This window comes from Fukomys damarensis, unplaced genomic scaffold, assembly GCF_012274545.1.
Source record: "Fukomys damarensis isolate Sample0158 unplaced genomic scaffold, DMR_v1.0_HiC HiC_scaffold_4, whole genome shotgun sequence".
Taxonomy (NCBI): Eukaryota; Metazoa; Chordata; class Mammalia; order Rodentia; family Bathyergidae; genus Fukomys; species Fukomys damarensis.
Genome location: NW_022900916.1, coordinates 11765776 through 11835112, shown reverse-complemented (window position 1 = coordinate 11835112; position 69337 = coordinate 11765776). Strand labels below are relative to the sequence as shown.

Sequence of the window (69337 nt, the reverse complement as noted above, 5' to 3'; positions counted from 1 at the left end):
ATTGAGTTTATTGGTACATTTAGGGATACAGTACAGTTACATTCATTGTTGGGATCATGTACCTTTACATGGCAAGTCTTGATTCTCATTTTTTTCCCCTTACCTCTGCCCTCCCTTCACCCCCTCCTCCCCTCCCCATCTACAAACACTTTATTTTCATCTTTTCATTCTCTCACATTTTTTTCTTTTCCCTTTTTGTTCTTCCCCTACGTATCAAATCTTTAGGTGCATACGAGCCATTACTTTTTCCTTACGTTAAAACCTATTTGATTTGGAGTTCAGTTATTTACAACCAATGCTGCTTCAGTAAATATTTCTCCACCAAAACGGAGAAATAGAAGATCTTACAAGTTCATATACACTATAGGAACAATAAGATAGATTATTTGAAATTGGAAGTACCTAGAACCATACACAGGGTGTATGTGTGTGTGTGTGTGTGTGGTTGATCACTAGTTTTAATACTGACTTGGGCTCCTGATTAGCTAAAAATCCAGCCACTGTACAGCAAAGACAACCACTAACAGAGTGAAGAGACAAAATACAGAATGAGAAAACAAATTTGCCAGCTATTCTTCAAAGGACTAATATCTAAAATATATAAAGAACTCAAAAAAACATTAAACCCTTCAAATTTAAGGACCTGATTAAAAATGGGCATCTGAAATGAACTGACATTTCTCAGATGAAGAAATACAAACAGACAGACGATAAATATGTGAAAAAATGTTAAACATTGTTGGTCATTAAAAAAATACAAATTAAAACAACACTGAGATTCCACTGAACTCCAGAAAGAATGGCTACCAGCAAGAAATAAACCAATTACAAATGCTGGCAAGGCTATGGGGAGAAAAGGACCCTTCTTCGTTAGTGATGGGACTGTAAACACTATGGAAATCAATATGGAGATTCCGCAAAACACTAAAAGTAGAAATTCCATTTCACCCGGATATTCTTTTTCTAGGTATCTTCCCTAAAGAGTTAAAGACATCCTATCACAGTGGTGTATGCATATGCATGTTTATAGCAGCACAATTCATAATAGCTAAATCTTGGAAATAGGCTATATGTCCACCAACAGATGAATGAATAAAGAAAATGTGGTATTTATACACAGTGGACTATTACCCTGCCATAAAAAGGATAAATTTGAGTTATTTATAGGAAAGTGGATACACCCTGAGACCATAATGTTTGTGTGTGTGTGTGTGTGTGTGTGTGTGTGTGTGTATGACAGAAAAAGAGAAAGAAAAAAATGTAGTCCAATGCAGACAATGTATCTAAAAGTGTACCTGGACTTAGTACAATTGTCTTACATGTTTTACACATTCTTTAGACTATTAGTCTGGTTTTCAATCTATCTATATGACAAGTAAGTCTGTAAGATCTTATGAGATAAATGGATTTGATGCTGGAAAGATAAAAGAGGAATAGGAGAGGGAGAAAAGGAAGGGAATTGAAACGTGTTATGTCCATGTATCAGTCCCCTACAGTGAATATAAACATTATGTACTGCAAGTATGTATTAATAAAAGTTCAAACAAATCTAATTGTAATCTTTTTGAGATTTCTTGAACTCTGGATTAATAAGTCTAACTTCTTTACTTGAACATGCTATTAGATTGTAAGTAAAAGATAGCATTATTAAACAAAAGTGAGGATATCTTGTGCTCGCTTCAGCAGCACATATACTAAAACTAAGGATATCTTATTGGAGCTAATATGAGGTCTTCATGGTTCGAGGATCCTGGCTCCTTTTGTTTTGTTGTCTTATATTCCTAGAGTGGTTGCCTTACACCTATGATGTGAAATAGCTCACCACTACCTCCACAAGTCTCAACAGCAGGAAAAAAGAAAGGAAGGCCATTTTCAAGTCCTACAAGGGACAGGAATTTTTGTTCAGAGAAATTGTGTGTCACTTATTTTACTTCTAAAAAAATAGGCAAGAGAAATAACTTACATGATTTATTTTAGATCTTAAAACAATATTTTACTTCTAAAGCTGTAAAATAAAACAAAATACTGAGTTATCTTAGAATTTGGTAAAATATTGAGGTAAAGGCACATTTTAGGCAATCGATGCTGGATAAATGAATGACAAAAGACCAATCAGAGCAAGGTTGTTAAGGAAATTGTGTAACAGATGCTGATCTCTTTTTCATTTTGCATGTTCACATTTAAATTAAAATTTAGCACAGTAAAATGCACATTGCCTTTAATCACCCTCAAAACACTCCCCTCACTTCAAGCACACTTATCCCATCTATCCTACCACTTTGTGAACAGTTCTGGAATCCTCTTCAGTGTCACTAGTTGCACTGCCATGGCTGCCTGAATGTCCAGATGCTGATTTTTGTTATATAAACCAGAGATTTTTGCAACTGGCATTTTGGAAGCTCACAACAGCTAAGGGAATATCTAATTCACATTCTCTGCTGTCAGTCAGTTCCCTTATAGATCCAGAGGGGGAAAAATGCCCAAGAACTAGAACAAGAAGAAAGGAGCTTTTTCCAAATCACCAGGAAAGAAAGGATAGGGACAAAAGGAACACTGGCCATTGAGAGTGGGTTAACAAAGAGGTCTGGGCCTTAGAGTGTTCATAACCTGCTCCAGAAGAGGTCTCTGAAGCTGAACCTCTCTCAGTGACAATGTTTCAGAAAGTAAGAGGACATGCAAATCAGACTGAACTTGTTTGGGGCATTTTCCTGAGCTCTAAACATATACAAAGAAGTAAAAAATGAAATTTGGAGTTGATAATAATTTAAATTATGTATAAAAGCTAACAGATGTTTTAACTGTTACTGTCTAAAGGAGATGTAGAATTCACAATAATCCATTCTCTAGTTCTGGCTACCTTTTTTGCTGGATTAGCTTAGGTCAGAAAGTTCTCAAAGCAAAATATATTTTAATGTAACAGACCAAAGCGAAATGCCAATGGGCACCCTGTCACCTATTTTTAAAAACAACAATGCAGCACTGACTATAAATACATAAAAGTCAATTCTTAATTATATGAATAGTTCTTTTTCTCCAAAATCTGTCTTTTCAATAAAAGGAATCATTTTTCACTCCTCTTCATACCCAATTGCCCATGATTTATGTGCTCCTCCCTCCCTGTGTCTAAAATTTTAATTGTACAATAAAGAATACATAGAAGTTCATATTACTTGCCTATTCAGTCTCCTTATTATGAATTCAACAGAACCTCCGATGATTATAAATAGTAATGTAGGATAAGCAGTCCTTAAACTTAGAGCCAGTTGTAATATTCAAAAAGGTATAATAAATCAAAAGGTTGTGAGTCCAATTTGAGTTTTTTCATAGGAACAATGGTGCCATTACATCAGGGTTATTTTTTGTTTTTTTTTAAAGAAATGACCACAGTACTCCATTTAATCATTTCTACATTGCCTAACTGCCACACAGTAATGCACTTTTCAATGAGCATATAAATCAATTGCCAAATAAGCCCCATAACTAAGTATAAGAATTTTACTTACATAAGAGGGCGCTCAGAGAAAGCTGACAAGGTGAGAACTGAGGCTTGGAGGGAACACGTGGTCTCTCCAAAAAATGATGATAACTTGACTATAATAATGAGTCAAATTAGATAAGAAAATAAGGTAAATACAACAGAGCTCATTGAAGCAAGATGTTGAGTAGTACTAGAGAAGTTGGGGCTTCCCCTCCTTACCCATTAGTTTCTACTTCATTATTACAGTCAGTGTTTAAAGAAGGGCCTCAAGGATGGGCATGAAGGGTTTTGGCTGTAAAACAAACAAACAAACAAAACAAAACAAAACTCTGATCTAGGAGCAGGAGCAGCACCTAAATATGCTCGTACGAGATTCTTCTCCTTCCAGAAGAAATTCTCCAGGAGCTTCAGTGGCTCACTACCTGTCATGATGCTGACTCCTTGTGTGCTCTGTGACTCCAAGGTAGCCTCAGAGCCCAATGGTAAGTTGACAAATAGGTTCAAAGTGGACAATGATATTTTCAAAAAATTAACTTGTAGCTGCACCTAGTGTGAATTAGAGGAGGCAGTAATAATAGGAAAAATTCAACAGTAAAGTGGAAAATAACATTTATTTAGCACATACTATGCACCAGAAACTTAATCGTTTAAACTAATTTAATTTTAAAATAATAACTCCTACCACATAGAGGAATTGTTCTCATTTTATAAATGACAAAATGAAAGGGTGATTAAATGGCTTGCTCTATTTCTCACTGCACATAAATGGCAAAGTAATAAGAACAGGGCATAGAAAGCCAAATTGGAAGGGGAAGGACAAAGCCGAGAGATACTGGTGAGGAGGAAAGGGATTCAGAGACTACCAGAAAGTCAAGAAGGAAGCAGAATCCTGGCTGACTGCAAACTCTCAAGCCAGTTGGAAAGGAGAATGGGTACAGGTGAAATTGGGGAAACAAGAAGATGAATATGTAAGAGACAGACATGGGTTTTTAAAAAACATGTTAACAGAGATGCCAGGGAGAAGCCCTCATGGACCAAAGCTGCACAGGTGTAGCAGGTCCCAGCCAGGGCTGGGACCCAGACCCCAGAAGCTGCCCAGACCCCAGGAGCTTGGGCCCAGAGGCCCCAGCCAAGAGCCTGCCCAGAAAACAGCTGTGCAGGTGCACAAGCAACAGCCAGGGGCCTGCCCTAATACTATTGGTAAGTGCGCAGATCTCAGGGAGAAGCTGGTGTGGATCAGAGCTGTATGGGTGCTTGCCAGTCCCAGCTAAAGGCCCGCCTGGAAAAGGGCTGCACAGACACACAAGCAATAGCCAGAGACCCACCCAGGTATAACTGATAAATGCGTGCAGACCTCAGCCAGAAGCCTGGTCAGTCAAAGGCCCTCCTAGACAACAGCTAGCCATTCAGAGGGCAGGCCCCGGGCAGAGGAATACCCAGATACCATCCCAACTGGGCACAAGCCATCAGAATCACAGCAGACCTCTCAACACAAACCTTCAAGTCAGGAAGAGCCTAGAGTGAAATATTTCAAGCCCTAAAGGAAAACAACCTCCAACCCAGATTGAGTCACCCTGAAAAACTATCTTTCAAAATTGATGGATAAATAAGATATTTTCATGACAAAGAGCACCTGAGGAACTTCGTGAATACCAAACCAGCACTCCAAAAAATTTCAAAAAATATCCAAGTAAAAGACAAGAAGGATCACAATCACAGGAAGCCCAGCAGAATGAATACATCAGGCACAACAACAAATTAAATCCAAAGGCGGAGAATCCAACAAAAATAAAAAGTCATGACAAAGGTAAGTCAATATATATCAGTTATAAACCATCAATGTTAATGGTTTCAATTCACCAATCAAAAGAAAGAAACTGGCAGAAAGGGTCAAGAAGCAACACCCAACAATATGCTGCATACTAGAAACACACTTAATTTAAAAAGAAATTCATAGACTGAAAGTTAAAGGATGGAAAACAATATTCCATGTGATATGAACCCACCCAAAAAAGCAGGATTTGCAGATCAAATGGATTTCAAACCAACACTAGTGAAGAGAGACAAAGAAGGACACTACATCTTTGTAAAGGGGAAAATCAAAGAGAGAGATGACAATCATAAATATATATGCACCAAATTATTAGTGCACCTAACTATATAAAACAAATACTAACAGACATGAAAAATCAAATAAGCACTAATACAATAGTAGTGGTAGACTTCAATACCCCACTGTCACAATTAGATATATCAACTAGACAAAAAATAAACAATGAAACACTAGAACTCAAACTCTTGAACAAATGGACTTAGCTGATGTTTACAGTGTTTCATCCCACAAAATCACAATACACATTCTTTTTAGCTGCACACAGGTCATTCTCCAAAATAGACCACATGCTTGTAGAACATGTTTAAGTAAATGCAAAGGAATTGAAGTTATCTCTTGTATATTATCAGATCATAGGAAATCAGAGATCAATAGCAAAAGAAACCACAAGAATCTCATTAACATATGGAAATTGAATAACACACTTCTAAATAACCAGTGGGTCACAAAGAACATTAAATAAGAAATCAGACAGTTTCTACAATTAAATGACAATGTCAATGCAACATATTGGATTTTATGGGATGCAATGAAAGTAGTCTTATAAGCAAAATTCATAGCAGTGAATACTCATATTAAGAAAACAGAGCAAGCTCAAATAAACAACCTGATGCTGAACCTCAAGCTTCTAGAAGAAGAAGAGCAAGACAAACCCGATGCTCATGCAAGGGAAGAAATTATAAAGATCAGAGCAGAAATCAATTCAACAGAGACTAAGAGAACAATACACAAAAATCAATGAAGCAAAGAGTTTTTTCTTCGAAAGAATAAACAAATGTACAAACCTTTAGCCAACCTTATCAAAAAAGGGAAAAAAAGGCCTAAATCCATGCAATTAGGAATGCATTGGGTGAAATTACAACAGACCCAGCAGAAATCCAGAGGATCATCAATTCCTACTTCAAGAACCTATATGCCAATAAGATGGAAAACATAGAAGAAATTGATGGAGTTCTAGATACCTATGAATTACCAAAGTTGAATGAAGAAGGTATTAAAATTCTAAATAACCCAATATTAAATCAATGGAATTAAAAACTTACCAATGAAGAAAAGCCCAGGTCCTGATGGCTTAACTACTGAATTCTATAAGACATTTAGAGAAGAACTACTACCACTACTGTTTAAACTCTTCAATGATATTGAAAAAGAAGCAATACTTCCAATACTTCCAAATTCATTCCTGGAAGAAGGCATCACCTTGATACCAAAAGTAGTCAAAGACCTAACTGAAACAGAACTATAGGCCAATCTTCCTAATGAACATAGATGCAAAAATCCTCAATAAGATATTAGCAAACAGAATGCAGAAGAACATCAAGAAGATATACACCCTGACCAAGTGGGATTCATTCCAGGGATGTAGGGATGGTTCAACACATGCAGATCAATAAATGTAACACACTATATTAATAGAGCCAAGGACAAAAACCCTATGATGGCCTCAATAGATGAAGAAAAATTGTTTGACATAATCCAAAAAGCATTCATGATGAAAACACTACAGAAAATTGGAATAGATGGTCTCTATCTCAATCTGATAAAAGCCATCTATGAAAAACCAACAGCCAATATCATTATTAAATGGTCAAAAACTGAAATCCTTCACACAAAAATCAGGAACAAAAAAAAATCAGGAACAAGACAAGGATGTCCACTATCACCACTCCTGTTCAATGTAGTTTTGGAAACATTAGCCACTGCAATTAGATAAGAAAAAGAATTAAAAGGAATAAAGATAGGAAACAAAGAAGTTAAATTGTCATTATATGCAGATGACATGATAATCTATATAAAAGACCCCAAGAACTCCACCAAAAGTCTTCTAGACTTAATAACCAAATTCAGTAAAGTAGCTGGATACAAGGTCAAGACACAAAAATCAATAGCTTTCCTGTACACAGACTCACTGAAAGAGTAAGTAGAGAAACAACTCCCTTCCCATCCAAAAAAATGAAATATGTGAGAATCAACCTAATGAAAGAAATCAAAGACCTCTACTTTGGAAACTATAGCACTCTGAAAAAAGAGATCAATGAGGATATCAGAAAATGGAAAAACATCCCTTGCTCCTGAGTAGGAAGAGAAAATGGCCAAACTTCCAAAAGTGCTATATAAATTCAATGCAATCAATACCAGTTGAAACTCCAACAGCATACTTCACAGGCCTTGAGAAAACAATCCAAAAATTCATTTGGAACAAGAAAAGACCTAGAATAGCAAAAGCAATTCTAGGCAACAAAGACAAGGTAGGAGGTATCACAATCCCCAACTTGAAACTATACTACAAAGCTAGTGTGATAAAAACAGCATGGTACTGGCAAAGAGAACTGAGGATCAGTGGAACAGATTAGAAGATGCAGAAACAACTCCAGACACACTCACCCATCTCATCTTTGTCAAAGGAGCCAAACATCCTTACTGGAGAAAAGATAGCCTCTTTAACAAATGATGCTGGAAAAACTGGGTTTCAACTTGCCAGAGATTAAAACTAGACCTATATCTCCAACCATACACTAAACTAAAATAGAAATGGATTAAAGATCTAAATACTAAAACAAACACTAAACCAGCTGGAAGAGAGGTTAGGTAGAATGCTTGAAGACATTGGTGTAGGAAAAAATTTCATGAACAAATACTCAGTTGCACATGAACTAGCACAAACAATTAACAAGTGGAATGTTTTCTTATTAAAAAGCTTCTTCACAGCAAGAGAAACCATCAATAGTGTGAAGCAACAACTCACAATGTGGGAAAAATTTTTCACCAGCTGTTCCTCAGACAAAGGTCTACCATCTAGAATATATAAAGAACTTTAAAAAATCAGACCCCCCAAATTTAAAGACCCAATCCCAAAATGGGCATCTAACAAAGAAGTAGAAATAGTGAATAGACACATGGAAAAATGTTCAACATCACCAGTCACTTGAGAGATGCAGATGAAAACAACACTGAGATTCCACCTCATCCCCAAAAGAATGGCTGCTATCAAGAAATCAACCAATAACAAATGTTGGCATGATTTTGGGGGAGAAAGGAATCCTTCTTCATTGCTGATGGGAGTGCAGACTGGTGCAATCACTGTGGAAATCAATATGGAAACACAGCAAACAACTAGGATTAGAAGTCTTATTGGACCCAGCTATCCCTCTACTGGATATCTTCCCCAAAGAATCAAAAGAATCATATCACAGTGATATATGTGCACCCATGTTCATAGCAGCACAATTTGTAATAGCTAAAACTTGGAAGCAGCCCAATTGCCCATCACTGGGAGACTGGATAAAGAAAATGTGGTGTTTTTTTTTAAAACAGCGTACTATTCAGCCATAAAGAACAAGAAATTAGAGACATTTATAGCTAAATGGATGCACATTGAAATGATATTTTGGCTATCTTTAGTAGGACTTCTTTTTGTCACTGTTCCTGATTACAACTATGAAACAAGTTGATGAATGGAATGCTTTTACATATTTACAAACATATATCTCTAAGATAAATTCTTAGAAATGGAAGTGTCAGGTCAAATAATATAAATAATAACTATCTTTTAAATGTTGACAAAGATGGATGTAGTGACACATGCCTATATGTAATCCTGGCACTCAGGAAGCTGAGGTAAGAAGATCAAGAGTTTGAGGCCCAGCTTGGGGTACATAAATGGCTCAAGGCCAGTCTAGATTCCATAGCAAGATCCTGTCTCAATAAACAAACAAATGCTGGTAAATATTGCTGAATTCATAGCATACAGTAATAAACACTTGTAATCACAAAACCAAATCTTTCCATTTTGCCAAACTGAAAGATGAAAAATGTCACTATGTTGTTTAAATTATTTCATAAAAATGTAGACACTCTGTGTTTGCAGAGCTGCAGAGTCACTTAGAAGGAACACTCTTGTAGGTGGCCAAATATAAAAGGACTTGCATTTGTAGGAGTGGGGAAGAGTACAGCTGCTCATTTTGGAATCATGAATGTAAGTGCCTACAGTTCTGTAAGACTGAGCATACAGTTAGAAGTGCAGAGAAACCAAGGTTTGGGGAAACAGAGGTGATGCAGAAGGACACTGATAAGAGCCAGGAAAATTGAAGAAAAGTTAAGTTGACAGAAAGTAAAAGAAGAAGTGTCCATGGGTTGCATGGAGAACTAGGAAAATAGCCACAAAAGAGGCATTTGATTTGGCAGAGAAATGAAAATGGATGAATTCAGTTTTATTACTACCCACATATTAGGACTCATCTATGTTAGAAACATTTACTCTACGGCTGGTGGGAAACCCAGCCAGATCTTTGTATTTGTCCAAAGATGAGGATGGCTCATTTCCAAAAGAGCAGTGAAGTGGAATGAGGAATGCAGCCACCTCGTGCCACACCCTCGATTTTACAGTGAGTCCCACCTCTGAAATCAAGACTGTCACCATGGGAGGTCTGACATGATGAGGACAAAGGTTCCAATGTTGTATTTAAACATATAAAATTTAATGCTTCATTCCAGTATTGCTATGAGTTTAACCAGTGCTACACACAATAAAATGAATTGAAATAAGAAGCAATAAAGGATGTGTGACCTATGCAGAAACAGAGGTCATGAGCCTCCAGTGACTCTGTTCAGCTAGTACAAAGTGTACTTCCTGCAAAAGCCCCAGCTGCACACCGCACTCCTGGTCTCCACCATGCCTACCCAGCAGGCACCTGAAGAGGAAAACTCCATTCCAGACTCTACTTCAAACTCTTCCAGTAGAAGACAGGCTTCTTCTTTCCCCTTTGTAGTCTCAAGTTTCAGATTTAACCAAAATAACAGGCGCTAAAAAGTTTAACTTGTTTCTGATCGATGATTAGTGGTTGGTTTTATTCTTTTCTGTATTTTTATTACCATCTGGCATCTTTGGCCTTCTCTGAATAGTAAGGGGGATTAATAGAGCTATGTTAAACTAGGTCATTATTTTCTTAGATGATTGGACTCCTTTGGGGTCAGACTTTATGAAGAATATATAAATGTTGTCTCATTTCCAATCATCATGAAGAAACAGAAAATAACACCATATATGGGCACTGTTGGCCTTGAAAAGGCAGTGTGGGGCCCATTGAATAAATCAGTATGATTTGAAGTCAAAGCATAACTGTAAGTCTAGGAGAGGTGAGGTTCAATTTTTGTCTTTCATGACCAAGAGATTTACCTCCTGGTTTCACTTCTGCCCATTTTGTCAATGATGTCAGGGGTTGCACCTGTATTATTCCAGGGGATTCATTTTGATCTAGTCATTCAAACATTGATTAGTCAAACTGAGCAGAAAAGTCAAGTTATTTACATTTCTCCACTGATTTTTGTGCTTTCAAAAATTGTCATAACTGATCAATACAGCCACCATATTAGATCTGCTGATTCTGCTCTATAACTTTTCATATTTCTTTTCCATTGAGAATCTGATGAAAACTACAGACCATCTCCCAGGAAAATCACACACACACACACACACGTGTGCGCGTGCACACACACACACTTTGTGAAATTTTAGTAGATTTCTGAATGCTAACTGCAGATCCCCACAGTACCCAGATAGGTATTTCTGTTACCTTCCTTTCCACCTAGCACTGGACATTGAACCTAGGCCTTCACGCTGAGCTACATCCACAGCCCCTCTGCCCTTTTTTTAAAAAAAATTTTTTTATTTTTGAGAGAGAGTCTCACTGAGTCGCTAACTTGCCCAGGCAGGGCTCAAACTTGTGATCCTTATGCCTCAGTCTCCTAGAGTGCTGGGATTACAGAACAAATCTGAAATTGTGGTTTTCTAGTGAAAGAGAAAGACTGATAATTCTAGTCTTACATATTCCTGCATTAAATTAATGTGTATTTTCTTGTTTATTGACTCAACAGACTGATTGAACAGTGGCTATATGACCAATATTGTGCTAGTTATGTAGGATAAAAAATAAATAAATAAAACACAGCTCATCTTCAGGAAGTAGCAAAATTATAAGAAACCAAAAGAACTATTGGATTTGAGGAATTGTGTGAGAAAAAGTCTAAAATTTGACAGGACAGAAAGATTTGTTTTCTAGGATATGAGGCTAAATCAAATTTGTCACATTAAAGTTTAACTGTTAAATTGCTAGTTAAATGTGTTTCCAAGTTGTAATCACATAATTGCATTCAAAATAATTTGTTGACATATACCGCTGAAGTTTTAGTCTCATGACACTTAGGCTAAAATTTGAAGAAATATACATTATTCTATTGCATTTTCTTTGGTTTCTTTTAATTCTTTTTTTTAAAGAAATAAAACAAATGCCTACCATAGTGGCTAAAATTGAAAACTGATAATACCAAGTGGTGACAAAGATGAAGAGCATTTGGAATTTTCTTACCTCTGTGATGGGAATTTAAATTGGTAATATCATTTTTCAAAACTGTTTGGCAGTTTCACCTAAAGTTAAACATATTTTTATCCCATGGCCTACCAATTCTCTCAGCACCCAAGAGAAATTACAATATATGTCTACAAATAACTTGCCTCAAATTTGAAAAAATCCAAATGTTCAACAAGAGAACTGTCAACAAATATGGTTATGTATATAATCATACAATGAAATACTAGCCAACAATAAGAAAGAAAAGGCAACTGACTCATGTAACAAAGTAGACAAACTATAAACATATTAAGCTATGAGCAAGAAGTCAGACACAAAAAGGAACATACTGTATGCCCCATTTATATGAAGTTCTAATCAAACTAATCTAAAATGATAGAAATCAGAACAGAGATTGCCTCTAGGAGTTGGCTAGGATTAACAGAGAAAAGGTATAAAGACATCTCCCGCGGAGAGGGAAAACTTGACTCTGATTGGGTGAACATTACAGGTAGTAGGCAGAATAATGGCTTCCAAAGATGTCTATGTCTCAATGTAGGAAATGTGATTAAGGTTAAGAACCTTGCAATGGAGAGATCTTCTGAATGAATCCAATCTAATCACACAAGCCCTTAAAAACAAAGACTCTCTTTTCACTGTGGTCAAAGAAAGAGACCATCCCTAGAAGGAAGGACAGACAGATAGATTTGACCTTGCTGACTCTGAAGGTGGAAGAAGGGGCCAAAGCCAAGGAAGGTGGGTGGTCTCTAGAAAGCAGGAAAGACAAGGAAATAGATTTTCCTCCAGAAAGGACCACAGCCGTGTTGACACCTTGATTTTAGGCCATTAAGAGCCATGTCAGCCTTCTGACCTGGAGAAGTATAAGGTAACAAATTTGTGCTGTTTTAAGTCACAAACTATGTGATAATTTGTTATCTAATCAGTAAAAAGATAATAAATATGGGTATGAGTATTTGTCAAAACTCATCAAAACATCCATTTAAGATTTGTATATTTCCATGTGTTTAAGTTGTAACTTGTTATTGAGTCACTTGTGTCCTCCCAAAAAACCACTGAAAACATAACTCCCAGTAGTTCATTCAGGTAGAGCCTTATTTGAATAGGGTCATTACATATGCAATTAGGTACGATGATTGAGGTCGTGCTAGAATAGAATGTATGCTTCACCATAAATGACTAATATCTTTATAAAAAGGGGAAAGACAGATATAAGTGAAAATATCATGTGAACACACGAGTGGAGGGAAACAGCTAGCAAGACCAGGGATTGCAAGGATGAACAGCCACTACCAGATGGTAGGAGAAGCAAGGATGGTTCTACCCAGTGTTTCATGGGAACGTGGCTGTGTTGATACCTCAATTTTTAATATCTGGCCTCCAGAATTGTGAGAGAATAAATTTCTACTGGACTTTTTTTTCCCAGACAGTCCTGGGAAATTATTACATCCTATTATGGTTTATATCTAGCTGTCCCCCAAGAACCTTATGTGTTCATAGTTGGGGCTTATGGAGAGTGATGGGATTATAGGGGTTCAGAGCAGACTTGCTTTTAGGAGTTCCGAAGAGGTGAGTCACTGTGGGAATGACAGTGAGTTTATCTCCCTTTCCTGCTCTTCCCTTGGCTCTCTGCTTCCTGGACACCATGAGATGAGCCGCTCTTCCTCTGCCATACCCCTGTGCCATACCATCCTGTCTGGGAGCCAGTCAACTATGGACTGAGACTGAAATATGAGCCGAAGTAAACCTCTCCTCCTCCTTTAAGAGCTGTGGATGTCAGATGTTGTGTCTCAGCCATGAGAAAGTGACTGAGACACATGCCTCAAAAATTTTTAAAAATTTGTAGTAAGAAAGAGAAATAAAACTTTACAGACACAATCTAAGCTTGCTTTGTATTCTTCCCAGAAAACTTTCTTTCTTCACAGAGATAACCATCCTTAATTTCGTTTTTCCATTTTATTGTTTACTTTTATACATTTGCTATGTATCATAAACATTGTTGCTTTTCTTTGTTTACATTTATTGGGATAAAAATAGAAATTCCTAACTTAGGTCTCTTTTTTAATAAATAAAAATGTATACATTTAAAGTATACAATATGCTGACTTGATATATGTTCACATTATGAAATGACTATTGTCATGAAATGAACAAACATATCTATCACCTCAAATTGCTATCTTGTATGTACGGTGAGAAATCTTAGGATCTACTCTCTTCACAGATCTTAAGTATATAAACGGTAGTATTCACTGGATTCATTAGCTGTCCAGAACTTATTCATATTATCACTGGAAATTTGTACTCTGACCAACATCTCCCCATTTTCCCAATCCCCTGGCAACCACAACTCTCCTCTATTTTCATAAGTTCAATTTTTAATATTTTTTAGTATTCTTTTTAATATTCCACATAGAAGTGCCATCCATATAATATCTGTCTATGTGGCTTGGCTTACTTAACACAATGTCCTCAGGCTTCATGCATGTTGCTGCAAATGGCGAGATTTATTTATTCCTGATAAATGAACAGTATTCACTGTGTATATGTAACACCTTTTTCATGTATTCATCTGTTAAGGGACATTGGGCTCCCATACCTTGACTATTGCAATTAACGCTGCAATGACTGTGGGAGTGCAGATAACTCTTTTACATACTGATTTCACTTCCTTTAGATATGTATCCCGAAATGGAATTGATGGAAATTGGCACAGAAATTATGGAACTTGGTACACCCATTATGGAAATCTTAAAAAACTAAAAATAGAACTATGGTGTGACTCAGCAATCCTGCCTCTGCATATTTTTAAACTTTCTATTAACAGAATATATTGCATTTATTCTTAAATGACTTGTTTTTCACTTGATTTGCATTTATAAGATGAGTCATGTCATGTGCAGCTCTTATATACTAATTTGTGTCACTGTAGGGAATTCAATTTTATGAACAAAGTAGAATTTCTTTAAAATCTAACTGTACTATTAATGGGACATTTAGGATATTTCCTATTTATTTACTGACTTTTAAATTTTGCTTTTACTGCTATAAACATTTTGAACACGTGCAATGCTTCTTAAGGATATATATATTTAAGAGTGGGATTTCCTAGGTCTTAGAAGATTTTTTTCTTTCTTTTTTTTTAAGAAAGGCTTCTGTTACATCCTCCAACTCATGGTCCCATTGCCTCCACTGCCTGTGCTGAGATAACAGGCATGTACCACCACTAGGGGCTAGAAGATGTATGTCTTAAGCTTGACAAGAAAGTATCTAATTGCTCTGGGAAGTGATTTCTCCAGTTTAAACTCACAAGAGTATAAGAATTTCCATTGCTTCACATCTTCTGTGACAACAGTCAGGCGTCTCACTTCCTTTCATTTTCCGTTTTGTTGTGGTGCTAGAGACCAAACCCAGGGCTTGATGCATGCTAAGCAAGCCCTCTACCAGTGAACATCCCATCTGATCTGATAGGAAGAAGCAATTTACTATGAGGCAGATGAAATTTAAGCTTAAGACCCATTCATTTGCATGATCCTTTTTGAAGACCCTGTAGCTAATTTTCCATTTGAAATTGTAGTCTTTCTCCTTAAAGTGAGATTCACAAACTGCATAAGCTTCAAGCCCCACCAAGTCCATATACAATCTTGCTGACAGATGTGAAATGTATATTGCTGTGGCTTTAATTTACTTGTCCTTGATTAGTAGTGTAATTGAACTTCTTTACTTAGGTTAATTGGCAGGTCAAGTTTTCGGTAAACTTAACCTTTTGTCTTATTAATTTGTAGTTCTTCCTGTTTCCTGGATACTAATACTTGTAAATACTTAATTTGCTTTGATTGTTTGTTTTGTTTGTTTTTTGAAATAGGATCTTACCATGTAGTTCAAGCTGGTCTTGAACTGACTATGTAGCCCAGGCTGGCCTCAAATTCAGTGATTCTCCTGCCTCAGCCTGCTAAGTGCTGAAATTACAGGCATATGCCAGCATACTTGTAATTAATAATTTAACTAAGGCAAACAGCTTGTCCAGTCTTCACTTTTGTTACAGTGTTTTTCATTTTAATGATGCTGGCTTTATCTGTGTTTTCCTTTATATTCTGCACATTTTTGCAACTTAAATACTTTCATGCCAATGACTTTTTTCCTTTTAAAAGTTAACATTTTTGCTTTTTTATATTTGGGTCTTTAGTCAACTTGAAAAATTCTAAGTCTGGTGTGAAATCGATATTTAAATTCTGTTGTTTCATCTGGATAGCTGTCTCAGCAGCATGTAATGAATGGTTCATCCTTTCTCCACTGAAGGTGGTCTCCATCCTGTATCACTTCACAGGTTACGTTTCTAAGACTCTTGTTCTGTTGTATTCATGAAAATATCTCAGTGGCACTGTCCTAGTTATATAGCTTTTTATTAAGTCTTTATACCAGGTAGAGTAGGTCTCCCCATTTTTTTCTTCTTTGAATTGTTCTGATTTTGCTTTGCTTTTTGTGCCTCCATATAAATTTGGGACAAGTTTATCTAGCTCTATGGAAAGAGATCTAGATTTTTATTGGAATAACATTTAAATCATACATTAATTTGAAGAAAAGTCTTGATATTGAGCCTTCATGTCCATGAACATGTATGGCTTTATATTTTTTCATTTTATTTTTATCACTTGATAATGCTTTGCAATTTTCTCCAGAGTATTCTTATATATATATATTTTTTATTTTATTAGAGCATGTTAATAGTACATGATGATGGGGTTTATTGTGGGAAGTTAGTACATGCATTTAACATATCTTAATCATTTCAATCCCACTACTCCATCCATTTCCAGATTTATTCCTATTATTAATGTTATCTTTATATTATATTTTCTATTTGATTATTTTAGCTTATAAAATGCTATTGACTTGTCTTTATTCAGTTTGCATTCATTAACATTGTAAAAGTCCCCATTTGTTCTAAACATTTTAATTTGATCCATGGTTCTGAAACTTTTTTATGTTCAGTATTTTCCAGTTCTTTTAGTAATCAAACCTAGGTACAAAACTTGATCAATCACAGTAGTTCTGAATAAATATGTTAAATACTTGTTAAAATAATCAAAAACAGTATTATCTGGTAGCTAAAGAAATGACAAAATTAGGCTGCTTGAGTTCTTACTGACTCCAACGCTTAAAACAAATCTCACTATACTCATTTGTACACTAGAAATAAAAATACTATTGTGTTTATGATTATTGTGAGGATTAAATGGGATAAACCCAGTAAGATATTTTGCACAGTTTCTGGCCCAAGCATAGATTTAAAGTTAGCAGTTATGATTAAAAGCATGAGATAAATGACACCATAGCTAATTCAATTACATAGCATGTGCGTGAATCAGATTTTATAAAATAGGCTAGATTAGTTTCTAACAAAGTCTAATGACCTGTCCAAATTCTTTTGGAATTGTGTTATACCAAATATAATTCAAGTATGTATATTTGTAGTGGGACCAAACATCCCCAGCATTTTTTTTTTTTTTTTTTTTTTTTTGGTACTAGGGATTGAACTCCAGCACCACTGAGCTAAATCCCCAGGCCCCAGACCTTTTTTTTTAATTTTTTGAAACACTGTTTCATTAAGCTGCCTAGGCTGGCCATGAACTTGTGATCCTCCTGGCTCAACCTCCCACCTAGCTGGGATTACAGGAATATACCACTACTCTCAGCCTCAACCAGTAATATTGTTTTGTTTTGTGATCAGTTGCTCTGTTGTTGATTCATTCTAGGTGCTGGGGATGCAAAAGAAGATAGTTAAGTTCCTTCCCTATCTGGCGTTTTCAACCAAATAAAGAAGCCAAACACTACACGATTATGTAATTGTGTGTGTGTTCTTAATTATGATACAATATATTTTTTAAAAGCACAAGATGCTGTGAGACAATACTACAAGGGGGTTATTGAAATCAGAAGTCAAAGGGCTCAGATTTGGATGTGTGAAGTTTGAGGTTCTGTTGGGCATCCAAGTAATGACGTTGAGCAATTACTTAAATAATGGTTCTTGAGGGCTAGAGTTAGAAATCTGAAAGACACTATAAACCATGGGGCTCTTATTTAGGCTAAGAGGAGAGAGAGCAGAGAACAGAGCCCAGAACAGAACCTAGGGGAAAGGAAATGCTAACGAAGGAACTAATAGAAGGGTCGACAATGAAGTATGAATTGAAAAATGAAGTGTGGTAAAAACATTTTTTAATATTTTAGAAACAGGTGATTTCTCTGCAGTCAGTGAAGCCACCTGGGTTCCTTGGATGGTGGATGCCCAGAGAGCAGTGGCTGTGAACTGCAGCCTTCTCAGTAGTGTATGCAGCCTGGTGCTTGTATGTGCCACCCTAAGGGACCTTAGAGACACCATTTCCTGTGGATGGTTGTGTATCTGATCTCCTGCCATCCTCAATCTAGGCTCCAGAGAGGCATGCGGGTGCCTTCAGGAAACCCCACAGGATAGTGGCAGGTCATTGTGTCCATACCAACCAAGCTGCAGAACAAGGAACATGTGAAAGAGGCCTTACACGGGCCAAGTTCAAATTCCCTGGCCACCAGAAGAACCACATCTGAAAGAAGTAAGCCTTCACCAAGTTCAATGCAGACAAATTTGAAGACCTGGTGGCCAAGAAGCGCCTCATCCCTGAGGGCTACAGGGTAAAATACATCCGGAATTGCAGGCCCCTGGACAAGTGGCAGGCCTTGCAATCCTGAAGGCTTCCACCGTGCAGCCCTCCTCTTCACAACGAGTTCTTCAATAAATCTCATCTCTGCTCCCTCCTAGGAGATTCCAGGAGGAGGAGAAGCAGGGTCAAACACTAAGAGGTTAAGTAAAATGAGGATTGGAAATACCCACTGACTTTAGCGATAGAGGGTTAATAGCTCGTAGCAAGAGCAGCAGTGGGAAGAGAATTAAAAAGGAGAGGCCTGCTGCCTGGAGTTGAAGAAGCCTTTCTAATAGGACCTTTATCATACTTGGAGTTAACTTGTACCTCACTGTCTCACAGCTGCTAAGAGGTCCATGGAATCACCTGTCAAGAAACAACACCTCTTCACTCCCATCTAGACCAGTAAGGAAAATGTCAGGGAGATAACCTTTGCACTGATTTTTTTTTTTTTACATCTGTTGTACAAATCTCTGCAAAAATGAAATACTGAGTTAACTTGTACCTCACTGTCTCACAGCTGCTAAGAGGTCCATGGAATCACCTGTCAAGAAACAACACCTCTTCACTCCCATCTAGACCAGTAAGGAAAATGTCAGGGAGATAACCTTTGCACTGATTTTTTTTTTTTTACATCTGTTGTACAAATCTCTGCAAACCAATGAAATACAAACACATGCAAGTGCAATGGGTGGTTTAATCTCACAAGGAACTTGAGGAAGCTGTTGTCATCATCGCTTCTGCTGGTCAGAGTCTCAAAGGTCAAGACCACATTGGAGTCTTTCCATTATTGTAAAAGTTAATGAAAGTTAATTATTAAAGCTGACAGAAAGATAATTTGCCCCCTGCCTTACATAACCTATATATAGACATCCTCATACATATGGATGCATACACAGCCTATAGACCCAGGAAGATGGACACTGCCTCTTAGGACAGGATTACTTTATCTCACAAGTTTTCTATGGTTGCTGAAGCTTCTTGCTGAGTGTGTTTCAGGTAGGAACCATATTTATAATCATTTTTCTAAAGTTGATTTTCTATTTCTTGAAAATGTTTTTTTTTTGATCAAAGCCTTTTTAGAAGCTATTGCTATATTTTTCTAGTTTATTCCATGAACATGAATATTTGAATGACTCCACTCACTGGCTAAAAATGTATCTCTAGGACACTGACGATGTGAAGCAAATATTTGAGTAGGCTTTTAGTTACCAAGTAAGTGGTCATGTGCATTGCTAAGGCTTAAATGGCCTTTTCAGAGATAGCAGTGTTTTTACCTTAATTATTCAGATAATTCCTTTAATTCTCCACCCAAATCTGACTTTATAGGTAGATCGTCTGCTCTGAAAGTTTGCAAACAAAGCAGGTATTTAGGAAAAGTTTTCTCCAGGAAATAGAATCTTATGTTAGAAGGGATTTAGGAAGACAACCTAGTCTAGATGTGAGGGCTTTATCTACCAGAAACTCCAGAAAGTCGAAAAGTGAAGAAGGGAAAGGAGAAAAGAGAATAGAAGAATACAGGACAGAGTGAAAAGGGAAGAAAGGAAGGAAACAGCAGGAGAGAGCCCTATGCCAGAAATAGTATTAGATCAGCCAGGGCTAATGACCCTGTAGTGCTCACCCTAACAAGATGCAATCTAGTTCATTGTTTAAACTGTCAGAAAAACATTACAATATTTTTCATATGTACATGTGAGAAGCAGTGCATTAAACCATAACTAAATCTCCTTTCCAAAGTAAATTTGTCAGTCATACAAACAGTGTAGTGAATGTTGGCCGTATAAAGATCATTCCTACTGAGAAATTAGGGAATATCTATTTGATCTCAGAAACAAGTAGTTTGGAATGGGTTGATACATACTTTGCCTCCTTCCTCTGAATAAATGAATAACATATAAATAAATAAATGTATAAAAATTGACTAAATAGCTCAAATTTAATGAAGAAACAATACAGTTCACAAAATGAGCATGGATATTTTTAAATTAATGGAATGACTAGAGCATAACATAATCCTAGGTCTTCTCCACAAGGAAGGTCTTTGTTTCTCCAGACAAAGAGAAAATGGAAGCTCCCCCACCCCCAGCCTGGGTTTCACCCTGTTGAGATACAAAAGGGAGAATAAACTAGGTCACTTCAAGAAGGTGGAAGCCAGGTGTGGTGGCACATACCTGTAATCCCAGTTCTCGGGAGGCTGAGAAAGGAGGATTGCTGCCAGTTCCAGGCCAGCATGAATTAGTAGTGAGGCCCTGTATCCAAAACAAACAAACAAAAAAAGATGGAGCCCCAGATTCACATGTTTTTTGTGGGGCTCTATACTCAAGGATAAGGGCCTTGAGTTCTGTCCTCTGGCCTCTTCCCTCATGAGGTCCCCACATTAACATTTGGTGGAGGGAATTAAGTGGACTGAGACAGTTGTTCACAAAACTTGGCTCCTCATCCAGGTTTTGTAAATAACCGAGATTGGGAAGCAGAGAAAAACACGTGGTAGGGAGAGTTAGGGATTCACAACACCTGGCTTCCTGGCCCGGCTCTGTCACTTGCTAGCTAGACGCTTGAGAAAGTCATTTATCTCCTTTCATCTCACTTTCTTCATTTGTAAATTGTCAAAAATTATACCTGCCTTTTCTGCATGCATCACAGGGTGAAAAGCCCAAGGAAGAAAACAGAAAGTACTCAGAAAGCTGCAAAGCCTTAGAGAAATGGCCAGGGAATCTCTCTTTTCTTTTCTAAGCCCAAACTGAGCTATGGTTCACCTGAACATCTCGCTAATGCTTGAGCCTTTGGGCCAACGAAGTCTTTAGTTTTATTTTTGGATCTCTTACTATCCTTTGAACACAACTCACTCATTTCCCCTTGCTTTCTCGTCAACCTTTCCAAACGTAACTATTCTTTAACATCTACCTCAAGACCCACAGCTCCTTCACGAAATCTTCCTCAACTCCAACTCACAAGCACATCCCCCTTTCTTTCAATTTACTGTCTATACCAATCATCTGGGGGGTACTTCTCCCTTGTGTATGACTCCCTTGGAGTTCACAGCTGCAACACGAATATACCTTTTGCTCATAGTTCATTTGTTCTGACAAACCTTCTTGTGCACTTACTATGTTACGGGACCTTGCCAAAGCAGTAGAAAGCAAATTGAGATCTGCGCCTTTCCATTGGAGAACTTAGTCTTACAGGGGAGAGAAATATAAGCAGGTGATAATAAAGCGCAATATGGAATAGAAATATGTTCAAGGTACTTACAGGAAGGAAATGATTAACTATCTGAGGGACTCTATAAAGCTTTACAACATCTTCTTATCTTGAACAACCAAGTTCCTGACAAACAATTAATGTCTGTTGAAGGAGTGAAGAAATGAATCAATGGTCAGGGACAGCTGAGTGCTTTTAAGCACAGATTGGAATCTTAACAGTGTCGCAGAACACAGATAAAGGAGATAATGTGTGTGAAGACTTGGAGATGCTAAATATGGTGTATTAGGGACCTCCTATATGCATGGAGAAGGACTGAAGAAGTTTGTGAGACAGGTTAGAGCCAAAATAGAAAGGGCCCTGCATGCTGGGGTAGAAAGTTGAGATAGGTAGAGCCTTGTAAAATTATTTTAAAATAAACTAGGGTGAGGATGGAGAGCTGACGCCTGTGGAGATAAGCCCAGAGCAAATACGATGTCCTAGAAAAGTTGACTCCACTATCTTTCCAACAGGTCCTGGTGGATGTTGTCATGGAGGCACAGGTGTAAATTGGGTCTACATTATCAATATTAGACTCAGTGCTGCCCTGTTATCTATACAGTCAAGGCTTAAGTCTCTCCTTTCATACCTTAACCTTCTAACCTTCTTACTTTGACAATAGCCCTATAAGAAAGACAATGGCCTCCCCTTTCTAACTATTGGAAAATCACTTGCTCAGACAGTAAAGCAATGGTCAAGGAAGGATTTGAAGCCAGGTCTCTTTAACTGCCAAATTCTCACTCTTTTCTGCTGCACCTCCTATTCTAAATAGGTTTGACTTCATTTTTTAGCATTATGGGTAATTTAGTGTTAGAATCGATAGAAAATAATAATAAGTTAGGTCTAAGCTAAAGCTAAAACTGAGCTAACTTCCTAGAAGATGATATCACTGCTTATTAAGATACGTAAACAGGCATCTTGAACTAGCAATGAGAGACACATGTCATATTCTTATCTACAAAGGACACTGAACTAAAGATACTCGTATTATCCATATTAATTTGGCCAAAGGAAGAAAACCAAGAACACTTCCTTTAGCCATCTTATCTTGGTCACTGGGGAGCCCCTTCCCTACTCCCAGAATCTTCACCCCAGTCTCATCACCCCGAAACATTCTATGTCAGCTTATTTGCACTCCCCAAGAAATGACTCTGCCTTCGAAAGCAATCTTCAATGTGTTTGTGAGATGCCTGTCACCTTCACGTGATGAGCACTACACGGCAGTAAACAGAGGTGCTTTCTGTGTCCTAAATAATAATGGGCCCATTTATTACTCCCTCAAATACAGTGGACCCTTGAGTTATGACTGGCCTGACATACAAACATCTTGGGTTATGACTGGACTTTTAGTTTTAACTTACAACCACAGTATTGAGTTACAACCTGAATGCCAGCTGCTGTGCCTGCTGATGGTCTCAGATGCAGATTTAACCCTTAAAGAGTTCTGGAAGGAACACTGCGACATCCTATGTGGGCTTAACTGAGAAATCCTGGACCAATGTCTCTCTAAGGACACCAAGATCTGCTTGTATACAGAAGAGACTAAAAGGAGTGGAGAGGAGCCTGAGCCTTCAATTGACCAACCTGAGTTACAACCAGCCCTCAGGAACAAATTGAGTTTGCATGTCAAGGGTCCACTATAACTCAAGTGTACACACATAACACAGCTTAGCTACTCTGCTGTGTTTCAAAAGTGACCAAACAGGAAAAGACAGCATTTCACAGGAAATTGCTACCCAACCCACACTGACAACTTTTTTTTTCAGCTTTTTAAAAAACATGTTTTACTGGGACGGGGGGTGGGTATCTCAGTGGTACAGCTGCCTGCCTCCAAAGCACAAGGTCCTGAGTTCGATCCCCAATACCAAAAAAAAAAAAAATGTTTTACAGCAAAATGTTTGTACTCCTAATCAAAAACATCCACGGACTAATTCAGCATGCTCTCTCTTCACCAGCACCAGTGCCGGGCTCCCTTTGTCCCCCCGCCCGATACTCCTGATCCCCACTATGGACCCTTGTGATGCTGATGCTGTCACCTCCCTGTGTTCTTCCAGCATGACACCAGCTAGACGGGGGCCTTTTCATGCCCTTAACTCTCGTTCCTCTTTAGCTGTTGAACAGGCTCTTGTCTCCATGCTCCCTGGATCAAGTGGCACTGTTAGTTCCCTGTCTCTCCCGCCTCCCACAGGTAGAGTCCCCACTCTCCAGGGACTCATCCAGGAAAGAGGGCTGGCTTACCTCTGGTTTCCACTCCCTGGCACAGGGCTATTTTGAGATCCAAGAGAGGAGAAGCATTCAGGCACACTACAGCATTTCAGTGATGTCCATGCAGAACCTCCTTAGCTTGAATGGACATGGTAGGAAGAGGTGGTGTCATCAAGAGCTGCCTGGTGCAAGAGGGAAGGCATCGCCTGTGGCTGAGCAGGGGCTGGGACATGTTCTGAACACCTCCTGGCTTCAAATCACCACTAATTCGAAATAAATCCTAGCGCTGCTTATGAGCATCTTGGTTCAAACTAGTAGCTTCCCAGAAGAAAGGACAGACCTCTGAAAGACCAGAACACTAGATAAATGCAGAGCAGTAGAAAGGTCAGGGCCACAAGCCACCTCGAAGCAGAAAGGGGCAGGCAGAGTGGAGGTTCCCAGGTAACTGGAGGCCAGGCGGTGACACTCTGTGCTTAGGCTGCAGGTTTGAAACGGGTGAAACCGCTGGGGTGGGGTAGGAGTGGGGGGTGCATGACCATCCCTAGAAATATCAGATTTATTAATAAACCCGAATCACTAATTGAGAGATTGAACTTCAGAAATTAACCCCAGGATTAGATTTCTGCTTAAACAATGAAAAAAAGCAGAGGATGACAAATGCATGTGGCTAAGAGCACCAAGGTATATAGACATATATGTATAAATCTGTGTGTCTGGTTGTGCTATTTGTGTATGTCTATATCACAAAGGGCAGAAATTTAAAGAGTACCTAGTAGGAAAGTAAAGAAAAATGGAAATATTTACAACCTAGCCTCCGAGTTCCAAGATTCTTAGGGGGAAGGGTCCCTGGGAATGAATGTCAGTTCCTCAAAAACCACAGACACCCTAAGAAACCTAGAGGGAAACTGAGCCACAAAGATAGAGCAGAACGCATCAGGGCAGATGTCAATATGGGCGCAATATTTGAAACTGGAACTGTGATTACAGAAACCAAAAACATGTTTGCCCAAGAATTTCCTGGAAAAGGGTAACTTGCTCTAGTGAAAAAATAAGGTAATAAAATCACTTCTGAATTCCTAACTGAAGTAGGTCATCCTGAAGAAGCACAGGAATGAAGAACGACATCCACTGTGGGGTGCTGGGCTCAGGACTGGGTGTTACTTTACTGTTAGAACCCGAGGTGGCAGCTTGGGTGCCAGGGGAGACTGGACTGTGGCTCTCAAGATCTCTCTGTGCCTCTGGAAAGATTTCTTAAGCTGCCCTGTAACATGCCCCTGTCTGCAGGGCCTGGCCAGAGTTCAGGCTCTCCATCCAGCTGGAGGCAGAGGGGAGCCTGCGAAAGAGCTGCCGTCGCCCTCAGAGAAGGCTACATGAAGTCAGTTCCACTGCCATCGTCACTGGCAAAAAAAAGGAAAAACACAAAATTTTAAAATTAGACTGTGGATTAGCAGAGAGAGAACACACAACTGGTCTGGGAGGAAAAGCACGTTTGGGACCATGAACTTTTTTAGGGAAGAGAACTAAAGAGATTGTGTGAACTCCTTGTGGGAAGGTGACTGAAATACTGAAGAGTGGACAGCGCCCTTCCTCCCTCTCTCCCTCCCTTCCTTGTTTCCTTTGTCTCTCTGTGTGTCTCTGTCTCTGTCTGTCTCCCTGCCCCCCATCCATAGCACATCTGACAGAAATGACCTAGGCTGACACAACTTCTGAGCTGTTCTGGAAAGACAGACGCACTAGACAGCCCTTGTAAGACAAGCAAGACCTCATGAGACCTTGACCATGGATTGTAACTGGTGAAATAACAAAAATAAACAAGCTGAAACACCAGACAAAAATTCATACCACCTACAGCCCTGAGCAAGCCACATATTTCATGAGCAAGTTCTTCCGACAGTGGGAAATCCTACGCAGTCAGTCAGGTACAGCACCTGGAAATGGAAAGACGTTGGAAGGATGAAAGGGGATAGGGGATGAGATATGGAGAAGACAGCTCTTTGGCCAAGCGAGAGGCTCGGAAAGAACAGCAAAAGCAGATCTAAAAGTCATAATAAAATGTAAAGGCTTCCAGATTCTGAGGGCCAACCTAGAGGGTGAGGCACAGGACTTCACTGTGTTTGGAGAAAGCCAGTGAAGGCTATTAGAAGATATTGGGGAGGTGGGGCAGGAGAGAAATGGATGGTCAGAGAGAGGTCAGGCAAGGCCAGGGGTTGAGCCCAGTATCTGACTCCTGATTAGAACAGACATGCTGCAAATACCTTTCAGCATGAGAGAGCACTGTGTAATAAGATACAACTTGGCTTGAGATAATTCAGTCACTGAGATTTAAGTCAGACGACAAAACTCTGGGCATTATGGGAAGTAATACAAGCTGAGATGGGGGATTCTAGCAGAATAGAGAAACTGCCTGTCATAGAAGAAACAGCAGTCTAAAAATGGAAGACCTTTTTGACACTCTAGCTGTAGGACCCAAGAGAAAGAACTTTGAATTTGGCGTTTGTAAGAGGAACATAATAATAATAGTAAATGTCTCAAATAATTGTGAATGCTAAATTGGTGATGTGCATAAAAGGATTTTTGTAAAACTGATTTTCCTTCTGTACTAGGGATTGAACCCTGTGCCTTTACATAGAGCTACATCCCCAGATCATTTTTTAAATTTTATTTATTTTTAAAATTTTAAGACATGGTCTCACTAAATTGCCAAGTTGCCAAGACTCAGTTCAAAGTTTTGATCATCCCGTCTCAGCCTCCCAGAAGTCTGGGATTACAGGTGTGTGCCATCATACCCAAAGAAAAATTGATCTTCTAAGTATAATAGAAACAGTATTGTGATAAGAATAAACATTTAGACAAGCAGAGAATGCTAATCATTACAATAATAGCTATCATTTGATGAATACTTACAGTGTGAGAGACACAAGGGTAGATGCTTTGAAAACATCTTCATTTAATTCTATGGCCATGTGGAACTTGGGTATCTTTACTCCAAATATATGAGGCTGAGGGATGTTAAGTAATTTGCCCAAGGACTTTCCTTAAAAAGGACCTTGTCATTTGTGAAGTAGGTAACCAAGTCATACTCAGTTTGGGTCATAATTTCCTCAACTATAAATTGTAAAACTCTAACTCCCAGAAAAAAAAAATAAATGGACAATATCTTTGAATTGCACAAGTTAAAAACATTTTATAAGGTGTTATAAAAGTTACAATGGGTACATTAAGACAGACTTGATTGGAGTTAGGAGCAATGAATGGACTTTTAATCTGTCCCATTAATGCAAAACTATAACTTTGGAAACATTTCTAGGAAAAAAAGTCAATCAGATGGTTTCACTTTACAAGTAGCAAATAACTGATTAGTAAACAGTCCATTTCTATTGTTTGGTGGGTTTTTTTTTTGCAATTTTTCAATAAAATAAAATAAAAAGCTTTGTTTACTTACCCAAAGGACCTGTGTCCAGCTCACTAGAGAAAAAAAAAGTGATAGCACTGTCACAAAGCACAATCCAGGTCCCTTAATCTTGCCTCTTTTGATCTCAAAAGGTGGTAACATTCAGTTCGGAGTTCATTCATCTGTAAATTGCATCACATTATCTCTGAGTTATTTAAGAAGCAAGTTCTGTTCGGTTTCAGGCATTTCAACCTGCAAAAGGCAATAAGAAGTGTTCACCACGCAGCTCCAAAGGTCTTCCACTTGTCCTCACCACCAGAGAAAACAAAATGATCGAACCCATAGGGAATCAGTACATTGTGGCCAGGCCAGTGTATTCTGTGAATGCTTTTGGGGAAGACCACAAGAAGAAAGAAAGACGTCATAAGACATTTCTGGATCATCTGAAAGTGTGGTGTAGGTAAGATCTTTTTAAAGGTATTGGCATAAGGAAGTAATGAAGTACTTTATCCTCAATCTTTTAGCTTTTCAGCTCTCCTTGCTGGCTCTACTCCATAGCTCAAAGTGTCTTTTTATCTTCGGTTTCCAAATCCCCTCCTCCCTGCCAGAGTTGGAAAGGTAGTGTCCAAAAATGAGCAACAGCTCAGCTATTGACATACTCTTTCCAAACCAGAACTCACAGCTAGGGACAGAGGCAAATTCTCAGTGGAAATGTTGCACACCTCAAGCTGAGAATGACGAATTCTATGCCATCTAAGGAAAAGCTGGTGTTTTTCTTTAAAAAAAAAAAATCTTTTAGTAATAAACAAGTTGATGTGGGTGAAGAGGTTAACATGAGTGGGAGTTAAATTGCTAGTGTAATCTTTAATCTATTATCATTTTAACCAAATTTCCCCGCACAATTGGATGCTAAACTTAAAATTTGATGTTAGTTGACTAACCTGCGGCTTTTGATGTTTTCAGCTGTTCCGTGCAAAAGGCCAAGAGAATTGCCCTGTCTCTGCTCCCCATAGCCTCTTGGTTGCCAGCCTACCGGTTGAAGGAGTGGCTGCTCAGCGACATTGTCTCTGGTATCAGCACAGGGCTGGTGGCTGTACTTCAAGGTAACTTTTACAGAGAGACAGATGCAACTCACATACTGTGAAGTTCACCTGTGGGTTTAGTTATGTTTTCTATGGTTCCAGGGATCAAATTCGAGGCCTCATTAGGTTGTCCGTCTAATACCACCATTTCCACCACCACAAACCCCTGCCGAATCCCTTACCCTTAGTCACTTCTCCTCCCATCTCCACTCCTTTCCCTGACAACAACTTTCTGTCTCCATGGATTCCTCCCCGCGCCTCTCCTTCGCGTACTGCTTTCCAGAGTCATTCATATTGTAGCAAATAATATTCGATTCTATAGTTAGACTGCATTTTGTTCATTCATTCTTCAGCTGATAGACATTTGAGTGGTTTATACTTTGAGATAATTATGAATAACGCTATTATGAACCTGTGTGAGAAAATTATGAATAATGCCACTGTGAGCATTGGTGCATAGCTTTTTGTGTGAACAGGTTTCGAGGGCCTGGGTATATCTCCAGGAAAGTAATTGCTGGGTCATACGGTAGCACTAGGTTAATCCCTTGCAGAACTACCAAATTGTTTTCTAAAGTAGCTGCACCATTTTACACTGCTACTAGCAGTGGATGGGATTTAAATTTCTTCACATCTTCAGTGCTTTCTGTTCTGTATATTTTTTTTTATTTTAGCTACCCTGTTGGGTATGAAGTGGGATCTCACTGTGGTTCTTATTTGTATCTCTCTAATGACTATTGGTATTAAGTATATTTTTCTGTGCTAATTGGTCATTTATATATCTTTGGGGAAATAGCTATTCAAATCCTTTTGCCCTTTTAAAATCTGGGTGATCTTTTTATTGAGGAGTTGCAAGGGCTTATTTATATATGCTGGGTACTAGGCCCTTTTCTGATATTTTCAGCTCGATCTGTGAGTTGTTACTTCACTTTCCTGGTAGCTTGTTTGAAGTACATATTTTTTAATTTCAATGATGTCAATTTATTTATTTTCCCCCTTTCCTTAACTCTAAGTGTCATTTCTAGGAAATTATTTCTTGATCCAGGGTCACAAAAATTTTTTTTTCTGTATTTGTGCTTATAGTTCTGATATTTACACCTTTAATGCATTTTGAGTTAATAAAGTACTTTATTTAAAGAGTTAGTCTCAAATACCAGAAGACCCTAATGAGAACGACTACAATTCCCTTGCACAAAATAAGGATCCCTTTGCTTGTGTGTTCACAGGTTTAGCATTTGCTCTGCTGGTCACCATCCCCCCAAGATATGGCTTGTATGCAGCCTTTTTCCCAGTTCTAACCTACTTTTTCTTGGGCACTTCTAAACACATATCTGTGGGTAAGTCAGCTACTGGGCTGATGAATGCTCATGTTGCTTTTTGACATATATTCTTTTAGCCACACATTATCAATTCTAAATTTCCCATAATACAGAATAGCCATAATTTTCTGCAGGAATTAGCACTGGGATTGGGAAGCAGAGCTGGGCTACACAAGGCAGTCTTTCTTGTTTGTTTGTTTTTGTATGTTAGTGCTGGTGGTCAAACTGAGGGCCACATCCAGTGGCCATGTGAAAATTGCCATGGACTTTTCAAAATTCTGCCCAAGTTCATGGTTAGTGATATTATTGGTTAAGATCATTTTTAAAGAAAGAGAAAATCAGTTGTTACAAGGTCACCCATGCTAAGCATATACCTCTGAATTATATCCCCAGTGCATGGAATTCTTTTTATATGCTATTTTGTGGTAGGAAGACAACTATGCTTAAAAATGATACATACTAACTACAATTGCCCCTTGGTTAATCAGGTCCATTTCCTGTTCTGAGCATGATGGTGGGAGCAGTAGTTACAAGACTAGCCTCAGACACTAGTAGCATTACAGACTCCTCGAGTAACCTAATAGGTAATGATTCGTTACTGGAGGACAGGAAGTTGTTGGTGGCAACATCAGTCACTGTCCTTTCTGGAATCATCCAGGTAAGCACTTTTTCATGTAATCGGCCTCCTGCAATCACTTGTTCTGACTAGTACAGATCTGTGTTTATTTCTTCCCCCAATACTTACTCTTCCAGATTTTCCCTTTATTTGTGTCCTCCTTCAGGGGCTCATAGAAAATAACGTCAGAAGGATCATTCACCACACACAGAGGGATGGGGCGGGGGGCAGATCCAAGTTGCAAACATGGAATGTGGGTCCAGATGCAAGGTGTGATAAAGTTTTTTAAATGATGTGTTTAAATAAAGAAAATTTTTACAGCAAATGAATGACATTGCTGTGAGTCCTCCTCATAATACTGCCCCTCACATTGCATATACTTATCTGTCAAACTTGCCACTTTCTGAAGCAGTTTTGGGAGTTCTCTTTCATAAGTGCCTTCAGTTGAGCTGTTGCGGCCACCTCAGTGTCCAGAATCAATTTAAAACATTTACCTGCCATGGTCCTTTTGACCTTGGGGAAGAGCTCCAGTAAAGGAAGTGGACAGGGAAACACCATAAGGTCTTTTAGAGCCTACTTTTCCATTGGATGACACTGGGCAGCTGCAATACTATATTTTTAAAACCACGCTTCATAAAGACATGAAAGAGGATGGAATAAGGGAGTTGGAAATGAGAGGGAGTATTTTCAGGGATTTCATAGTAATGAATATTTTACCATAACCAATTTTTCTTTTTTCTTTTTTCTTTTTTTTTGGTACCGGGGATTGAACTTGGGCTTTTGCTCTTACAAGGTAGGTGATAGAACCACTGAGCTAAATCCCTGGCCCTCAATTTTCTTACTTTATTTTTTTTTCCTTTTGTTGAGTTTATTGGTACAATCTAGGTATACAGTACAGTTACATTCATCATTGGGATTTTGTACCTTTACATAATAGGTCTTGATTCTCATTTTTTCCCCTCGTCCCTGCCATTTTCTTACTTTAAACATTCACAATATTTCTATATCACCCTCTGCAGAAGAAATAGTGGAAGCATGGAGGCACTACTAGTAAGGAATAAAATGCTTAATTCAATAAAATACCCCCAGATCGGCGCAGTCATGTAATATAAGTACACACAAGTAGTAGTGATACTAGTGGTGTTAGACATGTTTTTTTTTTCCTAATTCCTCAATGACTGTTACAGTTGGAAGCCATGGGGACTTTGCCCTTTGACCTGTCCATGCCAGAGATTTGGGGGGAAACTAAAGAGACTACAGTGGGGCCCAAAGCCTCATTCCCAACCATAATACTGACATCATTTTGAACAGCGAAAAATACCATGGACTTTTCAAAATTTTGCCCAAGTTTATGGTTAGTGATATTATTGTTTAAGATCATTTCTTGAAGAAAGAGAAAATCAGTTGTTACACGGTCATAAATGGGTACCCTGTTGTCAGACCAAGTGGTCAGTTGTTCACACTGCTGAACCTCTGTGCAGAAATGGAACCCACAGACTCTATCTGTATTCTGGGGACATGCATGGAAAGAGGCCAACTATCCAAGGAGAGGAGAATCCATTCATTTCATCTGATGGCAAGACACTTATGCTTTGGGAATTAACCACCATTGTCCTCCAACTACAGCCAAGCACTTCTAATGTGCAGTGTGCAGTTATGCACTTCTTAAGCAAGTTGAGCAACTTGTTTGAGGGAACATGAATGGGCATTCAACCATGCATGCTACCGCAGCTAGAAAGTGTAACAAAATTACATCAGCAAGTTTATGAGGCTGATGCTAGATAAAGTTTGCTTTAAAGTTTACAGTGAGTTTTCCAAGGATGCCAACCGAAAAATGGGAGTGGGGTGTAAATCTGATATTTCCTGGGGACTACTGGAGTTATGTCCTACTTGAACATCATACAACATTCAACCTGTGCTTGTGGGGTGGGAGGGAAGGAGAGGCAGAAACCCTGAATAGGAGGTGTTCTAGGAGGTCGAGATATCGGCTTCTTCAAGGCTTGTACATGAAGGCTGAACTTTTTACATCTTTGAATTATTTTAACTGCTGATCCTTCAGTTTGCCAAAGTGTACCACTAATCTACACTAACAAAGGCTTTTGTCCTCTTTCCAGCTGGCCCTGGGAGTTCTGCAGATCGGATTTGTAGTGATATACCTATCGGAGTCCCTAATCAGTGGCTTTACCACTGCTGCCGCCATTCACGTTTTGGTTTCCCAACTCAAATTTATGCTGCAGCTGACAGTCCCTGCACACACTGACCCATTCTCGATTTTCAAAGTAAGTACGTGAAATTCATTTTGTGTTTCTTAGAGAGCCTTCCTTCAATATGGGGCCTATGTACAGCTTTCACCAGAGTTGTAAAATTGACCCATATTAAGAAAAAGTTAATGTAAAAGATATCAACACTGAAAATCAACCACATCTACCATACAGCTAATGTCAACAGCAGCGATCAAATAAAATTTCTCTTAGGGTTGACTCTTTGCTTGAAAATGAAAAATAAGGATATTATTAAAAAGTTTTGTTATTTTGTCCTGAGATTTTAAATTTTTTCTCAAAACCTTATTTTGAAAGAAACTTGCCTATTAGGTTAAAACGTTTCCCTATTTCTCAGAAAGAAGGTCTGTCACAAACTGAAATTTGAAAGTCCTTTGTGTGTCCCTATTTATAAAGCACGTGAAACCAAGCAACTGGTAGATACACAGTGGTTCTTCACTCCTCCCAAGGATGCAAAGCAGGAGTGTGAAAAGGCAAAAGTACAACAGACCTAGTTTTGCAGATCCTGACTGGCTTTATTTGCAATTATAGAATCTAGCAGAAATCTGGACCAAAAATGGTTCAGAATGTTACACCTCACCACCACAGGTTCCACCAGTTACCTGTATAGCCAGCAAAAAGGAAGTGATATATAGAAAACGGAAGTAACCTACAGAGATGCCCTGACAGGTCACAGCTCATGTCTGTCACTGGACTATGTCTGTCACAAATTGGCCACTTGTGATTGCCTGAAATGCAGCTACTTGTTACAAAAATGGGTTAGTCTGTTTATGCATCATATTAGGTTATTACATATGGAAAAGCCTTTGGGTCAAATTAATTCTCAGCTTTAGAGGCAACTTTAGGCCAGATTAATTCTTCTCTTGTTAGCCTTTTCAGTTTGAGACATTGACCAAAACTTTGGGCATTGGAGTTACTCTCTGTCACCATCATAAATTGATTTATTTGGGGGTATAGCTCAGGGGTAGAGCATTTGGTTGCATGGATGGATATATTTGGTCTCAAATTTCACTGGGAAATAGCAGAACAATGAATTTGGTTAGTCAGGAACAAGAAAGCACAAAAATAGAAAAAATGATTGGCTAATGGTTGCTTACTTCTGGCTAGCCCACCTCCACCTTGTACAAGTTAAAGAACAGGAAACTACCTTATTAAGCTAAACTCAGCTAGATTGGAATCTAGTTTTCAGGAGGAAAATGCTTGTTATATTTCAGGATGTGTCTACTTCCTTAAAGTTTCAGGTTGCTTACGTGGCATTTAGCATAAGCAACTATTTTGGTGTAGTCTGGTCTACCAGGGCTTACAGCAGGAGCTCAGTACAAAACAATGGATTCCCATTGTTTTTTGAAACAATGGTGTCCTTAGTACTTCTATCCACACAGTCTTTAGGAGTCTAAGACAGAACTTGCTCCAAATTAGAGCAAACACTCTTTCACTGCAATCCAGAGCTACTCTAGGAGTGGATTGTTGTTCTAGGAGCAATTGGGATTCAGATTAGGCCTGTTTGAGCTATCTTGGACAGAATGAACATGGAACTCCAATGGCTTGTATAAAGCAAGGCAGTGTGTACACAGTGCAGTTAGTAGAAAACCACTTTCTAAAAGTGGTCTGGCAAATCAGCTAAAAAATGTGAGGAGTCTAGACCTGAAAAAGACCAAGATTCAAGGGGATACACACTTTTTAAAAAGAAAACTATCAGGGATTAAAAGTTATTCCTTGGACAGAACAGTAGTGATGGTCGTGAAATTAAAAAAAAAAAAATCAATGGCCAAAAAGACCTGGGGACAGATGAGATCTGTTGTAAAAATGTGAAAAGTAACCAACAAAATTTTTGACACTAGCCAAAAAGCATCTCAGAAAAAATGACAGAAGCATCCCTACACCCATACCCTGCTAGGTGACGCTTCTCACCTCCCCACACTCACCTCCACAGCTCCCTGACTCATGGTTAACAGTCACAGAACAGAGAATTCCCACTTGCCTTTCCCCATGCCTCCTTTGCTTCGTTGTTCATTTTTATCTATTTGGAGATAAACATTGCATCCAAATACAATACATTAATACAAGATTTTTGTGTTCTTGTAATTGTAGGTTTTGGAGTCTGTATTCACCCAAATAGAGAAGACTAACATCGCAGACCTTGTGACGTCCCTTGTTATCCTAGTTATTGTATTTGTGGTTAAAGAAATAAATCAGCGCTTCAAAGCAAAACTTCCAGTGCCTATCCCCATTGAACTCATCATGGTAACTGATCATCTTAGAAACTTTTCAAAGTCTAGTTAGTGCTTTGATTTTGAAGACCCTTCACCATCTTGGAGTTCAGGAGGCTTAATGAGCCATATCCCAACTCTGCAGTTTGTGGGTATCATATTTAGTATGGTTTTCTCTTCATTCAGAATTTAATAACTTACTCTTACACGGCAATTTGGGGTTTATTCTGTTTGGGATAACAGAAATGATCTAGATTTGATGGTGGTCATGGTTGTTCCACCCTGTCAGCGAGTGCTGAAATCTATCGAATCATATACTTTGAATATATAGAGTATGCAAATTTTAGTTCACCAAAGCTGTTATTTTTAAAAAAAAGACAAGGAAGATAAGAATAGCAAGATTTTTAAGACCAGATAATCCACTGAAGAGCTGTGAGAGTCAGCTCAAGACTTCTTAAAAATAATAATAATAATGAAGCCTTGGCTGGAAATGTTTATGTAATATAGCCAGGGATGGGTTTTGCAAAAGGGATTGTTTTTTTCAAAGTGAGACTCTTAATGGATTCTCACATTTCTAACTTAGATAATTTACAACTTTACAGACTGTGATTGCAACAGGTGTATCCTATGGCTTTGACTTCGAACACAGGTTTAATGTGTCTGTGATCGGGGATATGAAACAAGGGTAAGTGTGTCTTCTGTACTGGTGCCAATAGAGAATGAGTTTAGTTATATAGTGCTCAAGCACTCAATAGACTACAAGTAGTAGCTGTACACAGCCCTCCTCAGAAGCCCCCCACCCACACCCCAGCACCCTACAGGCATAAGAAAGGCTACCCTCTTTCAAGGAAGCAACTATAAATGTCAGAAAATACTACTGTTAATGTTGGGAAGTTTCTCTTTGTGGAAGAGTTCACAGACCAGGCAAACAAAGATTCACATGAAAGTAAAAGTTAGTGAGAGTAGAAAACCAGGCAAAATAAACCACTTGTCCTGATAAGGAAGCACAAACAAATCAGATTTCCTTGTCCATGTATTACTATAAACAATATGTAGTGCTTTGATTGAGGTTACTGGAGCCAAGTTCTGAAAGTTCAAAAGAGACCCTGAAGAAATACCAGCACACCACTCGAGCAGTCCAGGTAGGCACACTCTGTTCTTTTCTCACGATCAAATCCAAAACAAAGCCAAAGCGACAGCAAAAAGGGTGGGGAGCCCGGTTTGTATAAGGAACTTGAAAATTTATCCCACTACATTTACTGGATTAAGAAGAGAGATCCAGCTTTGTGATCTGATGGTAGATATCAGTTTTTTTCAACTTACTGAGGAAAGATTATTTTCCTATATCAATCAACCAATAAATAACCACTCCCCTTCCCAATGCTTAACAAATATTTGAGAATTCCAGAAATCATCATTCATATAGGTTTTTGACTTAAAATAACCAAATTTATAACACAGTTTAAACAAAAATGTTTTTTTTATCACCAGATCTTCATATATTCATCTTAATGAATTGCAAACATCAATTTTAACTTAAAAAGTTGTGAAATGGAAACCAGGCTGAACTGAAAGACTGGTTGTCAGGGTTTCCCTCCACCCTGTAACTTGAAGTGATTATGTTTTATTAAATGCCTTATGAAATGTAAACCACATTGAAAAATAAGTAAACAAAGGCAAACTCAAAGAAAGTTTTGTTAGGCAGAAGGGTTCTGAAAATAAATCATAACCCCAGAACACTGAAAAATAATCCTAGAGATCTTATTTAGTAAACACAGTTTAAATGTCATTGGACCTCTCTGCACAAATGTGTGTGCGGGGCGGGGGACTAGCTTACTTTGATTGACCATTATGCTCTGCAGAGAGGCAAGGTGGCCTTGTAGGTGAGCACCCACATTCTACAGAGAAAGCATCTGAGACTGACATCAGGCTGACTTCCAGATCTTAAGCAAATTCCTCAACACTGTAGGCTATAAAAACAGAATAGAAAGTCAGAGCTTTCACATATGACACTTATAAGGATTAAATGAGTCGATGACTGTGACATGGTAAGTGTGTGGTCTCCAATAAAGGTTCAATATTCATTGCTCTTATTATTAAGTTAGCACCAAAATTAGGTATAAGGTCCTTGATGTGCTTTTTTACCCTTCTATTTTTTCTAAGTGATGATTAAGCGAGCATCTTAGATTTCTATTGCTTGCAAATGGACTCATACAGGAAGGTAATAATTATAAATCATTGCTTATCTGCTATTAATTTATATGCCTTTTTAGAAATTTTTTGTGAGGTCTCACACATACTAGGTATAAATACTGTTCCCAAGAGGAAATGCTCATAGAACAGTAAAAGAAACACAGAGGATATATTTAGATTCTAGAGAAATCCTGTAATGATAGCTAACAGATCAGAATGTTAAATAGTATTCACATTTTTATTGATCCTCCCACAGAACTATGAAGAAAAGAGAATAAACAAGGATACTGTGTTTCAGGGAGGGTAACCCAGGAAGGGTGAGTGGCTAAGCCAGGAAACAAAGCCTTTGAACTGTTAATCTCCACACTCGTCTCTATGATTTTCAGAATCCAAAACCAAAGAACAATGGTAGGGTCCCATGGAACCCAGCAACTTGTGCTTGCCAGGCAGGGAAGGCCCCACTGAGCTACATCCCTGGCTCTCAGATTTGTTAAAATAAATAAATAAATTTAATTTAATTTAATTAAAAACATATATATATATATACATATGTGTATAAATGTATATATTTATATATATACACACATTTCCAAGGTAATGCTCCAATTTCTGGTGCTAGCAGAGTATGGAATATTAGTAATTCTTCATATTGAAGCTGAACCTTTATTATCAAAAATGGTCAGAAAACATGGAAGAGGAGTTCAGAAAGAGTTGACTGAATCCAATTAAGCCACTTCCAATGAATTTTAGATAAAAACTCATGTTTATAGGAACTGGGCACTGATGTTGGAGATACATGTACTTTTTATAACACAACAGGTAAATATATTTAACTATTCTAAGCTCATGAAGCATAAGCACAGAGTATCCCCTAGGGGTGAATATTGCTCTGACACCCTGTTACTTTTAACTAAAACTCTTTCTCCATTCAGGCCATGGTTGGTTCTAGCAGTTCCCTGGAGTTCTGGGGAAAGTCCAAGGTTTACCTCTTAGATGTTAGGGGTTTTCCATGAAAGGTATTGATATTGATGGAGACTTTTTTGCTTTCATTGTCTCAGAACTGTGTTTTCTCAAAGAGCCTTCATTCATGGATAAGTACTAGAGGCATTGTGCGTAATGCTTCCTAAGCCATCATAACAATAATGGGGATCTAAGACAATTTGTACGGAGCCTACAAGGATATAAGTGCACATCCTACAAAATCATGTCCACCTTACCACTATCAATGAACTGGGTTTATGTCTTTCATCAAATCTAGGCAGCATTGCTCTGTAGCAATAAGATGGAAAATTTTAGTTTTCAGGAGTTATATTCTAAATTGAGATACAATTCAGCCTAGACTACATTCATTTATTGATTTGCCCAATAATGATGTATATTTATCAGCAAGTTGGTCACATGGAGATTTGCTGAATTTCAATTTCAGATTTGAGTCACCTATCACACCTGATGCACAGATCTTCCAGGAGACCATCGGAGACTGCTTCGGCATTGCCATCGTGGGCTTTGCAGTGGCCTTTTCTGTTGCCAGTGTCTATTCCCTCAAATATGATTATCCTATTGATGGTAATCAGGTAAATGAGCTACCCACGGTCTCATTAGGTGACTTTAAACAAATCTGTGCACATAATATTCTTCTAAAAGAGAACGCTTATAAAAATGTTTCCGCCTTGTTCTCCCATTAGGAGTTAATAGCCTTGGGAGTGAGTAACATATTCACTGGAGCATTCAGAGGATTTGCAGGGAGCACCGCCCTCTCCAGATCTGGGGTTCAAGAGAGCACAGGTGGCAAGACGCAGGTACTTCGAAGTCTCTGCTGCCGTCCTAGTGTTAATGACTGGGCACCCAAGCCAAGGGGAGAGGGCAGATTGTGAAGAGAATATTTTGTCTTCACAGGTTGCTGGGATTCTCTCTGCTGTCATCGTGCTGATTGTCATTGTGGCCATTGGATTTCTTCTGCAACCTCTACAAAAGGTAGCCCTCTTCTTCCTTTGGGTAACTTCTGTCTCATTGGGGTGATAAATCAAAGGGCCCTGGCTCTGCAGTTCTGAAAGCACAAATGAAACGAGGGGAAATGAGGTAAAAACCAACTTTCAAGTACTCTCCTTAGCCAAACTCTAAGACTTGAAAACATTTCCTTTGCCCTGGCAGCATTTTATGAATGTTAGGAATGCTGATGCCCAAATTACCTTATCTACTACACTCTGTGCATGTGCGTAGTGCAGAAGATAATTAATGTTTAAGCAGGGAAGTGTCCTGGCTCCGCAGCTCCAACACGGATGAACTAAGAGTTTCTTGCAGGCTGATGAGATCTGGCCCTCTATCTAGTGCAGAGAATGGTGCTACCAGCCACACCACCTGTTCTCTTGAACACACCCTGCAGCTCCTAGACGTTTGCTTTGACTCCCAAACCAACACTATAGGCTTGCAGGATGGGAGCAGACAGCCAGCACAGGGCTCGCCTCTCTCCTCCTTCCCGTCTGTTACTGTAAGGGTTTAGCTTAATGTGTGTAAATTGCTCTAGCAACCAGATTAAAAATGTATCACCAGATCCCAGAAAAATATAAGATCTCTAGGAAGCCAGATGATGGTAAACACAAGTACATTGTTCATGGTGGTTTTTGTATGATTTCATAGGGTATAAAATGATAGGTCAGGAGCCCTGTAGACCTACTTCTAACCATGGCTCTGCATTTCCGTGCTTTGGGGCTACTCAACTTGTCTGAACCTCAAGTTCTCCATTTTTATAAGAAGGAGGCAACAGCACCCACTAGGCAAAGTAGCTGTGAAGATTAAGTGTATATGAAGTCCTTGAGGCAGGTCATTAATATTATTAACTAAAATTATTAATATTATTAAGGCTATTATATAAACAGCTACAATTCTGACAACAGACAACATAGAGATATTATATACCCTGCCGATGTCCTTTGGTTGTTATCTAGGCCTTTTTTCCATGTTGGTTGGTAGCTCAAATGTGAATTTAATTCCCATATGTTCATCCCAAAGAGCCTCATTGGGAAAATGTGTCTTTAAGCACTGCAGAGTATGTTTTCCCAAACAGTATTCTCCATATATTACACTCCTGATTCCAGAATGGATGGAAGCCAAGGAATGAATCACCACTAAAGAATTAGAAAAGTGTATATCTTGATAAAGATAAATGCACCACACAGAGAACAACCCAACTGTGCTGCCTCCAGGTGTAAATATGGGTTCTACTTAGCCCTCATCAATTTGGAGACACTAGGGCTGGGGTTTTAGCTTAGTGATTCCACCGCCTGCCTCCCAAGCACAAGGATCCGAGTTTGATCCCCAGTACCACGAAAAAAAAAAAAAGTGGAATTTGGAGACACTAAAGAAACAATTTCCATTTAAAGGCCCATCTCTCTCCTGAATAAACTACACTCAAGGATATTGTCCAGGATGTTAACCAAAGCACCATCCATAAAGAATTTGGGGTAGGGGATTTAGCTCAGTGGCACAGTGCCTGCTTGTCAAGCCGGAGGTCCTGCGTTCTATCCCTGGTACGAAAACAATAGAACTCATGGGATGAGTTCTCTTTAGATCACTGTGTCAGGAATGTCACCTGTTTTACCTGAATGGCAACTTTGCTCTTTTTTAATCACATGGAGACAAAATAGCCCATTATAATAACTAATAAGGACTATTTAATGCATGCTTTCTAAGTTTCAGCAGAGTTGTATGCATTTGATACATATCTAATTCTTTATGGCAATTGCAACAGGTTTCTGGTAAAATGATCCCTCTTTCTTTTCTATAGTTTTTTATTGTGCTGTCCTCTAAAATTTACTTTTTAAAATGCTTTATTGTATACTATAGCATGGTAAATTGTTTAGAATTGTTCCATGGAATGCTGGCCAGCTGGGAAATAATGCCTGATAGAAAAAATGTCTCTGACAGGTGGCACCTGACACATTTTATTCCTACACTGAAGCCCTGCAAAAAAAGGAGGCCTATTGTATAGAGTATTATAAACCCTTCACCAGCTACCATGTGGTTATAGCTCTCTTAGAATATCAAAACCAGTACACTGACATTAACTGGTATGGTACTAGAGATTATAGCCTTTAGACAGTTTTCTCACTTTTTTAACTGGCATTCATTTGTATGCAAGTTCCTTTTTAAAGTTATTTTAGAACCACATTTCTCCTGAACAATGAGCTCTAATCTCACAATGAATCAAATAACAGCTTGGATATTAATATCTAAAAGTAACTTGTGAAAATTAAAAATACTCGATCAGTTGAACAATCTTTAAGATATGAAACAAAAAGCTATGTTGGGTTTTCACTGAATGCTGGACTTCCTTGGTGTGAGAACGGCCAGTATACAAATTCCAGACTGCACTCCTTAGGGAATGGCTTGAAGAGGGCACAGCGTTCCTACCACTGTGTTAAAATCCAAACAAGATGAGGGTACTTAGTAGGCTTCACCTTAACTATCACAAATCGAGCAAGACCAACAATGGCACTTGGGCGTGTGAAAGCAAAGCCTAAAGGGATGTGAGGCAGGCTGATTTCAATGAATGTACTACTCAGTGGTGTTGGACCGGGGCTTCCTAAAAGGTTGTGTTGTGGGGATTTAATTTATGAGTTCGTGAGGAAGATCATTCAGAGGGGCACATCCACTCATTTGTTGGATAATGTGCATTTGCCAGGGTCTGTTCTGGGGATAAAAGAGGAACAAGACAGATGCAATGCTTGATACCACAGAGAGAGGCTGCTTTAAGTCGTTGTTGGCCTCTCTGTGATTGTTAGCTTCGTACAGAATGGCCTGATTGCTGGTCGTCACCAAAGATGTGAATTCTCATTCCAGGACCTCAAGCTATCTTCTTCACAAAGGTTTAACTTCCATCACCTCAACTTTCATAAATAGACACATAGACTGGCACGCATATATTGCAGTGATTAGGCCTTACGATCTTTCTGTGTCCTGAGGCTCAGGCTAAATGCCATCAATTCATCTATGGCATAATCACAAAGAGTAGTTCAGCCCTTGTGACTGTGGTGGGGACAACCTCATGCAGGGGGACCGGTCAGAGTCCCAGTGCTGGTGAGTCTTACCTAGCATTTCACTGGAAAAGAGTGTATCCTTTGTAAAATGGATACATATTGAAGATATACTCCTAAGTGAGATAAATAAGCCACACATGTGTAAATACCAAATAGTTTCTCTGGTGTGAATAATCTGCAATAATACAGAAGATCCTAATGAGATTACTGACATTGAGAAAAGGGAAGAAAGGAGCTAAAGGTGTAGGGAAGGTGGGACGGGTAGGGGAAGGGTAAAAAGGGAAAAGAAAAAAATGTGAGATAATGAAAAGATGGAAAAAAAGTGTTTGTAGATGGGGAGGGGAGGAGAGGGTGAAGGGAGGGCAGGAACAAGGAGAAAAAATGAGAATCAAGACTTGTCATGTAGAGGTACAAGATCCCAACAATGAGTGTAACTGTACTGTATCCCTAAAATGTACCAATAAACTCAATTAAAGCTGAAAAAAATCAACAAAGAAAAAGAAAAGAGTGTATCTTTTGATATGCTTTGAGGCTTGCGAGAGGACCCACTTACCTGCATCCTTCACCTTTGCTTCTTTATGGTTTATTCCATCAACTTAACTTTTGTGTTTATGTCTTTCACAGTCTGTCCTGGCAGCTCTAGCACTTGGGAACTTAAAGGGAATGCTGATGCAGTTTGCTGAAATAGGCAGATTATGGAAAAAGGATAAATATGACTGTGTAAGTAGATGCCATAGTATTGGAAAAAGAGATTCATCAGAATGGGAGTTAAATGCTGATGTAAAAATGCAGATTTATATTGCAAACTGTAAAATTATGTTCCTATGCATCTGTTCAAAATTATCTTTATTTGTTTTTTTTTTGGCATTTTAAATGATCATTCTCTGGACTTCGAATTTAAAAGGACGAACTCTTACAAATAGGAAATACTTCACAAAACACTAATGCATGACTTTCTTAGATCTCTCATAAGAGTTCTTGCAGTCATCCCAAATGCCATAGAAACTCTCTGGATTTTAGGGTACATATTGCTTCTGTTCTCTGTTACATACTGTGTGATTTGCCAGAGAATCTGTGAAGAATTTAAATTCTGAACATTCTTTCTGGACATGCTCTTCCTTTTGGAAAGGCTCCCCACTGCTGTCAGCATGCCTTGCTATGAAAAGCAGAGCCCATAATTTACTCAGGGTCAAAGTCTATAGTGTAGAAATGCTTGTCAACATAGTCTATGGTGCTTAAAGAGCAAAAGGTAATAACCTACACTTGATTTCCTTTTGTTCCCTATAGACCATTGGAGCAGCGAGCGTTTAATACCCTTTTGGCATGCAGGGTCTTAGTAGCCATTAATTAAATCAACAGATCAAGAGTGAAATTTAGTATAACCTCTATTAGTTAATTGGCTGATCTTAATGAATAGGTTACTATTCATTAAGTAGAATTTTTGTTCTGACAGATGGATCCAATCTAGTTTCCTTAACTGGTTCAGGGATGGTGCTAGAAGTGGACAGAGTCTCTTTTGATTTTCTTATACTTGCTTATGTTTCTGTGGCCGAGAACCCAGCCTGCAGCAGTGACCTCTTGAGACAGGTGTCCTCCTGGGTATTTTGATCCTAGCACAAGATAACAACTTCTCAACCCCTGCATTTGGCCCTAGAAATTCACATGTTCTTGTATCTCTGGACACAAGACATTGAACTTAGAGCACATTGTAGTGTGTGTGTTGCTTTCTTTTCACAGTTCATTTGGATCATGACCTTCATCTTTGCCGTTGTCTTGGGACTTGGGTTAGGCCTGGCAGCAAGTGTGGCATTTCAGCTCTTAACCATCGTATTCAGGACCCAATTGTGAGTGTTCATTGTGCCCTGCAGCCTGACTTGCCCAATCAGAAGAGTAAAAAGTAGTTTGGTTGATGGGCACGCATACCTCTCAGCACTGGCCAGTGTACCCTTCCGCAAGTGGTTCACTTCAAGCCTTGGCTTGGGAGCACCCACCCATGGACAAACCTGTTCTTGGGTTTTGACACCAGCTCCAAAAAACCCTAGAAATCCACTTGCCTACTTGTAAACCAGAAGTAATTCTGCTCTGAGCAGTTTCATGTCTTTGCCCTTACACTTGACAAACACAAAAATGTGATACTGAGATCTTGGAGTTCTCCAGGTCTAGTGAAGGGCTCTCCCTCACTAAATTGCACTCCCAGCTTAAAAAGCATAGAGGGAGATTACAGACCTTTTCAAAGGCCCCTCTAGGTCCTAAAGTTCCACAGAATATTAGAATTCTTAACTGTCATCCAGTTTAAGCATCTTCCTAATTTTTAAATCTTTGTCGTAACCACCACATGGCTACTCTGTGGTGGATTGCATGGTGTGATTACAAGGAGAAAGAATTCTCCTTGGGTACTAAGATGTTCTAGAACAGAAGTTGTTCCCTTGACTAATGGATTACATTCCATTGAAATACATTGGTGCTGCTCTTACACTCTTACTCAGGCATATTTTTATTAAATTCTTTACTGGGGACCTATTAAACAGAGAGTCACACTGAATAGTCATACAGGAAAGTCCTTTTACTTATCTACATCCTCAGTCACACAATTGGGTATGCATACTGTCTTACCTCACTGAATAACTGTTGGAATTCAAAGTGGCACAAGATTTTGGAAAGTGCTTTGTAAACTGTGAGGTCATAGATTGGAGGCACTGATTTAGTACTCTGTGAGCACCCAAAGATAAGTATAATATAGTGCTTGCCGTCTGGGTCTTAATGGCATGATGGTTCCCCAAAAATTTTACAAAAGGACAAAAGGAGCTTGTGTTGACTTGCTACGAAAAAAAATCAGTATTAGCTTTATAGACCTAACAAATATGTGAAAGTGATTTGCTTAAGTTTTTTGTTTTGTTTTGATTTGTTTCCCTACAGTCCCAAATGCAGCACACTAGCTAATATTGGAAGAAGCAACATCTATAAGAATAAAAAAGATTATTCTGAGGTAAGGCGGATTCATTTTTCTCTTTACTTGCTAAGTGATATCAATATGCATCTAATGTTGCCACAAATACCCCTTCTCTGCCTTTTAGATGTATGAGCCGGAAGGAGTGAAAATTTTCAGATGTCCATCTCCAATCTACTTTGCAAACATTGGTTTCTTTAAGCAGAAACTTACTGATGCTGTAAGGTTTGGGGTTAACTTTCTTTTTTAATTCTACTCTCTGGGAACATGCAAGAAGGTCACTTTAGCAAGAAGGTCATTGGCTTCACATATATTGAGGCTGGATCATGTCAGGATTGTGATGAGGCCCAATAGGCAAGATTTTATCAAATTCTGCTATCAAGTAAAAAAGATTTACCATAAGATTTTAAGCTGCTGAGTTTTAATAGACATCATCCTATAGATTTTCTTTGGGCATCAACTTCAGAAATATCAGGGAATCATTCAGTATTTGACTGCATTCTTGAAGATATTCAGAGTGGCAATTCCAAATGAATATTTAACAATAAATCCTGAGAGTGCTGGTAAAGATGACCAGGAAGCAGTCCTTAAAGTTAAGAAACAAAAGCTCGGTACTCAAAATATGCCCTTTGGCCTACTTCGTGCCTTGTTCGGGGCTGCTGTGAGCCCTAAACATTAATTTGGTATGCAGACCCTAAGTCTGACATAATGTGGTATTTTTTTAAACCAAGTGTTCAATTTTATCACAAATATCCCTATGATGTATCCTTATCCCTCAACCCATCCCAGCTAGTCCTTAGAATTATGCTATGTAAATAACAGAATATTCACTACTCTTCTAACACAGCAGTGGGTTTTTCAGGTTGGCTTTAGTCCACTTCGAATTTTACGCAAGCGGAACAGAGCTTTGAAGAAACTCCGAAAACTGCAGAAGCGAGGCCTGCTGCAAGTGACTCCTGTGAGTTTCCTGATCACTTTTCCGTGCATTATAGCTCAAAAGCTTAGTAAACTATAACTCAGGGTGTTAGTTACACTCCTTTGAATGAAATGCCAGATAAAGAATATATTCCAGGTGTTCAAAATATGTTATTTTTTAAAGGGCTTCTTTGAGGGTCTACCTCAAAGGTTTATTGTCTTGGCTTGGTTAAGTGTGAAATACAAGTGTCTATAATTCCAGTGCTTGACCGACTTTGAATCTGTGCTCAAAAGCTCCCCCAGTACCCTGGACCCACTTGTTTTTCACAGTTGGAACTGTTACATTTGTTATTCTCTCCTGCAGAAAGGATTTATATGCACCGCTGATGGCCTCGGAGATTCCGACGAAGAGTTAGACAACAACCAGATAGAAGAACTAGATCAGCCGATCAATACAGCCGATCTGCCCTTCCAGATAGACTGGAATGCCGATCTTCCTCTCGACATTGTGGTTCCCAAAATCAGCCTCCACAGCCTCATTCTCGATTTTTCAGCAGTTTCCTTTCTTGACGTTTCTTCCATGAGGGGTCTCAAAGCGGTAATTTGGTTTTCCTTAATGAAAACAACCAATCCTTAACTAACAGTAAAGACTGTACTTACCCTTTAGATGACTCACACTTAATTAGAAGTAGACTTTAATCTTCCACTATCTCATAAAAGAGGTGGAGTGCATGGAGCATCCAGCGAACTCTTTAAAAGTGCACTTTCTTTTTTCTCATTGAGTTTATTGGTACATTTTAGGTGTACAGTACAGTTTCATCATTGGGACCTTTACATGACAGGCCTTGGTCCTCATTTTTTCCCCTTATCCATTTTCAATAAGACTGCACACAATTTTGAGGGCAGCCAAATTTAGGACACTGTCTGCTAAACTTGCTAGTAGCTAGTTATGCTGACATTCCTCCTATCCAATCAGAGCAGCAGCCCAGGTGCTTCCAAATGCAAAAACTGTATGTGAATTATCCTGAAATCAGAGATGATCTGGAAAAAAAATGAAACCTTTCATTTTTGTCCTTATCCCTTTTAACCTGATGAATTTCACTTGGCTATTCAAATATATATCTAATCTAAAACATAGATGTATGAAAGAATAAATATCACGTGTGATTGAAAAACAGAACTGAACAATTAGGGTGTGGTCCACTCTTTCTCTATAGTTTGGTCAGCATTTCTAAAATAAATTATTTCCTGCAGATATAAAGAAAATTTAAGAAATTCTGCCTTTCTCTGCATTTTTCTCAGGTTTTTCACAGAAATCTGCCTAAGCAAGCTAATCTATGATAAGATCTATCAAATATGGGTTAACTGGACACAAAATTAGAAGACACAGCAATTTAGTTTTCTTCTAGCTTATTTTAAAATTTGTTTAACATCACAGACTTTCAATATTTCTTGCTTTTTTTAAACATTTCTTTCTTGCTCCCCCCACCACCACCTTAGTTTAGCCCATGAGAAAAAAAAAATACCCATACTTTTCTTTAAAAACCATAGCAGAGTAGCACAAAGGACAGAGACTCTGACAGGTTTTTGTTTAGTTTAAATTTAGTTTAGTTTTTTAAACCCTAATTCTTGGCTCAGTCCCTTGCAGATTTTGAGTTTATTGATGACGGTGATGATACAATATTCATGATCATCTAACCTGATTAACAGTGAAAGCTGAATTTCTAACCTTATGTAATATTACGCATATCACTGCTGACCTTTTCTGTAAGCCTTAAAGCCCAGGAAACAGGATAGAGATGCTAGATACCTCCAGTCACTGTGGACAGCAGCATTGAATGACTTATAGGCCATACTGTTTTGTTTTGCTTTGCTTTGGTTTTTGTTTCACTTTCATGTAGATAGAAAATTCTAGTCCCAATCATCCCTAAAGAATTTTAAAATTAAATCAGAGTTGATTTTAGGAGCCTGAGGCAGAATGTTTTTTTATAATACTTGTCCCAAGAATGATCATTCTGCTTTCTGAGAAGGGCTCTTCCCTCTGGGCTTATTTCCTTCTGATATGGAGTCTTGTTTTTAACTTTCGTGTCTCCTTCTCCTATTACCTCTTTTCAAAAGTAATACATCACTCATGAGTATAATTATGGTAGTTTCCTTTACATTTATGACAAGCAAATCTGTCACCTAAATAGATGAACTTTCTTTTTGACAGATCCTGCAAGATTTCATAAGGGTCAATGTAGAAGTGTATATAGTTGGAACTGACGGTAAGTTCTTTTATTTTTATTTTATGTTCTGTCTATCATGTTTGCTCACTGCCAGTGCTCAAAGTAGACAGGCTTTCCAGAGGACAGGTATTTTATATGGCCACCAGGAAAGAACTTGAGTTTGTAGTTGAGCCAATAAAAATTCCTATGGAAATAGCATCTTTGTGTTTTAGTTGTGTTGATATGTAATTAAATGAATTTTATGATTTGAATTCTAATGTAATAAGCATCGAGGAGTGAATATGTTAACTGTTTTCATTCTGAAATTGCTGAAAAAGTGGTCGTATTTTCCATCTCACTTCCTCAGCTCCCTTGCATTCCTCCCTAACAACTTGGCTTTCACCCCACCTTGCTGGTGAAGCCACCACTGTCAAGGTTATCAGTGATGTCCAGTGTGTCAAGATTAACCACCTACATTTCAGCCTCCTCCCGGTTGAGCTACTTGAATATTTGGCTTTTCTTTAACATTTGTCTGGGCTTCTTGTTTGTTTGTTTGTTTTGGTTTTTGTTTGCTTGTTTGTTTTCCTTCTGCAGTACTAGAGATGGAGCTCGGGGTCTTTGCACTACGCCACATCCCCAGCCCTTTTAAAAATTACATCAATTTTTACAATTTTTAGATACAGTCTTACTAAGTTATCCAGGCTGGGCTCAAACTTGCAATTCTCCTGTCCCAGAGTGCTGGGATTACAGCCGTGAGCTTTCAACATTTGTCTTTGAGACCCTCTCCCTCCCTGACTTGTACATGCCCATTCCTTTGATTCATCTCTAACTTCTGATTCTTGGTTTCTAACATTGGCTCCTCTCCCAGCCCTTAGCAGGCAATAATTCCCTTGGCTTCAACCTTAAATTCTACATTTCTAATTCCACGGACTCTTTCTAGTCAATCTCCCACATATTAGACATATCTTCATGTTAATGAGTCCCCAAAGTATACCTTCACTCCAGATCTTGCTTCTGAGCTGCAGACCCATGTCCTCAACTCTCTGGATGCCCTGGGCCCCTCAGATATACACATTCAAAACAATATGACCCTCACTCCTTAAATTGCTCCTCCTGTCCCATCTGAATCATCCTATTACTATTCACCCCATTTCCCAAAGTAGAAACCCCAGGATCATTTTAATTTCTTCTTCTCTTCCTCTCTCTACACTTAGGGAGCCGTCGGGCCCTAGAAATATTTCCTCTTATACCAGTCTCTTCCTCTCTCCATCTATACTTTAACCCACACCCTGTCCTGTCTCACCCAGGTCCTTGGAAGGCTATTCTCATGCATTGTATCCTTGTCTGTCCCTAGAATGACATCACATCTCATTTTTTCTAGCCAGAAAATTCCTCCAGGAATTTTCCCAACAAAAACTATGAAAACCTCCCTCCTTCCTCAGGCAAAACATTGGGTTTTCAAGACTGCTTGCTGCGCAGAACACACATCACATTATTGTGCACTTCACTGTGTTCCTGCTAGACTAGCATCCCTTCCAGGGCAGTGATTGGTCTTGTTTACTTCCTTCCCTGTCTTTTGCTTAGTTCCTAGAACATGACAGACAAATAAAGACTTCCTAGCACCTATTGTCAGGCACTGTTCTGGGTGTGGATACAACAATGAATGATAAGCCCCCTGCCCTCTTGAGCATAACAGTCACTTGGGAAGACCATATTCCAGACAGTGCTGTGATGAACAAAGAGGGTTAAAAGACATAGAGCAGTGGGGTGCTGTGACTTTAGACTGAGGGTCAGGGAGGCCCAGTAATGTGATAAGCAAGTGGAGAAGAATGGAGTGTGGGAGCGACTTGGACAGCATGTTAAGGAAGAGCATTTTAGGGAGAGGTGACAACAGGTACATAGGTCCCTCAACGAGGCAGGAGTTGGTACCTTTCATCTTTCCTCTGCTGGCTTTTATCCCTAAAATCTAAAAATGTACTCTAGTTTTAAATGTTGCTTAAATTAAAAATATACTCTTATGGGCCGAGGATTTAGCTCAGTAGTTCCACCATCTGAATTGCAAGTGCAAGGACCAGAGTTCAATTCCCAGTACAAAAAAAAAAAAAAAATAATTCCCAAAAAAAAAAAAAAAAAAAAAAAAACAAAAACAAAAAAATTCTCTTGATCTCATTAACCCCTTAATTTATTAAACAATTTTATTCCTTCCCCTCTTGCTATCCTAGATATTTTTCTCTTGCTTCCTCTTTCCCTCCCTCTCTCCCTCCCTGCCTCCCTCCCTTTCTCTCTCTCTCTCTCTCTCTCTCTCTCTCTCTCTCTCTCTCTCTCCCTGTTTTTTGTTTGTTTTGTTTTAAGGCAAAGTCCCACTATGTAATGTATTCCAGGCTGTCCTGGAACTCACCTTGTAGCCCAGGCTGGCCTTGAACTTATGATGATCCTCCTGCCTCAGCTTCCAGAGTGCTGAGATTACTAGCAGGTGCCACCACACCAGGCCACCCCAGACCTTTTGGAAAGTGTCTATTTCTGCCACCTCTGCTGCCTGGCATCCCTCTCAGTCAAACCAACATCATCACTGTTCCTTTTCTCTTAGTCACCCTTCTGCTGAAAGCTTGCCTGTGAACTGCTTCAACCACCTCTGTGCTTTTATTCCTTCTCTTCCTCTTTCTCCAAATCCTAGGAATTACAAAATGCTGTCTCCTCAGTCAAGTCTTCCCAGATAGATACCCATGGAGAGAAGATTCAGCTTCAATTTACCTTTTGACCCTTTTTATTACTCAGCCAGAACTTCGCGTGAGGTCGTGTTTGGTTGAGTGATCTGTGCAAATAAGTGTTGCTCAGTGCCTACAGGGAGATGTTTTCTGATAAAATGTAGCAGTTTTGGGAAAATGGGGTACAGTGAAGTTACTGGTAAAGTAATAGGTCTGGCAATCAAAAACCACAGCATATCAAGAATCTTAGAGCATGCTTTCAATTTGGGAAGCATCACAATTTCACTCATAAGTCGCGCTTGGTGCTCCAGTCGTGAAGTAGGGCGATTAACTCACTAGGCTTCTGTTTAAATAAAAATTGAGTAATTTTCTCCCAAGAAGTACTTAAGGTTTTCTCATTTGAACTTTTTCCTTTTGACATTAGATAATGACATATGTATATGTTCATTACAGAGGTACCCTTTCATCCCAGAAGATACTGCCCCAAAGATACGTAGGTATAGGTACCGTCCCATTGCAACTCACAGATACTTCACCAGATGTCAGTGGAAGGCACATCTGCAAATGCAGTTTCAAACTATTATGTTCAAACTACTGTGTGACCAGACAGTTACTTCTTCCTACACATTATGGTTGTTTTTTCCTCTCTTCAGATGATTTCATAGAGAAGCTTGCTCGGTGTCAATTTTTTGATGATGAAGTCAAAGACTCAATATTTTTCTTAACAATCCATGATGCTGTTTTGCACATTTTGATGAAGAAAGATTACAGTACTTCAAAGTTTAATCCCAGCCAGGTATGGGCTCTTTGATGATGTTCACATTTGTAATCATCTGCATTTCTTCAATTTTCCTTTGTATTTCAACATTTTAGAAAACTGGTTCCTAATCTGTATTTTCATTTCTCTTTCTTCTCAGCAAAAAGAAAAGAAATCTGACTTTACTGTAAATACAAATGGAGGATTACGTAATCGGGACTGTCAGGTAAGAGTCTTTAACAGGCTTACCTTCATCCAGACATCACAGTAAAGGCAAATTTAAAAGCAGTAAGGTTTCATCAATCATCAGAGAGCCCGGGACTTGTTTTAAGCCTCTGTCCCTCATCCCTAGAAAACTGAAATAGTGACACCCAATTTCTTAAGGAATTGGGAAAAATAAGCATACTAGTAAAAGAAAAAAATTCCATTTACAGATGAATCAGTAATGGAGCTGAGAAACTAACACCTCCCTATGCCCATGGTGAGGTGCATGGGAAATCCCTAGTACATTGCCTAGCTCGGCATTACGCTCCTTTCCTTCCTTGCTAGAACGAACCCACAGTTAATCATTTAACTAGATAGTTTCATTTCATTCTAGAACATTCATTTCTAGAACATTCAGTCCTTTAAGACAATGTCTCTGATTTGGGAAAAGCAGAATCTCAAATTAAAATAGGTTTCTGTTGTAGGGCAGATAAATGATAGGTGCACACATTCATTATTTCAATACTTGTGAAAATATACAAAGAAAATATCTTTACATTACAAAGAATAGCAAAAGGGGACGTAGATTAGAAACAAAGAACCAGCCAGGCATAGTAGCACTTGCATGCAATCCTAGAACCATGGGAGGCAGAAGCAGGAAGGTTACAAATTTGAGCTGAGCTTGAGCAACATAGTAATTTAGCAAGCCCTTGTCTCAATATATAAATGAATGAATGGGCTGGAGATGTACATCAGTGCAAAGTCTTAGTTTCAATTCCCCAGTACCATAAAAAAGGAAGGAAGGAAGAGAAGGAAAGAAAGAGGAGGGAAGGGAGGGAAGAAGGGAAGAAAATGAAAGGAGAGGAGAGGAGAGGACAGCATAGCAGAGGAGAGGAAGGCAGGCAAGCAGGCACACAGACCATAAGATAACCCTAGGCCAAAGAGCGATAATCACGTGGCAAATACCAAATGAAAAGGTCATTTGAGAAAGTTAGATAGACCTGAGGTGAGACGAGAGCCCATATTCCATGACATTGCTTCCCAGCACTGGCTTCCAGAGAAAACCAAACTCAGCGCCTTGCCTGTGTACCCTGTTTGTTTGCTTGTTTGCTTGTTTGCTTAAAAAAAGCTTCATACCAGAAACCTTCTCCCCAGCACTTGGATTTGGAATTGTCACCAAGTGAGGGAATAAAGTATAAGAACAGTGGTGAAATCTGGTGTCTGATCCAAACTTTAGAACCAAGACAGACAAAATATAACTAGCACCATGCCAAACCTTAGCTTCTTCACCTTGAAAAGAAGAACCATTTAACGCCAGCTCCTGGCTTTGCTAAGAGGAAGATTAGTCCATAGTTGTGGCCAGGCTAAAGTAGTGCCTGGAAGGAAAAGCCAGATGTGCCTGGTCAGCACATGCGGCCCCTAAGAACTTGTGTGGACTCTGAGAGATTCGTGAAGAAGCACATTGCTGCAACACATTGGCTTTTATCTTGGTTAAGTTAAAATAAGTCTCTGACACACACACATTAAACATGACAACTCATGGATCTGTGCTAAGTAGCAATGGAAAATGTCTTATAAAATTCAAGGCAAAAGACTTACTGATGACTCTTATATTCTGTCTCCTAGGATATGATTATTGAAAGAGGCATAACAAATCTTTTTAACCAAGAAATTTCTGTCTCCTTCCAGGTACCAATTGAAACGAAATTCTAATAAAAATGTAATTCAGAGGGATCCTCATCTGTCACATGAAGAACAACTTTATACCCAGAAAGTTATTGATAAATTCATACATTGTATGAATATTTTTATTTGACAGAATTATGTTTCAAACTTTGGAACGAGATTGTTCTAACATGGTATATTTTTCACATATCTAGTATGAAATTATGTAAATATTTTCATTTTCATACCTTGTAGATTTACGAAAAAAATTATTTTGTTTATATGTATTTTTGTAGCACCTAACAGACTTCCATCCAAGTCACTACCTGCATGCATAATGCTTTGCAGTGTATTTACTCCACAGCTTTGAATCTCATAATTTATACAGGTCATGCTAATATCTATCTATCTATCTATCTATCTATCTATATATATATATATACACATATCTCCATTTTAAAAACTTTAGTTTTCCAGCAGATATGTCTCCTTTTATTAAATTTGTAACTTTCTGAAATATGTGCTGTGGGTCCCTTTTATGGTGGTCTGAATGGAAAATTGCTACATGAGAATCTAACAAAGTTCTTGCAATGAGATTTTTTTGTCCGGACTATGATTATCACTCCAGCTTTTTTTTTTTTTTTTTTTTTTTTTTGTGCCGGGGATCAAACTCCAGACTTTTTGCTTGCAAGGTAGGCAGTGGAACCACTGAGCTAATCCCAGGCTTTAATCACTCCAGCTTTTTAAAGCATCTGACCTTCCGTCCAGATTTAAACATAATCCTTTGAATGCTATGCCTATAACCATCCATGTCTTTTTGAAGCAACTCCTTATTTTCTCCCTTTTGATACGAAAATTGCATAAGCTAATGGAATCTATAAAATAACCAAGAAAGGTGAAAATTAAGAGGACAACTTATGGTGGGTAGCCAATTCTTTTTTTTTTTAATTAACAGATTTTATTAAATCCAACATATGCAAATCTTAATATTTCAATACAGGGGCACTGCGCACTGTGCAAGAACCTGTGATCGGTCTCGTCTGTCATAGATAGGGATGCTTTTTTTGTGGGAGTGGAACAACAGGGTCTGGCTACACTATGTAGTTCAGGCTTAGCCAATTCTTGATTTCAAAGAGAGAGAGGAAAGAAAACATGGTAGGGAAAATATGACTCGCACGGTTGGTCATTATTTTTAACTCAGAAAGGATAAAGACTCTTGAGCTCCATTTTGCTGGAGAATGACATTCAGCACTTAAGTTCCTGTTTGGCACTGTCATTATCTTTGGTTCAGATTTGTATTTGTTTGTGTAACAGTTAGAAATTAAGCATCAGAACCACCAGAAAAAGACTCAGCACTTTCTATTAACATCAAGTCAATTTGTCAATGGGAAATCTGTACCAGTTCTTTTAGACTTACTCTAAACATTTATTGTCAAAGTGTCCTTTCATCCTTTGTGAACAGTGTATTTTACTGAGAAGGTTTGGCTACTGGATTAAGCCCAAATACAGAAAGGTATAATAAAGGTTATTTTTATATAGCCGATCTCACTTAAAAACTAGAACAGCAGCACACTTTACACAGTCAACTTGAGCCACAGATACTTTATAGAGTCTTGTGCACCCCATGGGTTTTAGGGGGCAAAATACATACAACATAAATGTTTATGTAGGATGCCCAGTAAATTTCAGGTAAGAACTTTTCCTTCATAGAGGGCATAAAGCAGAAATTGAAAATCAGAGCGTATTTAAGTGATTATTTGGCTTAGGAGTGGGGCAAAGCTTCCTATAGGATGTTGCTTTGTCTCCATCTTCCCAGGTAAGATGCCCTGTAGATTCTGGCCAAACAAAATCGCAGGAAAGAAGCACAAGCACAAGCCCTCCAGTTCTTCCTTAACATCTTAGAGATGCACTTCTACCCTCATCTTTAAGTGTTTCTTTTCTCCAAGGCTTCTAAGGTGGCTGTGCATTGAGTAATAGTGGCCTCAGAGCAAATTTTGAAAATTAAGTAGTAGGGTCAGGGATTTAGCTCATTGGTGCCACTGCCTACCTCACAAGTGCAAGGTCCTGAGTTAGATCCCCAGTACCAAAAAAAGAAAGAAAAGAAAAAGAAAAAAAATAAAATTAAGTAGTACAGAATTCCAATCTCTGATTTAGAGAGAGGTTAAAGACCATGAACCATATCAACTTATATAAGCCAGGGCAAGATAAAAGAGAGGAAGAAGCTGGGAGACAGAATAACCTGGGAAAAGCAAATTAGTTAAAAATTTGAAGCTAATACATATTGAGCAGTTTAAATTAAGAACCATTTTATAGGGCTGGGGATTTAGCTCAGTGGCACCATACCTGCCTCGCAAGCACAAGGTCCTGAGTTTGTTCCCCAGTACAAAACAAACAAACCACATTTTATAATAATTAAGCTTTTAAAAAAAGAAAAAAAATTAAGGTTTTTATAAATGTTGTGGTTTAGATCTAAAATGTCCTTGGAAGCCTTCTGTGCTTGTCGGGTGACTGGATCATGGGGGAACCATAGTCCTCAGTGGATTCATCCCTTGATGAGTCTGTAGCTCAAAGTGCAGCTAGGAGGCAGGGCCTGGTTGAAGGTGGCCACTGGGCGTGTGACTTGGAAGGTGCATTCTTGACCCAGCTCCTCTCTTCTTCCCTGCTTCCTGGCTGCCATAGGTTGAGCACCTTTCCTCCATCAGGCCCTTCTGCCATGCTGGTTCTGCCTTGGAGCAAGCCAACCCCGCACTGAAACTGAGCCCAAATAAACCTCTCCTCCTGTTAAGTTGTGAGTGTCAAATACTCTGTCTCAGCATCAAGAAAAGTGACTAATACAATTATATATACTCTTGCCTAACATAGTAACTTACTACTTTGAAATGTAAATAATATGTTTAAAATGCAAGCTGGACTCAATCCTGTATGAACAGGAGTAGAGAAGTGGGATAATTCATTCACTATTTGGCATCCCCAGCAGGATTTCACCATGTAGACACTCATCTGCTGAGCAGCTGCCCTTAATGTGCTCTACCAGCCTCCTTCCCACATCCATGAATGACAACTCCATTTTTCAGATTACTTTGAAAAAAAAAAAAAGTCCAGAAATCCTATTAACTATAATATATAAAACATCTCATAATAGCCCTCACAACGTAGGTGCTATGATTACCCCCACTTTTTAGGAAATCAAAGTAAATTGAGCAGCTGCCCTTAATGTGCTCTACCAGCCTCCTTCCCACATCCATGAATGACAACTCCATTCTTCAGATTACTTTGAAAAAAAAAAAGTCCAGAAATCCTATTAACTATAATATATAAAACATCTCATAATAGCCCTCATAATGTAGGTGCTATGATTACCCCCACTTTTTAGGAAATCAAAGTAAGACTGACTCACAAAGGGTGAATAATTACTCTAAGTTACATAGTGGGAGAAATCTGTGTAGAGAAAATGACTCCAGGCAGGTGGGGAACCCAACACTGTAAGCATAAGTATGCTGGAGAGTACAGATAACTCTGATGACAACAGCAAGTCCACCCCACACCAGTCCTAACTGCAGGACAAACCCCATGGTTCTGACCAGCTTTCTATCCACTTTGTGGATGTGCTCTGAGACAAGCACGCTTCAGAGATTCATTATTGTACATGGTTTAGCAAGCACTTTGCCATAACCTAGAAGCCATCGTGAGGGTATCAGTAAACACAGAACAATCACAATCCAGGGGCCACAGGGTCATCCCACTGCAGGACTTGGGGGAAGGTGGCCTCATGAGGAAGTTATGGGTGGAGGAATTATCAGTCACTATTGCACTGACAGGTTTGAGCAGTGGAGAGCAAGCTGGGACTGGGAGAGGACTGGAGGGGACTGGAGGGCTGTGGTCCATGGTCCTGATCTCTGTGAGGAAGGATGAGACTAGTCATCTCATGGCTTCACATGGGGCCGGGTCTGAGGGTGACAAGATCAAAGCTGGCAATTCATTTGGCTCTGCAGCCATCCCTCCGGTGCAGAACTCAGTGGTTTGATTGTTTCCAGGGACACAACACAGCCTGGACGTATGCCATGTCCTCTGGTGCACACACAAAAAGCCTTGAGAGATCACAGCCCTGCCATGGTCAGCATCCCACTAATCCACCAGACAAAGAATGCCAGGGGGAGCTGAGAGGACCAACAATTGGTTTCTGCTGCAGCCCACTCCCCCTCCATACCTGGTTGATGCCAACATTAGATGCCCTGGAAACAAGGGTCTCCAGCCCAAACACCTCAGCTGGGAGAAATTTTTGATTTATTTCTCATTACTTATTTTTTTTCTTTCTTTTATTCTTTAATTGGATTTTTTCTCTTCTTCCCAATTTTTTCCTTTTTAAAATTTTATTTCCTCTTCCTTTCCCTCTTTTACTTTCCTCATTCATGTTCTTGTAAAATGTAATCATTTTTAGCCTTTAATTTTATTCTATATTATTCTTTATTTTCTATTGTTATTGGTGCTGCCATTTTTTTACTATACTTCTATACCCGGTTTTGCTTTTATGTTATGGTTTTCATCTTTCTATTTGGTGATGGTGATGGAGCTGGGCACCGCAGGCACAAGGGCAGGTGCTTTGCGACTTGAGCTATGTACAGCCCAGCCCAGTTGAAATTGCATTTATTCTAGCCACAACCTAGGGCTTCTTGAACCCTGGCAGACACTTCAACTTACAGAACAGGGGCAAGAACACTTCCAACTGACAACATAGTTCCCTATAGTCACAGCTGGGGGAGCTGATGCCGTGTTCCTGGACAGTCATTCCCTCAGCAACAGCAGAGAGAACTAACACAAGTGTTGTATACACTAAACCCATGAGGGATCTCAGCATAGGCCACTTCCATACCTTTTAGATCACACACTGCTGACAGGACTGGAGGAATAACCACATCCCATACTACGGATGCTGTCTACAGCACACCCCTCTGAACTACCAGAGAACTCCACTCCCACAAGATCTACAGAAAGCATGGGCCCTTCAAGCCACAGCACAGTACACCCTGTTTCAAAACCCATTCAGCATAGTCAAAAAACCTACAGGGAAACTAATATATAAAATCTACTTCAAATTCATTTCAACATTACAAAACAAATCAATATCCCACAGCACATCACCAAGGCTGCTAAGAAGATCCTAATACAAATGTTTCTGAAAGTGATATCCCTCCTAACACATACACAAATCTCAACATACTACAAGAAACATTAAAAAAACAAAGCAACGTGACAGTCCTAAAACTTCATACTACTCCAGTGACTGCAGTAATGTCAAAGAGGATGAAATGATGGACAAATAATTCAAAAGAATGACCAATGAATTCAAAGAAGATACAAATAAACAGATGAATAAATTAAGGAACACAATGCAGGATATGAAAGAGCAATTCAATTAAGAGACAGATTTTGAAAAAGCACAAAAAACAAATCATGAAAATGAAAAGCTCAATAAGTAAAAAACAAAACAAAACCAACCAACCAAACAAAAAAAACTCAGTTGAAAGCCTCACCAATAGACTGGAACAAGCAGGATAAAAGGGAACAGGACTTGAAGACAATGTTGATGAATTATCAAATTCAGACAGTAAAGGAAAAAAATTGGAATAAACGGAGCACAAAATCCAAAAGACACCAGGAAAGAGATGAAATCTGTATAATCAGAATAAATGAAAGAGTTGAACGACAGGCTAAAAGTAGAAAAAGCTTATTCAATGAAATAATAGTTTAAAATTTTCCAAATCTTTCAGAAAAAACAGATATACAAGGAAAATGGAGGCAACTGGAGGACATCATGGTAAGCAAACAAAAGCCTAACACAGAAAGACAAGTATGGCCTATTTTCTGTCCTAAGTGAAAACTTAAATGAGCTGAAAGTAACTATTAGGGAAGGAGACCAGGGGAAAGGAAGAAAAAGGATAGGCGAAGAGAGTACTAGGGAGGGTAGATATGCTCAAAGCACAATATACATATGTATGGAAATGTCACGGTTAAACCCACTAATGTGTACAATGAATACGCTTTAATAATTATTTTTTAATGGGAGGAAAAAATGTAAGCTAGTAAAGGGCAATGATCATACCTGTTTTTACACACCCACATCTAACATAATTTCCTGTGCATGTCTATCCTCCCACACATCACCTACTTAATACTTCAATGCTACCACTATGATCTAATGAAAACACCTTTCTGACTTCTCTACATCCACCTTCGCCTCCAACACAAAACCAGAATAAATCCTTTTGCAGTGATTATTCCAATCCTTCATTCAGAATGTCACAAATGGCTTCCCATGTCTACGAGAGTAAAGTCAAAGGTCTTATGATGCCTAGATCTATGACTTCCCTGTTGCACTACTTTTTATTTTTATTGTGTCTGGTGATTAAACCCAAGACTCCAGGCGTGCTGGTCAAGGGCTCTACCACTAAGCTAAGCCTCCAGCTCTTCATTCTCACCTCATTTCACTCATCTGCTAGTTCTCAAATATGCAGTCCCACCTAAGGCCTTTACAGGCCATGCATTCTGCTTAGAAAGCTCTGCTCAATGTTTGTGGTTTTTACCTATTTGGTATCTTTGCTCAGATGTTCCCCTCTCCCACTTACAATGACAAAGTGCTACTACACGGATTCTTCCTTTTTTCCATAGGATTTTCACTTGTAAACATGGTATAGCATTATTTAGGATTATTTTATCTCTAGTCTGTGTATTCTAAGTAAGTGCTTAGCACTGTCTCTAAAACACAAATATTTTGAATGAATGAACCTTTATATTCTAGACAATAGCTCAGAGTCTAATGAATACAGGCCATGAAATACTACATTTAGTACGGATTAGGATGCTTATTACGGCACAGAACCTACCAAGTTGTCAGTTTGTAACTAAAACAGATACACAGATCAAAGTTGTGAGGAACTCAATGGGATGGTGGCTGAGATCTTAACCTTTATTTGTAATATTACATTTTTTTTCCACAAAACTTCATACTTGGGTAACTGAAAATGAGTACAAATTTTAAAAGAAAAGAAAACAAAAAGATTCTGAAAGTACTCAGAAGCAAAATAAAAGGGAACATTTTTCTACCTGAAGACAAAGAATTTTAAAGGCAGAGTAATGGAAAATTGTCTTAAATGCAATATGGTATTTACAACAGTGCATAAGAGAGAATTAGGATATTCTCAGTCACAGAATAACATTTTAGAATGAATGAATCCGCAAAAAGATGGTCCTGTAGGAGAAACACACCCACAGCTTAGTGTTCATTTCAATCCCCTGCCTCTGTAATGTCTAAAAACCCATACTTTTTAAAGATAGAAAGATGTGGAAAATTTGGCAATAAAATGTATTTTGCCCTAAAGCATTTTTTTCTCATGATGATTAACTGAAGGGCCATGAATTAAAACAGGTGTTTAAATATCCAAATCAGAACCCAGGTGCAGTGGCACACACCTGAGATCCTAGCAGCCAGGAGTCCGAGGCAGGAGGGTCACTGCAGTTCAGGGCCAGTGCAACCCTGTCTCAAACCCCACTACCACCACCAAAAAAGCCAAATTAGTTTTTATTAATAGCATCACTATGTATTTTTAGCATCACTATGTATTTTTATCTGGCTTACTCCAAACTCCTGTTCTGGGGTGAGCATATCCAATATTTTTATTAGATTGTACAGCTATTTTAACAATTCTGCTTGATTTCTAAACCATATTCTAACAAACTGGTTACAAATCAGTAAACAAAAATAAGTTAACTTTAATCAAGATAAAGTATGACACATGTAAATACCAAATAGTTTCTCTGGTATGAAAAACTAAGTGTAAATAAGATCCAAATTGTATAACTGATAATGTGAAATAGGAAGAAAAGGGCTAAAGGTGTAGGGGAAGTGGGAAGGGTAGGGGAAAGGAAATAAAGAGACAAGAAAGAATATGAGAAAAGGAAAAATGGGCAGGGGTAAGGGGAAAAAATGAGAACCAAGATCTGTCATGTAAAGGTACAAGATCCTAATGATGAATGTAACCGTACTGTATCCTTAAAAAGTACCAATAAACTCAGTAAGATAAAAAAAGATGAAGTATGGATGTGATTTTGTCACTTCAATCTATACTTAACATCAATCTACAATAATCCGACAGGTAATCTGAGAAATGTTTTTGCTTTAGATACTTAAGTTTTTCACATACTTGTAAGATTGTTTTTTTAAAGGCAAGACTACAGAGCATTTCAAAAAAGATGAAATATATTCAATGGGCCTGAATAAAACTTTAAAGTAGCTCTGTATACTTCATAGTGAATAGCCACTTTCCATAGTTTTTAAAAATATGATCAAATATATTTCTATTTGTTACAGTATTTAAACAAATTTCAGCAAGTGGTTTTTACAGGGCAAAATGAATATTGTTCTAGTCCTTGCAAAGGATCTTTCCCCAAACACTGATTATATTCTGAACAAACATACCATCAAAGAAATATAATATTCAACTTGCTGGGTTTTTTTTAATGAATCTAATTTTACTGTAGAAAGCTTTATCATAAACATCAAAAATCTTGCATTGTCCCAAATGTATCATTACGTAAAAATTCATCTAGGCAAAATAGTATTTATGCTTCCATTTTATTGTTTTTAAGAATTAAACTGCCACCTCAGTAGTCTTAAGAGCAATATAATGAAACATACATACATTTAGACTTATGTCCATCATAGCTTCAAAGGTTTCCCTGAAATAAGGCTGGGATTCACATCTTTTCCTTAAGAAACACTAACAGTAATTTTGTTTTCCTTCTACCCACCCACCCTCGTTCAAACAATTAACTGATGAATTCAAGTCTAACACCGCTTAAAAACTTTTGTCTGCTACAAGACATTCATCCAATCTGCCTCCCTGTATAATATGTCTATTAAACCTAACTTAAATCACTTTTAAGTCTATAGGAATTCTCTTAACATATGCAATTTTATCATGATACTGATTTTTTTGTCCATAACACAGGCTAGGTGGTTTCTTACTACATTTAATGCTAGTGAATTTCAATAAAAGCAGAAGAGCTCTTCATAAATAGCTGAGAAGCTCTAAAGTGAATTTGGCTATTTTCTAATTATATGAAAAAGAATGGTTTTGGATTTTTAACAGTAAAATTTTAACAGCTCCCAAACAGGGGCATGAAAAGGAATCAAGTTTGCACCAGTCCAAGTACCTACAGTAATATGATAGAAGCACTCACCACCAACACTTCACACTATTTCACTCTCATGCTCGTAATAACAAGAATTTCTCACTAGAAATAGTGCATTAACAGACTAGTCTCTCAAACTGCTAAGTGTGAAAAATCACAAGAAAAAAGTGTATTACTTATTTTTGGCCAGTCAAGAGTGAAATGGCCATTTATATTATTTTTAACTTCTAAATTTAGAAAGTTGTGCATCTGATCATCCAAAATGAAAATGTTTTGCCTGTACCTGACAGAAAATGGAAAACTAGCAAATAGTTCACCCTTTGTTGAAAAAGATGTTCTAAATTTATATACTACAAACTACCTAATCAATGATATCTGCATACTACATGTCTTGTTTATATTATGCACCATTTTAGGAGGGAGGAAAAGTTCAAAGGAGTTTACTCAAAGGATGTATAATAATATCCCAATGTTGATTTATACATGAGATCTGTATAAACTGTAAGTGGTCACCTTAGCCGGAATGTAACAAGCCCCTATAATGCAAAAGCCGACTCTAAAGGCACCTATAAAGCACTAAAATTCACAATTTAGTCATTACTTTTCTCTTCCAATCTAACATTATATGGTAGTCATCACTGCTGATGCCATGCTAAAATGTTACAATTTTAGAATGCCTGACCCACAAAAGGAACGGGAAATACTTTTAAAATTTCAAATTACAGGAAAAACCCTTCACACAAACAATGAAACCTGAGCAAATGCTAGTTTATGATTACAACTCTTCATTAATACATTATTCAAACTCCTCCAAACCATTTCAATTTTAGTTTAAAACCCAATAAACGAGAACCCACATAAGTATAAAATTAAAACTACCATGAAATGAGGATTTACATAAAGCCTATCAGCCCTATTTAAAGACAATGAACAGAGAAAATATTTCAGCTAAACACACCATTTGAACAGTTCTATAGAATAATGTTATGTAAGATTAGTAAGTGTGGTGCATCATGTGATTCCAACCATTCAATAAAAAAGCAATGAGTAACAGCACCCCCTCCCCCCGCCCCTGCTTGGAGCCTGTACAGTATTACTTTGGCTGTTTCTTCCCAAATAATCAGAATGCTTTGTAATATCACCAACATCTTAGTCCTGGAATTCTAATGTATTTTGGTGTTCCTAAGGCTGCCTAAATGAAAAAGGCATCCCAGTGAAATGTATTATATATTTACTGTACCTCAAAATTTCAGTGCCTAAAATGCGATATAATCTATCATTTAACAGTCTGCTTTACAGCAAATTCTACTTTTAGGATTTTATTATAACTTTGGGAAATTAGTGGTAAAACGTGATTTTAAAAAACAGTATGCGGCTGCACTTTTAAGTTCACATAAAAATAGCATTTTTTACAACCACATTGAAATCTAATGTTTTTACACAGGTTAACAAAATGCATCACAAGAAAAACTAAACATTGGGTTTACCCAATACTTTTGAAAGTGGAACAATGAAAATTTTTCATTTTACAAATGGTCATTTCTGAGTCAATTTACCACACTGGGGGAATAAAGCTGTTAAAATATAGCTGTGCTCAATCAAGCCACTTAGCTGCACTACAGTATAGTGCTTGAAATCAATCCTAAGGTCAAGATTGAAAACCATTTTACAAAACAATAGACCCTATGTGTTTTATAGCCACCTTGGTAAGAGGTACTTTTCCTTCCCAAAAGTCAAAGCTTAATGAAAAGACTGACTATAAGTAAGTTTTTTTCCTCATGTCTTCAGTTCAGAACACTATTATCATTGATAATACGGTCTATATCTTGTCTGATCTGGATGATGTGGTCCAGGAAGTGGGGTTTGAGAAGGCGGACCCTGCATTCGTGGAGGAGGAGGTGGCCCTCTTGGTGCAGGCCATATACCAGGACTCATTCCCCCTGGTTGTGTAAATGGAGGGCTGAGAGTTCCTTGATCTTCAGTAAACTGGGGTAAAGAGTTAGGATTATAATGGTGAGGAGGGGGTGCAGTTACAGGTGGACCAGCATGTTGAGGTGGGGGAGGTCCTGGAGGAGGATGATTCATATAAGGTGGCATCTGGGCAATAATATGTCCTGGGGGAGGGGTTATTGGTGGTGGAGCAGAGGTCATTGGTGGAGGTGGAGCTTGGCTATATACCAAATGAGGAGTACCTGCAGCCTGGGGAGGATGTGGCATTGGATGGCTTATTGGTGGTGGAGGAGGGGGTGGTGGTGCATAATGTTGCTGTGGAGGCATAATATGATGAGGGTGAGATACCACTGGTTGACCCTGATATTCAGGATGATGGTGAGCAGGTGCTGGGGCAGGAGGAGGTGGTTCTCTAGCACCTGAATTTGAGTCATCCTGAATAGGGACGGTTATTAAATTGCTGTGTTTTCTTGTTGAAATACGAAAGGTTTCCTGACTGACCGAACGAGGTGGTGGTGGAGCCATGGACAATTCTGCTGGAGGAGCACGAATATCCTCATGTGGCTGATTATAGTGCTCATGTGGCACATGCTGCAAAGGAGGAGGTGGCATCATGATGTGCTGCTTTGGAGGAATATGGCTCATATGATGCTTGTCTGGTGGCATTATAAAACGCTCAGGGATTTCAGCTGGTGGTGGGGCAATAGGAGGATGAACATTTTCAAGCGAAGCCCGGGTAACAGGTTTTCCAGCTCTCATGTGGCGATGGTTGATATGAGCCTGTAAGTCTCTCTGAGACAAGTAAGTTCTCTTGCACCCTTGAACAATGCTACACATGAAGAGAGAACCTCGTGTACACTGTTCAATTCGCTGCACAGGATCACTACAGCTAAATTAGAAGAAGAAAAAAATTTGATTTACTAAAAACAGAATGTATTTCTTTTTCAAAATATGGCTACTTTAAATTTTTATATAGCATACAGCAAAAGTTCACAATTAAAAGGTAGTTACTCCAAGTGAACCTAAAATCATATTCATTGTTTAGTCTTAGCCACTAATCAACGGCATTTCTGCCAACTTCAGAACTCTGAATCGTATTATCAGAGTATGTCTGCCAAGACCTAGAATTTATCTGCATTTCCCAGATAACTGTGTGCTTTGTATCCATTTTTACTAGGGAAAGAAATCCAAGATGGATAAAGCAAGAATCTGCCCCTTACAAACAATTCAAACCTATACAGCATTAGTGAATAGTATTTGTTGAGCAAATACTAAGTGGAAGACAGTAAGTGGAAGATGCATGCAAGGACTACAAAGAGAAGGATCTTCCTGATTACTGAGGTTCTTAACAAAAAAACTTCAATTCAGTGTCTGTTGAGAGTTTTTCTGGATTTTCAGACAATTTTACTACTAAAAAATGATACATTTTTCTGCCTGTCAAAATTGAGAGCACTAAATTTAATCCAATACTTTCTTAATGACTTAATGACTCTTCATTTATATTTAATCCATTCTTGCCTTTAAAATCTTCTGACGTAGTGGAAAGGGGACTGAACTTGAAATCCAAAGACATGGGCTCTTATCACATTGGCTCTGTAATTTGAAAGTCATTTAACCACTTTGAGTTTGCTTTCTCATTTGTACAATGGGGTTAAAATATGTACTCTACCTAACCCACAATGTTTTTACAGCTATTTCATCTTACTTGCAAGAGTATTCTTAAGATTAAATGAAACAATAAAAGTGACATATTTAAACACCAGTTAAACATTACATAGGTAGAGAGGTAAGCTATCACCACTGAATATGTGTCAGGTCATTTGATACTGTATTAAATGGTTCTGTACTATTTATTTTAAATTATGTCTATCCCCCCCCCCGCTATAAGGCTGGCACTTGTTGACGCTGGTATATTTCCCTTTATTGGCAGACATCTCATTTTTGCTTCAACTCTGCTGCATAAACTGAAAAACATGATCCAAGTTAACATTTGTGTGCTGACTAATAGCAATAGCATACAGTATTTCCATTATCTTTGGTTGCCATTTCCTCATTTCCTGATCTGGGTCTGTTAATCAAAGTAGGCTTCTGTCCTAAAACAGCTGAGGACCATATAGATAAGTGGCTTAATGAAACAACATTCATGTCTTGAAAACTAAATGTCCTTTTAAATATTACCATTACAACATTCATGTAAAAGAAAATATTCTAGGGTTTCCTACATAATATTTTATCACATCTGAAATCCTTTCTGCCAATGAAGAAATCAAATTTATTAAAGTGAATAGACACTGACTTAGAAAACTAGGCATTACAGAAAATATCCAAAAAACAAAGTATTTCTAACTTTGTAACTCTTCTGAATTATAATTCTACACAATAAACACTGTTTAAACCCATAGTATCATGTTTTATAATGTTTCTTTATCATCCAGGCTGGGGGCCTCTAGCTCAGTGATAGAGCACTTGCCTGTCAGTCACAGAACTTTGGGTTTAATCCTAAATTCTTTAAAAAATTGAGGGGGTTGGGGGGATCATACCCTGTAACTGTTCATAGCAAATAATACTATAAGTCTTGAGGCAGCTTCAAGCACAGGTTATAAGGAATCTAGGAAGCCTATGGCTGTTCCAAAGAAGCTTCTATAAGTCTTTCCAAAGCCTCCCTTACCAGGGGTTCTAAATAAATATAAAAATTCCTACTTTAGACACTTCAAGACCATTCCAAGAAGGATTAATTCCTCATAATTTGAATCAGTGTCATTTTGACATCCCAAGACATGCTCCAAATGTACTTATAACATCTAGATGTAATACATAGTGCTTATTATATATCAGGTCCTATCTAGCTACCTATTTATCAATCATCTATCTTCACTTACTACTAAAATTAACCCAGGGACAGAGATACAATTATTAGCCCCATTTTAGAAATTAACAACACGGGAAAAAAAACAAAACAAAACCCTAAAACTAACCTATGTCACACAGTTAAATGGCAGGACAAGGATTTGAACTCAAGGATTCCAATTCTAGAGTCTATATTCTCAATCATTACACCGCACTACCTCTACAACAAACCATTGAAAATAACAGTTTTACAATAATAATCAGTTTTGGCTTATAATACCAACTCTATGATGCCAAGTGGACTGCATCATTTTGGCCAATTTGAATTGACTGAAAGTGGGTGGCTCATCCTATTTTAAGAAGTCTAACGCTAACTCCGGGCTCACACAGATACCTTTCCTATGTCTATACATTTGATCCTTTGCCTGATTTACATCACATCCTAATCTTTAATGCAGTTTATAAATCATTTAACTCCTAACTCTACTACTTAAAAATATAAAGATGACCTTATCTTACCCTGGACACATTTTATCTCCCTTTTTTTCATGTAAAATAGCACAGTCATAGCAAAAAACATGTTTGCATGGAATCTGTGAACAAAGACAGCATAATTAATACATTGATAGTTAACAATTGGAATAATTTATATTTCCATAAAAAACAGTAAACATAAAATGACCTACACATAGAAGGCACATGTGAAATCTTAAAATAAACATTTATTAAGTACTAACTATGTAAAAGCAATAGTTAACCTTTTTTGCTCACAAAGCCTTTTGAGAATGTGTTGAAAACTTTGGCCCTCTTCCCAATAAATGTATGTACATCTGCTTACACTTTCTGGAGGAATAAACCCTATAAATTTCAACCATAGTTCCAAGATGTTAAAAGCTCCTGAAACACACTCAAAAATGTTCTGTCTCATCCTATCCTGAAACTATTCCATAGCAGTAAAATAACAATTACATTAAATTCAGAGTATTTAAAAAAAAATCCTTTACCTATGTCATACTTAAACATATTGCAAACTTAGTTATTAAACAATGATAAATCTCTACTTAAATTTCAGAATCTTCTACACAAATGCTTACATTTACAAAAACAGGGTTTAATTTATTAATACTTACCATTCGCCCATAGATTTTAATAGGCAGGCCACATTTGTCACAGAAATGAACTGGTGTATCATCCTTTTCACCTAAGATGTTTATCTGTTGAAATGATACAATTAAAATTTCCTCCTAAGCAATTCTAAAACTGTCTAAAATTCACACAATTAAAAAATGGTTAAAAATTTATGAGCATTATTAATTAGGGACTGAACGCAGGGCCTCTGCGCTGAGCTACATCCCTACCCACCCCCAAGCCCCCAAAATTCTGAGACAAGGTCTTGCTAAGTTGCCCGAGCTGGGTTCAAACTTGTAATCATCTTGCCCCAGCTTCCCTGAGCACTGTGATTATATTTTTTTCTTCTTAAATAGTGGTTACTAGATTTTACATGATTTTACTGAAAATTTCTTCAAATTATTTCTGGAAATAGTGCAACAGGGCATTTTAAAAAAAAGAAATGATTCATGTATGATGGGGAAAACACCAGATAAAATAAAATTCATACCATTCTTTATGTATTCAGCACTGCAAGTATTTAATACTTGATTTTTCATTTTTAGCTATACCTTAAAGTCCCAAAATAGATGTCCAGGAAATCTTCGTTGATTTCCAAACAGTTCGCCCCCTTTACAGTCATACC

General features: G+C 38.3%; 2 protein-coding genes and 1 non-coding gene across 4 annotated transcripts in view; 2 read left to right on the top strand and 1 right to left on the bottom strand.

Moving 5' to 3' along the window:
* The first annotated feature begins 18199 nt into the window (after positions 1 to 18199).
* LOC117284184 lies at positions 18200 to 18334 on the top strand. The gene has a single exon (XR_004515284.1). It is a non-coding gene; the product is annotated as a small nucleolar RNA SNORA70 (small nucleolar RNA).
* A 9461-nt stretch (positions 18335 to 27795) lies between these two features.
* Positions 27796 to 53646, top strand: Slc26a3 (solute carrier family 26 member 3). The gene is made up of 20 exons (XM_010634081.1): positions 27796 to 27926; positions 28430 to 28569; positions 29772 to 29882; positions 30353 to 30522; positions 32595 to 32759; positions 34851 to 35003; positions 35572 to 35654; positions 38589 to 38736; positions 38848 to 38961; positions 39059 to 39136; positions 42823 to 42918; positions 43936 to 44042; positions 45115 to 45184; positions 45273 to 45365; positions 46008 to 46103; positions 46425 to 46658; positions 48273 to 48327; positions 51626 to 51768; positions 51890 to 51955; positions 53623 to 53646. The coding sequence occupies exons 1-20, from the start codon at positions 27796 to 27798 to the stop codon at positions 53644 to 53646; spliced, it is 2277 nt and encodes a 758-aa protein (XP_010632383.1).
* Positions 53647 to 61841: 8195 nt separating this feature from the next.
* The window catches only part of Cbll1 (Cbl proto-oncogene like 1), a 17100-nt gene continuing 9604 nt past the window's right edge, over positions 61842 to 69337 (bottom strand). For both annotated transcript variants that reach the window (XM_010634078.2, XM_010634080.2), the window contains 4 exons: positions 69264 to 69337; positions 68715 to 68798; positions 68104 to 68177; positions 61842 to 65626 (listed from right to left, as the gene is read on the bottom strand). The exon at positions 69264 to 69337 is cut by the window's right edge and continues 27 nt beyond it. In XM_010634078.2, the coding sequence (XP_010632380.1) occupies positions 64591 to 65626; positions 68104 to 68177; positions 68715 to 68798; positions 69264 to 69337 (1268 nt within the window). In that variant the 3' untranslated portion in view covers positions 61842 to 64590. The remainder of the gene's footprint in view (positions 65627 to 68103; positions 68178 to 68714; positions 68799 to 69263) is intronic.

Coding starts and splice junctions, on each gene's coding strand:
- Slc26a3 (XM_010634081.1), top strand. CDS start 27,796: ATGATCGAACCCATAGGGAATCAGTACATTGTGGCCAGGCCAGTGTAT. Junction 27,927..28,429: donor CATCTGAAAGTGTGGTGTAG/GTAAGATCTTTT, acceptor TGATGTTTTCAG/CTGTTCCGTGCAAAAGGCCA. Junction 35,655..38,588: donor ATCGGGGATATGAAACAAGG/GTAAGTGTGTCT, acceptor TTTCAATTTCAG/ATTTGAGTCACCTATCACAC.